The 70,782-nt window shown below is 46.1% G+C and overlaps 5 protein-coding genes across 5 annotated transcripts in view; 1 reads left to right on the forward strand and 4 right to left on the reverse strand.

Annotated features, from left to right (window-relative positions):
* Positions 1-17,351: 17,351 nt before the first annotated feature.
* Positions 17,352-28,165, reverse strand: PGLYRP4 (peptidoglycan recognition protein 4). The gene is made up of 8 exons (XM_063105840.1): positions 28,117-28,165; positions 27,072-27,179; positions 26,104-26,305; positions 24,548-24,666; positions 23,063-23,215; positions 21,811-22,009; positions 18,645-18,763; positions 17,352-17,530 (listed from the first exon to the last, which is right to left on the reverse strand). Exons 1-8 carry the CDS (start codon positions 28,163-28,165, stop codon positions 17,352-17,354), a joined length of 1,128 nt encoding a protein of 375 aa, XP_062961910.1.
* Positions 28,166-37,152: 8,987 nt separating this feature from the next.
* S100A9 (S100 calcium binding protein A9) lies at positions 37,153-39,579 on the forward strand. The gene is made up of 3 exons (XM_063107186.1): positions 37,153-37,164; positions 37,587-37,748; positions 39,223-39,579. Exons 2-3 carry the CDS (start codon positions 37,599-37,601, stop codon positions 39,502-39,504), a joined length of 432 nt encoding a protein of 143 aa, XP_062963256.1. The 5' UTR covers positions 37,153-37,164; positions 37,587-37,598; the 3' UTR covers positions 39,505-39,579.
* An 11,501-nt stretch (positions 39,580-51,080) lies between these two features.
* Positions 51,081-52,484, reverse strand: S100A12 (S100 calcium binding protein A12). Its single transcript, XM_063107161.1, has 3 exons — positions 52,438-52,484; positions 51,821-51,978; positions 51,081-51,337 (listed from the first exon to the last, which is right to left on the reverse strand). The coding sequence occupies exons 2-3, from the start codon at positions 51,956-51,958 to the stop codon at positions 51,197-51,199; spliced, it is 279 nt and encodes a 92-aa protein (XP_062963231.1). The 5' UTR covers positions 51,959-51,978; positions 52,438-52,484; the 3' UTR covers positions 51,081-51,196.
* Positions 52,485-62,862: 10,378 nt separating this feature from the next.
* Positions 62,863-63,847, reverse strand: S100A8 (S100 calcium binding protein A8). The gene is made up of 3 exons (XM_063107054.1): positions 63,832-63,847; positions 63,200-63,360; positions 62,863-63,050 (listed from the first exon to the last, which is right to left on the reverse strand). Exons 2-3 carry the CDS (start codon positions 63,338-63,340, stop codon positions 62,922-62,924), a joined length of 270 nt encoding a protein of 89 aa, XP_062963124.1. The 5' UTR covers positions 63,341-63,360; positions 63,832-63,847; the 3' UTR covers positions 62,863-62,921.
* A 6,356-nt stretch (positions 63,848-70,203) lies between these two features.
* LOC134384277 (protein S100-A15A) overlaps positions 70,204-70,782 on the reverse strand; it is a 2,406-nt gene continuing 1,827 nt past the window's right edge. The window contains exon 2 of the mRNA XM_063105841.1: positions 70,204-70,380. Coding sequence (XP_062961911.1) covers positions 70,204-70,380 — 177 coding nt within the window. The remainder of the gene's footprint in view (positions 70,381-70,782) is intronic.

Genomic DNA, 70,782 nt, shown 5'->3' on the forward strand with positions numbered 1-70,782 from the left:
CTCAGCGTCATTGAGGTATAACAATTTGTTATTTTGTTTCTTACTTTCTGAAGAGAGAGAGATGTTCCTGCTTGAAAAACTAAGCTGCTATCTTGTGAGAGGGCCTATAGAGGGGCTCCATGATGAGGATGTAAGAAAGGCCTCTGGGAGCTGGGAGTGGTTCCAGGCAAGAAAACAGAGACCTCAGTCACACAGCCATGAGGAAATGAATGTTGTCCACAAACTGAAGGAGCTTAGGAGCAGATTCCTCCCCAGTCAATCCTCCAGATGAGAGCACAGACCTGCTGACCTTGTCTATATTCCTGTGAGGACTGAGCAGAGGACAACACAATCCATGCCCAGACTTCTGACCCATGGAAACTATAAAATAATAAATGGGTGTTGTTTTAAGCCACTAAGTTAGTGGCAATTTGTTATGCAGCAATAGAAAACAAATACAATATTTAAGATAACCAGGTAGGCTCTTGGCCACATAGGAGCATGTCATCAGCTTGGAATAAAACGTTCCCACTTCCTCATAACCATACAAAGGTACAAGGAAGATTAATTTTTTAAAAACCCTACACAAAATTAGAAGACAAAAAAAAACCATTTTCAGTTAGAAGGAATGAATAGGTTCTGGAGATCTCCTGTACAGCATGGTGACTATAGTTAATGTATACTTGAAAATCACTGAGCGTAGATCTTAAATGTTCTCACCACAAAAAAAAATAAGTATGCAAGGTGATAGATATGTTAATTAGCTTGATTTACCACTTTACAATGTATACATATATCAAAACATCACATTGTACACCAGAAATAAGCACAATTTTTATTTCAAAAAAAATTTACAAACTTCTAATCACATAAAAGTAAGTAGGAGGAGGGGGGAGAACAAACCCACAAAACTCATGCTGGAAGCTATAACAATGGGTGGTGAGGTGGTGGAGAGGCCAGTGCCGTGGGAAAATCTGGTGGTGGGAAAAGAGATGATCAATAGCAGAAGCTGGAAAACAGCAGCAGATACTCATGTAAAGGACCACCCAGAGTGGGAACTGCTGTGGACAGTTCTGAGACTAAACAGGACAGGGCATGAGAGCTGGTGGAGGTGGACAGAAAAGGATCAGAGAATGCAAGGAGAGCAAAGCTAGCAGCACAATATATTCAGTAAACTTCCCATTGAGTGACAACAGAAGAAGGAGACCATGAGCTGAGAAACAGGAGAAGCTACGTTAACTCCCTCCTACCTTCAGCCAAAACTGCCACAGGATACTCTTGTAGCAGCTAGACCAGGAAAATCCAACTCATTCAAGTATGAATAATAAAAATATAAAGCTGTCATCCAAACAAAGTGTCAGTTTAAAAATAAAACATGAAATCATATTTTACTAACAAAAAAGAAAACTCATCAGAATAAAAAGGTTACCACAGGCAGAGGAAGAAAAAAAAATCCCCTCCCCTCAAAAAAATATGGTCAGGGTCTAGAGAAAAGAAATTTTTAAAGTCCAGGGAAACTTAAATAGACAAAAAGACAAAGATGAAAAGGATCAGAGAGAGATTGTACATAATATGAGTGTACTTATTATCTTTGAACTCTGCACTCAAAAATGGCTAAGATGGTAAATTTTATGTGTATTTTACCAAAATAAAAAACTGGGGGGATAAAAGGGATTAGAGCAAAAGTGATATATGTATAAGACAGGTGAAGGAGCTCCAACATGCATATCATTCACATATCAAAAGAAGAAAACCAAACAACATAAAAGAATGAAGATTTTAAACACTAAGTTAAGAAAAATGTTTTGAAATCAAAGAAGATATGACTCTACGTATTGGAAGATCACACTTCTTACCCGGGAAAATTGATCTGAAATTGTAAACACTAAGACATAGTATGGAACTTAAAATCTGAAGAAAAAAATCTTTTCAGCAATCATGCAAAGAAATCAAGTCATTTGTAAGAGAAAAATCAGGTTGCTGACAGACTTCTCAACAGCAACATTTCCAACCAGACTAGAGTGAATAATAATCTATAACCCTATAAAATTCTCATCAAAGAAAAGAAAGCACGAGCCAAAGATTTTATGTCTAGCCAACCATTACTTTGAAATACAGAGGCTACAGAAAAACAGTTTTGAACATATGGGAACTCAGTGAAATTGTTTCCCCACAAGCCCTACTACCTTGAAATGTGTCATACATTTGGGAGATAGGGCTTATTGGGAGGCCCATCAGGGGCTCTGCCCTCATAAATACAGCAATGCCATTATAAAAAGGGCTCACAGGAGTGAGTTCCTCTCTTGCACTCTTGTCCATCTGTTTTCTGCCATGTGAGGATGCACCAAAAAGACCCTCACCAGATGCCAACACCTTAATCTTGGACGTACCAGCCTCCAGATTTGTGAACCAATAAACTTCTGTTCATTAAAAATTACCAGTCTCGGGTATTCTGTTATAGCAGCACAAAAGGGACTAAGATAAGCTCTTTAATGAGTAATTTACTAGAGAACTCTTTATCCAATCAAGAGGTAATTGGAGAAATTTTGGCAAAAGAACTTTGTGGTAAGCACTGAATGTGTTTAACTATAGAGCTAGAGCTAAAACATTCATGAAGGATACAAAAGTAGATCCAATATTTGGATGAATATTTTTAATAAAATAGTATTGAAACAACTGAGTAGCCATATGGAAAGAGATAAATTTGGGTGCATACCATACACACTACAGCAAAATAAACTCTAATAAATATAAATAAATAAATAAATACATTGATGTACTTGAGAAAACATGAGTGAATTTTATTATAATGTGGAAGTAGTAGGCCTTTCTAAACATGGCCCAGAGATTGTAAAAGATGATAAATTGGCTACTCAAAATTTAAAAACTCCTGATTCCAGTCAAGATGGCAGAATAGACGGTCCCCAGGATCACTCTCTCCCACAAATCAACCAATTTACAACTATTAAAAAGCAACAACAGCCAAGCTGGGGCCACTAGAGCTCAGGGGAAGAGGAAGAGAGACCTATGGAATGCATGAAGGCAGGAAAAGCCACAATGAAGGAAAGTAAAAACCTCTCTGACCATTTTGAGCCCCAGCCACTTCCAGGCTGGAGCTGCTGAGTGCACAGAGCAGGAGCTGGCAAAAGCTGCAGGTGTGCCCTTCAGATGAAGTTGCATGGAGGCAGCAGGGGAGAAGAGGGCCTTGGTGTTCCCCAGGCCAGCAAGACCACTAATAAGGTTCCCATGGACCCACATAGGAGCAAAGAGCCACAACAGCTGAAAAAAGGAGCCACTCAGAGGCCAATGAGTCATTGCAAGGGATCCATGTACGGCCCGTCCCATGGCAAGTGTTTGCAGCATGGGCAGTAGGAGAGACGGGCCCACCAGGAGAACACTGGCGCACAGCAAGGACAACTGATCTGCCCCCCAATCAGTGTAGGACCACTTAAAAGAGACTGGTCGGGAATATAGAATTGCATGGGGTGCAGTTTGATGAAAAGACTCAGGCCCAGACCAGTGTTTCTACACAACCCAGGTGCACTGGATATCACTAAACCCAGAAGTCTTATAAGGTTAACTATTAGAACCTGAGCTGCACAAAAAGTCTTTCCCAGGGAATCAACAGCAAAGCAGCAATTTAGCTCAACTACAGAGCTCAAATACTGGCCCACACAGGAAGTTCCCCCACTTTAGAAGGACAACACTTTAGAAGGAAAGGACAACAAATTAGTTCCAGTGCAGAGTTTAAGTGGAGGGAACAGCAAATAATACAACACAGAACTGAAAGAAACAACAGAGTACCCACAACCAGAGACAAAGTTAAATATTAACTAGTAAAGGTCTCATTTCACCAAAGAACACCTATAACACCTAGAAGGACTGGAAGTCCCCTGGGCTACCAAGCCGGAAAGGGAAGACAATCAGGCACATTGCCAGCACCACGGGGCCTGCCTGGGATCCCAAGGCATGCAGCTGGGACCAGACTCTCCTCCCACAACCAGGCACACCACCAGTGCCACCAACAACTAGATAAGGAGCATGCCAAAAACATCACCCCCATGTGGGTGGCCCATGACAACCACCAAAATAACCATGGCTGCCTCAAAAGTGGCTAGACACCACAACCACCATGCGGATGGTCCGCCCACTGGAGTGCATTGACACAAGGAGACTCACCAGCAGAGACCAAAGAATAGAAGAGGATGTCTCTCTCTACAAAGCTCATTCCAGAGTGACAGAAGAAGCATCTGCTCTACAATAATATTGGGGGGCCTGAACACACCCCTCAGCATTGGAGAGATCCTCTAGGCAACAAATCAACAGAGTAACCATTACTCTTTCAGAAGGAAAGAAAAAATCTAGGTTAATTAAGGGGGGAGGAGGAGGGAGGAGGGAGAAGGGGATGGGGAGAGTTTGGACAAGGGGCACAAAGAATAAGTATGATTCTTAACAATATATATGCTAGTAATATTGATTTGATCAGCATATGTCAATGTTGAACTCCAAAAATATGTATAATCAAGTATGATTCAATATAACTTTTTTTAAAAACTGTTCTCCATAAACATGTACAATGAGATAAAAATTAATTAAAAAAAGAAAAAGAGAAATAATGGCTCCACTGAGCTCTGCCTGAGTCAGGGGACCCTTGGAGCATTGTGTTCATTTCTGGTCACAACATTTAAGAAGGAATTTGAAACCTGGAGAGAGCTGGCCATGGTATAATTCCCAAAAGATTTAGAGTCAGGTATACCTAGAGGACAGTCCTTTCTTTGTACTGACACTCATAAGTTGTATGACATTAGACACACGTGTTAACCTCTCTGACCCTATTTCCTTGGCTGTCAAGTGGAAATGACAGTACCTACACCACGTAATTGTCACAAAGATTGACAAACTTTCATAGACTCTGTGCACACAGAAAGGACTCGATAAAATTGCTTAATCCCCTCTCATGGGCTGTTGGTTCTGCAGATCTGCTCTAATTGGGTCCAATCTCAGATCTGTTTCCTTTTGACTCTTCCATCCTCTCACCCTCAGTCCCTCCCCAGCCTAACACCAACTACCATGATGAACCTGTGGGATCTTAGGGGAGACAGATCCAGTCAAACCAACAACACTGGGATCTGCTAATGAAACAATATCAGAAAGGAAATAGTATGTTCCCCAGACTCTTAGGATTCAACATTCACCCATTTAACTTATATTTAGTGAGAAACTACTATAAATTAGGAGCTAGATAAACAGTGGTGAAAAAGACAGGTGTGTTCTCTGAGTCCATAGACCTTCACCCTAGTGGAAGATGTGTGTGTATAATGATAAGTCATTGATGCCTAGAACCTTTAATTCATTAGGGCTTGCAAAGTAGTGATATTCCAACTCTGCCATTATCTTTTCATTTATTTATTAGAGTACTTCTACTAGGGGAAGTTTCTCTACTGTTTGGTTACTCAATTTGGTATTATTCTTTGTACAGGAAGGGCAGAACAGATGCTTTCCTCTTTCCCTTTTTTACAAGTTGTTAAATAAAGTAGTGGATTCAGGTGGTCTCCTAGCATTTTCCAAATGTGATCAATTAGAGGTTTTTGTATCATTATGAGTGTATGGATTTAAACTTAACTAGCTTAGGCCCACTGTAGTTATTGTATGCTCAAATCGTCCCATTAGACATAAGGCATTGGAATTCTCCCACTAGGCAGCAAAAATCTAAGTCCTTTTGACCCAAATGATGAGAAATATTTGATAGCTTCATTGCTATCTGATATAATAAAATATTTCAACTTAAATTGCATGTTTTCTATCCCAGACCTAGAATCTATCATTTCTCCAAGAACCCTTGATTTCTTTTACTGAGAAATGGCATTTTAAGGTCACAATCTGTATGTTGAGGATGATTATTGCTACTGGGATGGATCAGGTTTCTAAGCCTTCTCATTGGGCAGAGGTAAAAGCTTTTTAAGCTGAAACAACTCATGACTTCATAAATGAGCTTGCCCTGATATTTTTCAATACACATTGAAGGCTACAGTATATTACTTAACCTTTTCTGTGTTAACCTGTATCTCCTTTTCCCACACTGAGAATCCTACTTTCAAAAACACTGGGGATCATGGAATTAGAGTATCACATAATTACTCATTTCTTTGGTTCCACATCTCACTCTGAACTTTCTTAGAATAACAATACCAATATTAGCACTAATGATATGATTACTAAAATAGTTCAAAATTAACTTGCAAATGCTCTCCTCATTTTCTCCCTGCGTTTTTTTTTCTTTCTTCAGATTTATTGAGGTATAACTGACAAATAAAATTGCATATATTTAAAGAGTACAGTGTGATGATTTGATAAAGGTTGCAGATAAATTTTCGTCAGCATGCAAGAACTCTTTAAAAGTCAATTTGGTTGAATACAGAATCCTCAGATCACATTATTACATTTTTTTCTTATATTTAAATATGTTTTTCTATTTTCTCCTAGCCTAAAATGTTGTTAAAAAGTCTGATGATAGAGAAATACCACATGTTCACACTTATTTGTGGGAGCTAAAAATAAATAAATACACAAACAAGTGGGGCAGGGGCGGGAAGAAGACACAACAATCACAATTCCTTGAAGTTGTTAAGACAATAAATCAGATATGAGATTGATGGGTGGAGCAGGAAGAGGAAAGGGGGAGGGAGGACTCGGTAAAGGAACACAAAAATCAATCACATTGTATATTGATAAAATAAAACAAAATTTATATATATATATATATAAAATAAAAAAATTAGAAGTCTGATGATATTTTTCTCACTCTTATTAGTAACTTGTTTTTGGTTTTTTTCCTGAATAGCCAAAGGATAATTTCCTTTAAAGAAACTGATTCAGAGACGTCAGGCAGGGGAGGGGGAAGCTCCACAGAGACGGCACGCCCTGCGGCGCCACCGCATGACCCAGCAGCCCAGCTGAGTGCATGCTGACCAGAGAGGTGGCTCCCCGGAGGGGCCCAAGACATGAGGCAACCACACATGCAAGGCACTAGTGGCCAACTGAGCAGACACTGAGGTAGCCATACCAAATTGGCAACCCCAGCAACATCCTAGTCAGACAATAGTGTCAAACCTCTGGACTGTGAAACCCCTGCCACAATGACTAAACATCAAAGGAAAGATACCAGAAATATGAAAAATCAAGAAAGTACACTACCAAAGAGTAATAACTCTCAAGCTCTAGATCCTATAGAACAGGAAGCCCTTGAAATGTCTGACAAGGAATTTTGAGTGATAATTCTAAGGAAACTGGATGAGATACAAGAAAACTCAGCTAGACAACATGATGAAACGAGGAGAAGTATACAGGATCTGAAAGAAGAAATGTACAAGGAAATCAATGCCCTGAAAAAGAATGTAGCAGAGCTTGCTGAACTGAAGAATTCATTCAATGGAATAAAAAACACAACAGAGAGTTTAACCAGCAGGCTTGCAGAAGTAGAAGAAAGAACTTCTGGCTTTGAAGATGGGCTGTTTGAAATAACACAGGCAGACAAAAAGAAAAAGAAAAAAGAATTAAAGGCATTGAAGAAAATCTGAGAGAGATATCAGACAACTTCAAGCGCTGAAATATCTGAGTCGTGGGTATTCCAGAAGGGGAGGAAAAAGGAGATTGCATTGAAAACAGACTCAATGAAATAGTGGCAGAAAACTTCCCAGTTATTGGAAAAGACACAGATCGTCAGATTCAGGAAGCTCAAAGATCCCCAAACGTATTCAATCCAGAAAGGTCTTCTCCAAGACATGTTATAGTCAAATTGGCAAAAAATCAAAGACAAAGAGAGAATCTTAAAAGCTGCAAGAGAGAAGCGTCAAATCACCTATAAGGGAGCCTCAATCAGACTAACATCAGACTTTTCATCACAAACCCTATGAGCCAGAATGAAATGGGATGATTTATTCAAAATACTAAAAGAAAGAGATTGCCAGCCAAGAATACTCTACCCTGCAAGGCTATCCTTCTGAAATGAAGGGCAAATAGTATATTTCTCAGACAAACAAAAACTGTGGGAGTTCACCACCACACGACCACCCTAACAAGAAATTCTTAAGGGACTACTGGGTTTGGTACCGGAAAACTAACTACCACAGCCATAAAAACCCAAGAAAAATCAAAACCCACTAGTATAATAAAAATGGCATTCATTAAGAGAAAACAAACAAACAAAAAGGCTATCTACTATCCAAGGAACCAACAAATACAGAAAACAAACAGTAAATCAGAAAGGAACAAAAGACACCTAAGACATTCAAACAATAATCAGTAAAATGCTAGGATTAAATAAACAGTTTTCAATAACAACTCTTAATGTAAAAGGCTTAAATTCCCCAATCAAAACACACAGACTGGATGACTGGATTAAAAAGGAGGACCCAACTATATGCTGCCTTCAAGAGACCCACCTAACCCATGAAGACTCACATAGACTAAGAGTGAAAGGATGGAAAAAGATTTATCATGCTAACAGAAATGGAAAATGAGCTGGAGTAGCTATTCTTATATCTGACAAAGTAGACTTTAAACTAAAAACCATAAAAAGAGACAATGAGGGACACTATGTAATGATAAAAGGATTGATCCATCAAGAAGACATAACAATCATAAATATATATGCACCCAATGTCAGAGCAGCCAGATTTATAAAACAAACTCCTTTAGATCTAAAGAAGAAAATAGACAGCAATGCCATAATAGCAGGGGACCTGAACACCCCAAAATCAATATGGACAGATCATCTCAGCAAAGAATCAGCAGAGAAACACAAGATCTAAACAATACTCTAGACCAATTGGTCTTGGCAGATATCTACAGACCATTCCATCCAACAACCTCAGAATATTCATTCTTCTCATCAGCACATGGATCATTCTCCAGGATAGATCACATATTAGGTCACAAATCAAGTCTCAATAAATTCAAAAACGTTGGAATTATCCCATGTATTTTCTCAGGCCACAATGGATTAAAATTAGAAATCAATAACAAATGAAATTCTGGAAACTCTACAAACACATGGAAATTAAACAGCATTCTTCTTAATGACATATGGGTCCAAGAAGAAATCAAACAGGAAATCAAAACATTTATTGAAACTAATGAAAATAATGATACATCATACCAAAACCCCTTTTGCAGTGGGATACTGCAAAAGCAGTACTAAGGGGGAAATTTATTGCATGAAAGCTTACTTCAGAAGAATGGAAAGATGGCAAGTGAACAACCTAACACTTCACCTTAAAAAACTTGAAAAACAAGAACAATCCAAACCCAAAGTTAGCAGACAGAAAGAAATCATTAAAATCAGAGCAGAACTTAATAAAATGGAATCCCAAAAAACAATACAAAAGATCAATGAATCAAAAAGTTGGTTTTTTGAAAAGATAAATAAAATTGACAAACCATTAGCATGGCTAATAAAAAAAGAAGAGAGAAGATCCAAATAACACAAATTAGAAATGAAAAAGATGATATTACAACTGATACATCTGAAATACAAGGAATCATTCAAGACTACTATAAACAACTATATGCCAAAATATTTGAAAATCTGGAGGAAATGGATAAATTTCTGGACACACACATGCTCCCAAAACTGAGCCATGAAGACGTAGAAAATCTGAACAGACCAATAACAATAAAGGAGATTGAAGCTGTTATCAGAAGGCTCCCAACAAAGAAAAGCGTGGGACCAGATGGATTCACAGCAGAATTTTACCAAACATTCAAAGAGGAATTGAAACCAATTTTTTACAAACTATTCCAAAAGATTGAAACAGAGGCAAATCTCCCAAACTCCTTCTATGAAGCCAACATCATTCTGATACCAAAACCAGGTAAGGATACAACTAAAAAAGAAAACTACAGGCCAATATCCTTGATGAATATAGATGCAAAAATCCTCAATAAAATACTAGCAAACAGAATACAGCAACACATATGTAAAATTATTCACCACAATCAAGTGGGATTCATCCCAGGGGTGCAAGGTTGGTTCAACATACACAAATCAATAAATGTGATACACCATATTAATAAAATCAATCAAAAGGTAAATATGGTCATCTCTATAGATGCTGAAAAAGCATTTGATAAAATTCAACATTCATTCATGACAAAGACCCTCTATAAGTTGAGGGAAATTATCTCAACATAATCAAAGCCATATATGACAAACCCACTGCCAATATCATCCTGAATGGGGAAAAACTAAAAACTTTTCCTTTAAGAAAATGAACTAGACAAGGATGCCCACTCTCACCATTCCTATTCAACATAGTGCTGGAAGTACTAGCCAGAGCAATCAGAGAAGAGAAGAAAATAAAGGGCATACAGATTGGAAAAGATGAAGTCAAACTGTCCCTGCTTGCAGATGACATGATCCTGTATATCGAACAGCCTAAAGCCTCTACAAAAAAACTCTTGCAGTTGATAAATGATTTCAGCAAAGTAGCAGGATACAAAATCAACATACAAAAATCAGTAGCATTTCTATTCTCCAATAGTGAGCATGCAGAAAGAGAAATCAAGAAAGCCTGCCCATTTACAATAGCCACCAAAAAAATAAAATACTTAGGAATTGAGTTAACCAAGGAGGTGAAAAATCTCTATAATGAGAACTACAAACCACTGCTGAGAGAAATTAGAGAGGATACAAGAAGATGGAAAGATATCCCATGCTCTTGGATTGGAAGAATCAACATAGTAAAGATGTCCATACTACCCAAAGTGATATACAAATTCAATGCAATCCCCATCAAAATTCCAATGACATTTTTCTCAGAAATGGAAAAAACTATCCAGACATTTATATGGAATAATAAAAGACCACGTGTAGCCAAAGCAATGCTGAGTAAAAAAAATAAAGCTGGAGGCATAACACTACCTGACTTTAAGCTATACTACAAAGCTATAATAACCAAAGCAGTATGGTACTGGCATAAAAACAGACACACTGATCAATGGAATAGAATAGAGAATCCAGAAATCAACCCACACACTTACTGCCATCTGATCTTTGACAAAGGCACCAAGCCTATTCACTGGAGAAGGGACTGCCTCTTCAGCAAATGGTGCTGGGATAACTGGATATCCATATGCAGGAGAATGAAACTAGATCCATACCTCTCACCGTATACTAAAATCAACTCAAAATGGATTAAGGATTTAAATATACACCCTGAAACAATAAAATTTCTTAAAGAAAACATAGGAGAAACACTTCAGGAAATAGGACTGGGCACAGACTTCATGAATACGACCCCAAAAGCACAGGCAACCAAAGGAAAAATAAACAAATGGGATTATATCAAACTAAAGAGCTTCTGCACAGCAAAAGAAACAATTAACAGAGTTAAAAGACAACCAACAGAGTGGGAGAAAATATTTGCAAAATATACATCTGACAAAGGATTAATATCCAGAATATACAAGGAACTCAAACAACTTTACAAGAAAAAACAAGCAACTCAATTAAAAAATGGGCAAAAGAGCAAAATAGGCATTTCTCAAAGGAAGATATACGAATGGCCAACAGACATATGAAAAAATGCTCAGCATCATTCAGCATTCAGAAAATGCAAATCAAAACCACTTTGAGATACCATCTCACCCCAGTTAGGATGGCTAAAATCCAAAAGACTCTGAACGATAAATGCTGGTGAGGTTGTGGAGAAAAAGGAACACTCATACATTGTTGATGGGACTGCAAAATGGTGCAACCTCTATGGAAAATGGTATGGAGGTTCCTCAAACAATTGCAGATAGATCTGCCATATGACCCAGCTATCCCACTGCTGGGAATATACCCAAAGGAATGGAAATCATCAAGTCGAAGGTATACCTGTTCCCCAATGTTCATCGCAGCACTCTTTACAATAGCCAAGAGTTGGAACCAGCCCCCATGTTCATCATCAGATAAGTGGATACGGAAAATGTGGTATATCTACACAATGGAATATTACTCAGCTATAAAAAAGAATGAAATCCTGCCATTTGCAGAGACATGGATGGACCTCGAGAGAATTATATTAAGTGAAACAAGTCAGGCACAGAAGGAGAAATATCACATGTTCTCACTCATTTGTGGGAGCTAAAAGTAAATAAATAAATAAATACACAAAAAAACCGGGGAAGAGGGGTAAGAAGACGTAACAATTACAATTCCTTGAAGTTGATACGCCAAGCAAACAGAAAGGACATTGTTGGGAGGGAGGGGGGATAGGGAGGAGGGAGGGAGGTTTCAGTAATGGGCCACAATAATCAACCACATTGTATATTGACAAAATAAAATAAAATTTGTAAGAAAATAAATAAATAAAAAGAAAGAAAATGATATGTATAAAAATGATGAAACTCATTAAAGAAAATCTTGAAAATAAATAAATAAAAATAAAAAATAAAGAAACTGATTCATTCAAAATTCATTTCTTTTCTCTTATCCCTGGCCTATTAGTCAGTTTAACCACACTATACCTTGGCATTCATCATTTTGAGTCAATTTTTCAAGCATGAATGATGCCCTTTAAAAATGTAGTATTAACATTTTTTTGTTGCAGGAAGTTTTTCTAGAATTGTAACTTTTAGTGTTTGTTCTATTTCCTTACTTTACTTTTCTTTAGGGACTCCAATAATATGTATCTTGTATTTTCTTTGCTTATCTTTTATATTTATCACTCTCTCTCTCTAATTCTTTTAATCTCATGTTTCATTTCTTTTTTATTTTGAAAATTTTCCTCCCTTTTACCTTCTTTTTCTCCTAAGGCATTATCTGTTATGTTCACACACTTTTAACTTTCTTCTTTTTACTGGTCATTTCTGAAATGGTCGTTTCCTTTATTTCTTATTTTCTTCTGAGTTCTTACATTCCCATTAATTGTTCTTTCATATCTTGTGTCATTTTCTTAATGTTTTTAGCTCAGTTTGAGATATTAGTTTATAGTGTTCATCCATGTTTTTATGTCTTGCTTTTATTTTCTTGTTTCTGCTTCTGATTATGTTTTTGTCTTATGGTAACTTTGTATGGGGTTGGAACTCAATTCGTTTTTGTTGCTTATTGTATATGAGATTAGTTTCCCAGAACTTTAAAGGCAATGCATGGTTTTGAATAGCTTTTCTAATTTCATCACTCTAGAACTCTCTCTCCTATTATTTTTGGAAAGTAAGTGTCCAACAGTCTGGTGACTTATAGTCAGAGAGCTCCTTGCTCCACCCTTCTCCACTTTTATATGGACCTTTTTCTTTCCTTTTTATCTCTTATTTCTGGCCTGTATTAGATTCTGTTCACAGCAGTCCTCCCCTGTGGGGCCTTGTTCCAGAAGGAAACTTTGGCTGGCTAGTTTTGAGAGTCACAGGACCCAGACTGCTCCTGGTCCTGCAGACTTCAACCTAGAACCCTTTGTATTCACACACCATTGGAGTGTGCAAAACCCTCCTGGTTTTAGCTGCTGAGCTGTCTAAACTTTTGGATAAGTAGACCTTGGTTATTTGAAGTTCTAAGATCTGTCAGGCACAGTTGTTTCTCTCTGCTTCCTCTTACCCAGATGCTGGTACCATATAGAGCATATGGCTCTTCGTGGTTTCTCTCTCTCTCTCTCTCTCTCTCACTCTCTCTCTCTCTCTCTCTCTCTCACACACACACACACACACACACACACTTGTATCTTAAGGTTTCTAATGATACTCTACCACCTAGTCATGTTGATTTTGCCTATGGATTTTTTTTTTTATTTTGCCATCCTAGTTGCTTTATGTCTTTTTATCGTGGGGGGGGGCAGAGGGGTTGGAAAGATTCAAACTTTATGTTATTGCTACCATTTTCTACCACGCTTTTTTGTTGTTGTTAAATGTATACCCTTGTCAGAAACATTACCAGGTAAGACGCCACAGTGGTGAATAAGGCACTTCAGGAGTCCACAGGTGGTAGAGCTGGCAAAAGCACTGCATGGAGGGTGAGCATACCTACATAAAGGATTCATTCTGGGGGGACACAACACTTCCCTGTCCATGATGGAAACAGTTCAAGGTAATCAATTTGTTCTAGCTTGCGGTTGGATCTCTCAGGTAATAGTGCCAGTTGGGAATACGTCATCAGCCTCTGTTATTGGCAGATTGGACATTCACAGCAGTGGTAGCCACATTGGCTTCGTGAGATGAAGCACATTGTTGCTGAGCCTGTGCATAACCTACATCTCTGTCACATGGCTACATTACATATGAATCTCTTGAACAGGTATCCAGGTGGCTAGGAAAATAGACTGAAATCATTTCATCCACCTGGTTATTAAGACTCTACTCTGCAACAAATACTCTCTAATGAACATTCATACAACATCAATTGTCTAGTCGCCCTTTCCAGTCCTTGGTTGTCTGGCCAAACCATTAACCGCTACCCACAGCAGACAGCTCACCATCCAGGCAAAGAAAAAGAAACATACTGTTCGAAGTTTTGCTCATTGAGAGGAGAGTATCTGGAAAGGTGAAAACTGGGAGGGGGTATTCAGGAGAATGGTGTGAGCAAATCCCTGCAGGTAGGAAGCACACAGTGTGATGAAGAGAAAGATGCTCATTGATCCGGGTGTAGGGAGAGAAGTATATTTGGTCCATGTTGTAGAAAATCTCTACTGTCATTCTATGATATTTTTATTTTATTATGTTAATAAAGAACAGCCATAGAAGGTGTTTTATCAAAGCAGTAACAGAGTCAGAAGGATGCTTGAGGATTTGAGTGTGATCTACATTGTGTAACTCACAGTGTGATCTTGACATAGTTGACTTGCCCTCTCTGCATGGATTTGAACCAGACCTGTGGTTTTCAGTGTGAGTCCCTGTGAAGCTTCTCTTGAAGAAAATGTTATAATTTTGAAAATCACTGACTAGAGGATCTTGAAATCCTTATTTATCTCCGAAAGCTCAAAAGTCCATGATGTGCCCACCTCAACTATCTATTCACCTTTCATCATAGGTATCCTCATGTCTGGATTGGGCCCCTTTTCTTCCTCTCACACATGGTCTGGACTCAGACCCACTCATACCAGACTGTGCCAAACCTTTCCTGGAAATATAAGGTTACTGCCCAAGTAGGCACAGCCAGCCTGCCAGAGCCAAACAGGAGTAATAATGCTGCTGATGAAGGTGACAGTGGCAAAAACAGTAACATGTAACGTGTACTGAGAAATGTATCAAGCACTGGTTCTAAACACTTCAGGCATCATAACACACTTAATCCCACTAGCTCCATGAGACACACATTACTGTTATCCCTAGTGCAAGTGTTCAAGAAATAATTTCTTTATAGCTAGGGTTTAAAGGAAGTAATCTGTTTGGAGGACTGTCTGGCAATTTACCCTGAAGCTGGGTTCGTCTAGTGAACACTGATTTTACTTACATGGTATGTAAAATAATAATTTTTAAAATAGCATGAATTTGGGGAAATGTCAATAATTTGGACCAAGAATTCTTTTTTGTAGTGTCCTGGGGGAGGGTTTAGACAGATGGTGATGGTTGAAGGAGTGGATAAAGGTTAAATCAGCCCCCTGAACAAGGACGTGACAGACTTAGAAGTCTTCGAGTCCTAGTACTAGAAGAGTAGGGACACTTTGCCAAAGAAAGGACTGTACAGGCAGACCCAGAAATCTGAACAGCTTCTGTTTCATGTTTCCAGTTACAAGAAACCCATTACCTCCCTTTTCATTTACTTCCTGCCCATGTCCTTCCCTGAAGGGGGCAGCAGATCAGGAATGGCCATGCCTTTCCCTCCATCTCCTCAGTGGAGGACTGAGGTTGGCAGGAAGCCCTGGGGAATGAGTATTGGGTAGATTCCCTCCTGGAGCTCCTTCCCCTTACTGTGTGAGACAAAAAGAGACCAAGAGTCTCTCTGGGCTGGTCTGCTCCTTGGGAAATAAGGAGGATAATTCCCACACTCCTTCACACTGACAGCCTGAGAGCAAATGGCAGACAAGGAGACTGAGGTCAAGCAAGGTCATTATACACTTTGAAAAACACACAATATTTGCTTTAAAAACGTGAGACTCTTACATTTATTTCTGTTATTATAAGAGCTACAGAAACATTATAAAAGCAAGACAAAATATGAGGACCTAAAAAAATTATAACAAAAAAAACCATATTTTTTTTTCCTTTTATTTATCCCTCTTCTTTTCCTCTTACACTCCTCCCCTTTTTTCCAGACCAAGACCCAGAGAAAACAAAGAGCACTGCATGTGCCTCCAGTTAGTAGGATGAAGAGCCCAGGCAGGGTAGCTGCAGAGCACCAGGGCTCTGGGTCCTCACTCAGGCCAGTGCCCAGCAGGGCCAGGCCAAGCAAGGGCAGGCCACAGGGACTGGGCTTGTATGGACACAGCCTGGCCTGGTCCTGGAGGAGCACATGGCTCCTGTCCCAGGGTGTTCTGGGGAGACAGAGACAAAAACAATAACAGCTGACAGGTACAGAGTAACCATGTATCAAGCACTGGTTCTAAACACTTTAACATAATAACACACTGAATCCCACAAACCTCATGAGATACATGTTACTGTTGTACCTGGTGCAAATGTTCAGGAAATAATTTCTTTACAGCAAGGACTTAGAGGAGACAATCTGTTTGGAGGGCTCTCTGAAAAGTTACCCTCAGACCGCAAGGGAGCAGGAGCAGAGAGAGCACTGGCAGGATGGGGGTGCTGTCAGGGAGGGCCCCCCAAAGAGGGGATGATGGAGCAAATGGCAAAGTGAGCAGGGACTTGGATCCACTCATTCCTTTATTCATCCATTTCTTCCACAAACATCTACAGCACCTATTAAATTCCAGACACTGCTGAGGAACCGAGGACACAGAGAGAATAAAACACAGTTCCTGCCCTGGAGAAACTCACAGTCCATTAGAGAGAACAGACATGGCCATAAACAATGACAGCCCTTACAGAAGGGCTGTGTCAGATCTGCACAGTCTTGTGAGCAGGGGGGTGCCCATGGGGTAGGGGTGGGGCCACCAGCTAGACACAAGGGGAGGCACACCAGGCAGAGGGGTGCACACAAGGGAGAGAGAAGGACAGCAGGGACCAGCCCGTCATCTCACCTGGTTGAGGAACTGGGTGCCCAGGGAGGGGAAGGTGACGGGAGAGGAAGGCTGGACTCAGACACAGAGGGCTGTGAATGCCCACCTACAGGACTTGGGGGATGCTGGAGGATATTAGCCAGGGAGGAAGACGTGATCATACTAACCTGAGAAAGGAGGGACAGGATGGCTGGCAGGGAGGGGACACAGGTGTTGAGCTGGGGTGGGTGGTGGGGACAGGAGAGACCAACAGGGAAGGAGGAGCAGAAGGAGCTGGGGCTTCCCTCAGGGTTTGAAATGAGGCCAGGTGCGGATGATGTTGTACAAAGCCTGCCCAGGGGACAGAACGTTGGCCACATCACTGTGGCCCACCAGCAGATAGTTGGGTGTCAGGTAGCCCTCGACCACAGCACACTGGATCAGGTCCTGGGCTGCCTCCAGTGCCACGGCATTGGGTGGGGTACCTGCAAAACACAGTTCACCCATAGGTCACAGGATTCCAGGGCGACCTGCTCAGGACAGGAAACAGTACTAGACCCTACCTCACCCCACCCCCATCAACTAGTTAGTGTATTACACTGTTGACAACCATCCTATAGACAGACAGAAAACCAGGTCAAGACTTTAGATTCCTCAGTGCCAAAGTTCTCCTGAATCAAAAGGACTGAGCCTGTGATAATACATACAGTCCTGCTGAGGATGTGCAAACACTTTATTCACCACAAGTGTTTAACCTGGTAGTTCTCTACTGGGGGAAATTTAGGCCCCTGGCAGCCATTGGCAATGTTGGGGGCATTTTTGTTTGTCAAAACTAATAGGGGGGAGGAAGGATGCTGTTGTCACCTACTTGGTGGAAGCCAGGGATACTGCTAAACATCCTACATTGCGCAGGACAGCCCCCCACAACAAAGAGTTATCTGATCCAAAACATCCATGGTGCTGAGGCTGAGAAAATTTGCTTTAGCCACAGATCTGCTGCCTATACCCTCTGCATGCCCAGCCTAGTGCTCACCCCCATCTCCAGGCACAGTCCTGGGTCACCCCCTACCCCCACCCAATGCCCACATTAGTATCAGCCTGAACCAGCCCCAGATATGACCTTCTCTTTCCAGAGGCTCAGCAAAAGGCTCCTGTGTCTAAACAAACTGATCAGGAGCTCTGAGCCATGACAATTCACAGTGTGCTCTCTCAGTGCAGACACTGGGGCTCATCTGTGGCTTTGGCATACAAGCCAGAGTGTCCCCACACTGTTGCCATGGTAACCAAGAAAGATGCATCTGCCACCTAAGATGAGCTAAAAATATGCACAAAGATCTTTTCCTCTTGCTTTACTCATTCCTCGAATATTGAAAGAGAGACATTTGGCTGTGTATGAAGGAGATAGATTTAGAATGAGCATTCTGTCTCGGGGTCATCTCTGGTCACATTCAGTTTAGTCCAGTGTCAAATTTGAAGCTTAGCCAATCCAGCATATGTGGGCACTTAAATGATGCCTGAGTCTGATGCCTTTGTTTTCCATGAAATGGAAGATTCCCTCCTTCAAATACCATGCGATGACTGCCCAAAGAACCCTCTTACCTGTGAAGGTGCCCATGAAGGCGATGCCCAGGGCAATATCGTTGTAGCCAAAGGTATGGGAGCCTTGGAAATTCCAGCCCACCCCTTCATAAATGACACCATCCTGGCCCACAAGGAAGCTAGAGGACCACAAGGAGAGATGGAGATCAGCACTCTGGGTTTGTTTCTCTCTTTCATTCATTAATTCATTTACATCTTTACCCATCAGACATTGATTATCTATTCAATTTTAAGCACTGAGTTACAGAGACAAATAAAACAGAATCCTTGCCAGTGGTGTGCTGGTAAACCAGCTTGGGGAAATGGGGAAGACAGAGTAGGGAGAGGGAATCCTGATTTATAGCATTTGTAAAACTCCAACTATGGCTGATTCAGGTTACCAAGTTAACAACCGGTTCTCAAAATTCCTGAATCTCTAACAATCAGTTCTCATGAGCCAGCACATGCCCATCTGGCTCCAGAACACTTCTGCTGCCCACAGTCACAGTCAATGAAGAAAGTACAGGATGACAGCTTTCATTCCCTGGGCCTTTCCCCCACGGTGACCCAGGAGCTCCTGTCCACTAAGTACAATGTACACATCTCCATCCTTACCTGACTTGATCTCTCTGCACATTTGACTCTGTCAACTTCTCTTTCCTTCTCCAAACCTTCTCTTTCCTTGGCTTCCATCACACCACACTCTCCTGGCTTTCTTCATCTCTGGCTACCCACCCTCCTGCACCTCATCTTCAGTGCTCTTTCCTTAAATGTGGGGTCCCTCAGGACGCTACCCCAAGCCCTCTTCTCTCCTCATCCAACACATTCTTTAAAAACTAACCATCCACTTTTGTTTCAGTTGCCACCCATGAAAGTCCACTTGTTCCCAACTGGATCCACCTCCTCCCTGACCTGTTCCCCTTTCTGGGGTCCTATCCTGGTGAAAGGCACCAGCCCCTCCACTCACTGGCCCCAGTCGGGAGTAGGAGCATCAGCCCACCCCCTTCACCCACTCATGAACCACTCTCCCTCCTGTACCCCTACATCTCAGTCATTAACCATTAACCTCCACTGACCTCTTAAGTTCCTCCATGTCTCTCCAGACAGCTGCCTCCACCCTGGCCATATCACATGTTGGCTTGCCTGGATTGCTACACAGTCCCCAGACCTCACTGCCTTTGGTTTTAACCTTTTTTAATCCATTCCTGAAGCAACAGCCAGGGTGGTCTTTCTGCAATACAAATCTTACCATGTCAAAACCCTTGGCACCAAGTCCAAACTCCCCTACTTAAGATCCTTCATGATCTACCCCTGTTTGCCTCCATGGCCTCACCTCTCTGCATTCTCCTCTCTGGCATCTGTATTTATCATGATAAATGTCTCTCAGCTCCTCAAAGTCACACTTCTCAGGCTGAAATCCCCACTTTTCCACAGAGGTCCTTTCCCTCTGTCTGAAACACTGACTTGCTCCCACTCACCCTTTAGGTCACAGTTCATATGGTGCTCGCTCAGGGAGCGCTTCCCTCACATCCACCACCAGCAACCTAAGCCCCCTGTTTAGCCTCCATGTGTTCTCTGTCATGACACTTAAGGTACCTTATTAGAACTTATTTTCCTTCCTGTCTATAGTATTAGCTCCATGAAAGCAAGAACCACACCTGTGCTACATCTTTTGGCATTCCCAGAGCACAGTCTAGTGCCCACAAGCATATACACTCAATCACCTTTTCAGTGAATTACAATTAGGAGCAAGCGAGTGTTTAATCCTGACTACAGATCACCTCAAGCTAAGAAATGGCACAGTCATGAGTTATGATAGAACGGACATGATAAAAGGTCAAAAGGAAGGGATAGGTAACTGCACCTTGAAACATGAGTGGGAAAAGAGAAAGGACCTCCCCCTACTTTCTTCCATTTTCCAGTTTAGGATTTCCAATTTATAGTTAATTTTCAGGGATTCACTCTAATTAGAGAGCAACACTATGAATAGTCCTGCATGGCAGGATCTAGCAAAGCACTTGGTAGGTCCTGATAGATGACAGATGATGGAGGAAAAGTTTTCTCCTATCTTGAAAGGATTGCTACTAAAAATGGGGACAGAGAGAGATGGGACGGTCTGCCCAGAGGCATATACCAAGTGATGGTAAGTCCATCTAAGGCAGAGCCACTGCATATGGCTGTGCAGGTTGCATCCTGCACTGAGGTGCATGGTTTGGGGACAATAGGAACTGAAATCCATCTCCACTCGCTAAGCCATGAATGCCCCTAAAGTTAGGGGCTCTTTCTGTCAATGTGTACCAATACACCATATGGGTTAGTGGTGGCCTGTCCTGAGACTTAAAATTTAGTGTGCTATTTCTGACGGGACATAAGATGGGCTGTAACCCCAGATGTCTTATCTGTGAGCTCTGAAAGCATCCTTCAAGAAATTTAAACTTGTTTTGTGGAAATTTAAATTTGTTTTTATATGTGTATGGCAGTTTTAAGTTACTAGTTTTTAAAATTAGTACTTTTTAAAGAAAACAACTTGACCAAAAATCTTTCACAGAAATTTGGGACTCATTAATACAATGCTTAATGAGGAAAAAAAAAAAAAAAGAAATGTTTACTCTCCCCGTTAGGTCGATATGTTCTTCACTAAAGAATCACGGATCTTGGCATTTGAGAAATCAAGAGATATTATCTGGTCTCTCCTCTTCCTTCAGACAGGAAAAATAGTCTCCCCAGGGAGGCTGACCATTTCTAGATGCAGAGAAATGGCGTGAGTCTGATGCAGGCAGAACAAGTTTCAGGCTGTAGCCAAACCAAGGGGCAGAGCCAGAGCCACTGAGTAGTGGGAGGCGATGGCACTTAGATCATCTTTTCTACGGGTTTCACAATTTCTCGTGCATTCTGCTTCCTCTAATATCTTTTCAGCAGCATCTTGGCATCCATCACGTCAATATACCACCTTCAAAAGGACGCGTGTCTGGAGAACATGCTTAGGGGAATGACTACCCCCTTAGCTACTTCCTAAATAAGACCCACCTGTGGCCACTGACTTGTGTGACAAGTCAGTGTGATGATCCATAAAGTGCCTCCCAAACGGCGAGAACTCAGCAAATATCAGTGCCCTTTCCCCTTCCTTTCGAGGGTTCCATGTCTGCCCCCAAGGGAAAAGAAGCCCACTGTCTTCAGACCCACTTACTTATACCCGATGTCGCATGACTTGACTCTGTCCATGAAGAGGGACCGGATGTCCTGGACCAGCAGGCGGCACTCATCAGACATGTTGCAGGTCCTCCCACCAGTGTGGATGATGATGGTGTACTTAGCAGGGAGGTTCAGCTTTGGACAGGGGGTCTCCCCAGCCCCCCAAGCAGACCGGAGGACAATGCTGGGGCAAGCTGTGGTGGGGGAAGAAAAGAAAACGCGGAGGATTCATTTCGCCAGCCCGTGTCAACCACCTCACTGCCGAAGGCCAACGCAGTCCCCAGGATCCTCAGCATCCCAGCTGCTCCCAGACATTCTGTTCTCACCAAGACTGGGGGACTGAGCAGCAGACTGCGTCCCAGCAGTGCGACACGGATGCTTTACTCTGAAAACATGTCTCTGAGAGTCATTTATAATCCATCAAACTCATCTGTCATTTATTGACAGACAGTACCAGTCCAAAAGCAGAAATCAAATTTATCTGAGGCCTTAAAACAAGATGATTGTTTTCTATTAAACTTTATTAAGCCCCCAAAAAAAGGCTGAAAGTGTTCATTAACTTTACTGTTTTTGATGTTGCTGCTTGGTAAGCCCAAAATAGTGTCCACCTTTTATTACCTGAATCGTGATAAACTCTTCCTTTAAAGTCAGTGTAAGTGGTGACTTGTTTTCCTCAGCCCTGCAGTCTGTTAGTGCTGTTCTAGTTTTGTATTCACAAATGTGCATTTGTGCGTGTGTGTTTGTATGTGAGCATAGGAATATATAAATATGTGTGTAACATCATCTATCCCTTTCTATGCTTTTTTCCCCTCTATAGCACTTTTCACCATACGATGTACCAAATATTTTACTTGCTTATTCGTTTATTGTCTTTCTCTGCTCTCTAGACTGAAACTCCATGAGGTCAGGGATTGCTGTGTTTTGTTCCTTTGGTTCTCAGGCTCTAGCGGGGGCTCAGCAAGCAGCTGTAGAGTGAGCGAAGAAATGAGTACGCGTGTGTGACACAGGCATAATGCCGTGGCCCTGTCATGCCAGGGGTCTGAAGGATAAAGAGGTGGTCTGGAGGGTCCTTCTCAAGGTTTGCCACCCTCTCAAGGTTTCCTTCTCGTAGGCACCTGATCACCCAATTCTCTGAACCTTGGAGAGTCCAGAATCCAATGAGAGCCCGACTGAAAGATCACCCCAGTAGTGTTTGAGAGTTAGTGTGGGGAGTCTGGAGGGAAGCCCAGTAAGGCTAAAGGTCTTACCTTTCTTCAGACTCGCCTTCTGCCGAGGAGCCAGGCAGTTTTCACCCTTCACAAGAAGTGGCTGAATGTACCTGGATGACAGGTAGCCCTTCTGGACAGCATAGGCTATTAGCCCCTCCATGGTTGACAGAGCAGCAGGGCTGGGACTGTGGCCTGGAAGAGAGTGATCTGTGGGAAATCTCAGTCTGGCCTGAGTTTGAGCGGAACCGAGGGGGGGAGCGGAGGAGGAGTTCCAGCCCCTGCACAGCTGTTGGAGTGAAAGAAAATGGAACAGGCTCCTGTCCCAGGACGGAGAGGCTGAAAGTCAAGGATCTGCCTGGACAGAGCTCTCAGTGGCTCAGAATGAAGCCCTTTCCCAATGACCTGCCAGGACTTCATTCCTCCACTCCCTCCTACCCTGAAGGAGCTCAAAGGCATCACCGTACTCAAGAGCACCCACCTGGCCCGGTCAGGGCTTCCATCAACAGGGTCCCTTCCAGGCATGTGCCAGGCTCTTTACCTGCATTAACCCATTTAATCCTTACCACAAATCTCTGGGTAGATGTGATAACTAACCCCATTACTTGTAAAGAGGAACTTGAGGCTCCAAGAAGTAAGATGCTCAGGATCCCAAGCTAACAAGTGGCAATGAGTAGTCATTATAAAAAAAAACAAAAACGAAAAAAACAGGCTGAATACAGAGTCCTCCAGCATGCTGGAAACCACCCTGGAGTTGGAAATTGAAGATATGGGCTTGTATTATGACTCCTCTCCTTATAGTTGTGTCACTTTGAGTCATTTACCTGTCTGAAACTCAGGCTGCACCTTTGCATGACAGGGATAATGAATCTACCTGGACTATCTCAAAGGATATTTGGAAGGGAAAAATGAGAAACTAGATATGCAAGATCTTTGTTAACAGTAAAGGGTGCACAAATTCAAAGGGACGATCCTGAAGTATGTATGTTAGGATGCAGGTAGTGGGGGGCCAGGAGCAACAGACTAGAAGAAAGTGGAAGGGAGCCAGAGATTAGAGGCCTCTAGGTGTTTTTGCTGTTGCTATTGTTTTGTTCTAATGTATAGAAAATCTAGGATTAAGAGAAGGAAGGAGGAGGTGCCTGGCAGGAAATCGGGAAGCACAGACTGCAGCTACAGAAATGTCAGAGCTGGAGAGGAAGACATGATAGTCATTGACATAAAGGTAAGAGCAGAAGCCCAGATCTGTTCGAGGGGAGAGCAGGAAAACAAGCTTGCAGAGGGAGGACGAGTGCTTCGCATCTCCACCCATGAGCTGGCTGAAGGAAGAGAAGCCTGCCACAGGGGCTGAGAAGGAAGCCCGAGCAGTAGGAGCAGGACCATCACGATGCCATGTTGTGGAAGTCAAGGGAGAGGAGAATTCAGAGAGTGGATCTTCAGAGAGTATGAAAAGGGTGGGAAGACAGCAGAGTGTTGAGACAAAGGAGTCGAGAACTCCTTAGGGGAAGGGTCAAATGCGATGACCATTACCTTCCTTAGTGCCAAAGAAGGCAAAGCCCAGGGACACGTTGTTGTAGCCCTGGGTGTGCACCCCTTGGACGTTCCAGCCAACACCTTCATACACCCTGCCGTCATCCCCAACCAGGAAGCTGTGGAGCAAGAAAATATGGATTTAATGGCTTGCGCTATGAGTGGTGATGGTCAGCTTTTTACCCCATGAATATACATAACCAATAAAATATAAAAAATAAATAAAATTTGGGGGAAAAAAATGGCTGGCACTGTAGCACATCCCTGAGAGAGGAAACCACTTACCCAGCCTCCAAAGGGAGGGCCCAAGCCATGGTCACTAGAAGAAATTTGCATGGACTCCTTCCCAGACAGTGGAAAGACCAAGTCATTAAGCTAGTCCTTAGAATTCAAAAGGATCCACTCGTATGCTTTCTTCCTGCCTCCCTTGTTTAGATGCCAGAGTTTTATATAAATCATCCTACATACTCGGAAGGAGAAGGGGTCCTGGGACCTCCATAGTAACTAACACTGGCCCAACCACACAGTGTAAAATTCTTCTCCACACTTCCTTTGACATGGCTTTCCTCCCTCCTGCAAAATGCATGCTGCCTGTGCAATCCCCACAGGCTGTTCCTTGCTTTCTCCCTGCTGGGTAACTGTCTTACAGAAGGTTCCCATGCAGCAGCGCCTGAGACAGGAACCTGGATGCAGGCAGTTAATTAGGGAAGGGATCCCAGAAGCCACAGTGAGGGAGCAAGGAGGGTAGGACAGAAGAAAGAAACCCAACAAAGTATGTGGAATTGGGCTGGCTTCACAGTGGCCACCTGGGGACCTCGCCCCCCACCCTGCAGCCTCTCAAGGAACTGTGTCCATGCACTTTAGAACTGTCCCTCAGAAGGGTTGGGCCTGAGGAAATTACCCACCAGCTAACTCCTGTCGCCCAGAGGGACATTAACTCCCTTCACCATTAGGGACTCAGGGAAGGCTTGAGTGCAAAGCAGAGAGATACGGTGGGCACTTGAGGCAGAAGCCATCCGCACGCTCAGGAGCCAAAGTCAGAGGTGGGCCAGAGGGCCTACTAGAGTGACAACAGATGGACGATCGCCTCACTGAGGCAGGAGCCCATGGTGTGGTGTGCAGGAGCAGGCCAGGGGCAAAGGGACAGTTTTGAGTCAGTTTAGGCTCCACACCTCCACAGCTGTGTGACTCTGAGGAGATCAGACAACCTCCCCACCCGGATTCCCTCCACATAGCATGGAGATGGTGACACGTGCCCTACCAGCCTCGTAGAACAGGGTGGAACAAACCACTCATGCATGAGGAGAGCTTGTATGGCCTGTGATGTGCGGTGTGACCCAGCTTGCAGGAGGTGAAAAGTAGAGTTGGTACCTAACCTTCCTTGCTACCTTTTAGGAGATCTCAGGAGCAGGGACCTCACAGAAAATTCCAAAGGATTTGGAGTTTCATGGGGGTTTTAAATATTTTATTCATGAAACCTATATAACCACAACCCAGAAAACGCAGAGAGCAGATGACAAGGGACAGGAGAAGCACACTAGTGGGGCAGCTCTTACTTGTAGGCCACGTCGCAGCTGCTGTTGTTGTGGGTGTGATAGACCTGCAGCTCCCGCAGCCTCTGGCTGCAGATTGTCTGGTTGTGACACTCCAGTCCAGGGACATGGTGTATGACAAGGATGTCCACTGGCATGGTCAGCCGAGTGCTGCAGCCAACAGCTCCTGCTCCCCACTCCTGGCGAGAGACCATGGTGAAGACATCTGTGGGGGGATCACAGGACCATTGCTCAGTGCACCTGCTTCACCATTGTCATGTTAGCCTCTGGACTATATGTGCAGGTCTGGGCTGTGTCTGCCCCATGGCAGTGAAAGCGCCCCAGGAGGAGCACTTCAGCAGGCAGGCCCACCCTCCCCTGCTCACCTCCATGGCCCCATCTCACTGACACTCACTCCCAACACAGAGTCTGCAGCTGCCCAGAGAGCTTAGATGCCTTGCTCCCCCAGCCCAGGATTCCCCACCACAGACAGACCCCATCTTCCAGCTCCTTCCCTGCTCTGCCCCAAGCCCCCTTTCCATCTCACCCACTTATTCCCGGGGAAAGCCCTGAGTAGCCTCACTTAGTTCCCCTTCAGCCTTCCTGTCCTCAATGTGTGCTCATGGCACTTTCTTCTGTGGCCCAGAGTGCTCCCTGAGGGGGCTACATCTCCCCTAAGGCTGCAGGCACCCTCGGAGCAGGGGCTATATCTCCCCCTCAGTCTGAGGACTCCCTGAGGGCAGGGTCTGGGTCTCCATCCTCAGGCTAGGGGGTCCTGACTGCAGAAGTTGTCCCTATCCTTCCTGGGTTTCTGTCCCCTCCTGGTACCACCACCCCTACACCCTGAGGACCTAGGGTAACCTGCGCAGGTGGTTTGCTGGTGCTCCTCTCTGTGACACAACCCCATTTGCCCCCAGTCACATGTCACTGTGCAGACCTAAGAAACATTCTTCTCACATGAGATACCCCAGCCAGCCCCCAAGCCTCCTCACCATCAAGACCCAGTTTTCCTTTTTCAATGAGCTGGGAGATGTTGGCCAGGAGCTGCTGAAGCTCCTCTGATATCTGTTTAGTTTGTGTTTTGTTCCAGGAGGAATCACCTGCAAAGGAACATTCCATTTTGCATGGGTCCCCACAATACCAGCCATCACAGTGTCACAGGCTCTAGCCAGGAACAGCTGCCCCCTCTCCACTGCACCTCTGCCTCCCCGGACTCCTGAGCCCCCTCCAAGAAACCTCTCTGCGCTGACCGGAGGACCACCTCTGATAGCAGCAGGTGCCATGGCTTCCCCAACACCAACTCCAGGTAATCCCCCAGGATGATAGTTAAATAGTTAAGAGCAGGAGGTTGGAAATATTATCCTCTACTCATGAGCTGCATCTATACACACAATTGCTGAAAACTGACCTAGAAATGTATTCAGGCACTTCAAAACCACAAAGTCCTCTTCTGTGTGAATTGTACCCAATGGAGCAATGGGGAAGTGTATGTGGAGAAGGGGTTTGAATCATCTGCACAAATTAGGCAGTTCCTCTGGGGAGGATTTTGGGCATTTGCTGTTCCCTGCTCCTGTGTGGAGGACGTGGGGGATGGGAGAGGTGTGTCGATTGATATCCTCACCCCAAGGAACTTTCTCTCATTGACAAGCGTAAACCCAAGACAAAGGTTAGACTTTGATTGGCGTAATAATAATAATACAAATGTAATCACTGCTCCCGTTTATGTGCTTTTGCTGCCCAAGTGTTCTGTCCTTGGTGTGTGTTCTCATTTAATCCTCACCATTAGTTTAGGAGTTTATAACCTTATCTCAATTTTCAGATGAGAAAAGTAAGGTTTGAAGAGCTGAATAAATGTGTTTAAAATCATTACTAGAGGCAAGGCCAGGCCTTGAATCAAGGTCTGTAGACTCTAAGTCCTATGCTGTAAGCACAAAGCTATGCTCTCTCCCTGAGGGAGAGCAGGCATCTGAGAATCCCTCCCGTGAGACTTTAGCATGACCTTCTCAGTTGCTCGCTGTCCAGGAAAATAAAACTTACCCCAGGCCTGGAGACCCAAAGAGGAGAAGACAAGAAGCCATGGCAACATCGTCATGTGGTCTCAGGACACCACACAGACAGGACGAGTGTGGACGGCAGCCCTGGAGAGACACTGATACACCGACAGTTAACGACCATGCTCCCTCTGCGCCTGCCCCCACCTGGGTGCATGGAGCCCTGTCTGCCTTTGACACACCGTGGGCCTCCTGAGGGCCAGCACCTGGCTCAGGCTTCCCAGGCACATAGCAGGTGCTCAACACCCTTGTCCTATTAATCCACTGTGTGCAAGGCCCGTGAAGACCCCTGCACATGCGGTCTTATTCAAACCTCACACTAATCCTGTAACTTAGGATTGTTAACCTCCATTTTTATGGACAAGGAAGTAAAATCTAAGAATGGAATAACCAAGAAATCTAAACTCACATGGGTAGGTCTAAAGCAGAGAGTTTCTTCCCAGGTGGACATAGGGCCAGGTGAGGGGGATGAAGGAGTGTGTGTGTGTGTGTGTGCAGGGGGGAGGGCAGGGGATGTCCCAGTTCCAAGGCAGAGGAAACCTGACCTTAACACTTCACCTGGTGGAGTCCGGTCCCTTCGATGGCAGGGGGCTTCTGAAGAAGCAGCGCACTCACATGCACACTCAGAAGTACCTGTGGGTCCCGTGCTGCCCAGCCCAGCAGGTCAGAGTGCAGCTGGCTCGCCGCTCACTGGCTGGCAGTTCCTTCCCTTCAGACCTGGCCTCCGGCCCCTGCCCTCCTTCTGCAACTGGTCCTCCGCCTCCACTCTCCCTTGCACTAGAGAGCACTCCCTCTGTGGATGGAGTACCCTGGCTCTGGCTTCCCAGAGAGAAAAGGAAAACCTGGGGTCCTCAACAAAAGATGGCAAGAAGGAGGAGGGCAGAGGTCTGAGGCTCTGAGCAGGCTCCATGCACAGCATCGAGAGAGACTTGGGTGGGACCAGACTCAGGCTGAGAGCACCTGGGGACCCGCCCTGTGAATAAGCCCAGGCACCTCCTCCCTGGGAAAGAGCACGATTGCCCAACATGCTCCCCGAGCTCCTTCCTCATCCCCAGCCTTCCACGAGCCCAGCCAAGCCAGTGATGCCTGTGGGGCCCAGGTGATGCCCCTGACATCTGGGAACTTCCTGCTCGTGAAGACAGATCTGCTCCAGGAGTCTGAAGGCTGTGGAACAAGGTCACTCACCGACACCCACCCACCCCTTCCACCAGGGTCACCAGCAGGGACAGGACGTAGGGAAACTGAAAGGCACATTCCCAGGAGGCAGCTCACTGTGCCTAATCCTGACTCTGTAGCCTGCACGTCCATCACCTCCCCTCCTTCCACACCCCACCCTCAGCCTCAAACTGTCGCCCACACAGGAAACCTCCTACAAACCAAGAAACTCCATGCCCTTGCCCACTCCTGGCTCAAGGCCATGTTACAGTCATCACCTAGCCACACTCCACAGTCTGCAGCTGTGGTCTCCTGGGGCCCTTCAGCCTTTGCAGAGGAAATGCCACATGACACTTTCCAAGAATGCAGTAGGATGCTGGTCTCCCAGTGAGTGGGGCAGCCCCTCAAGACACTGAGGAAATGCCTCGAATCCAAAAGTGTTGCCCTTAGTGAGTTGCAGTCTTACTCTCAGGCCCGAGGTCCCTGAAAAGCTCCCTGGAAGGGGCCTCTGGAATATGCACTGGGTCTATCCACTGGTCTCCCCAGTCTTGCCCATGGGCCCAGGCTGGAGCCCTGTGACCAGGAGCAGGGGCTGCTGAGCTCCGTCCTGAGGCAAGGGTGCATGTGAGGCAGAACTGGAGACAGAGATGAAGGAAACTAAGAACCAGAGACCGGGATCAGCTCCTAGGGACCCTGCAGTTCTCCCAACCTAGGGGACATGTCGTTTTTCCATGCTTCGGGCTGTCTGCCCTTCCTGACTAACACAGCTCGTATAACGAGAAGGTCTGCGGGCTTGCCTTTGGGGCATCTGCAGAGGGGTTTGGAAGTGAGAAGCCAAGGAGAGACTGGGAGGTGGCTGCCTAAGAGGACCAACAAATCCTCTGCCCCATCCAGAGACCACAAGTTCTTGGGGACTAACAGGTTGAAGGCTTCCTTAGGCACACGTGTTCTCGACGAGGGCATCGGAAGGGAGGAAGAGAGCAGAGTGGGCTGTCCCTCGCTGGTTCTGTGAATTTAGGACTAAAACCCTGAGTCCTGAATGACCTGGCCCTTGTCAGCCCCCCAGCCCCATCTCACCCCACTCTGCCAGTGGGCTCCTGTCGCTCTCTGCCCCCCTCCCAACACTGCAGGGCCCTTCCCAAGTGCCCCCACCTCACAATTCACCAGGGCCTGGAGGCTTCGCTGGAGCCTGGCTAATTCAGAGAGGCCTTAGTGACTGGAAAGGACTTGCCAAGTTTCAACCCCTCCTCTCCTTCCAAGCATTCATCATAAATTGTAATCATAATCTCCACGAGGTCAGCTCCCAAGTCTGTCTCTTTACCAGTGGCTGGCATAGCAGGGCATGCTTTAAAAAGGAGTGGAAAGAGGGAAGGGAAGGAAGCATAGGCAGGCACATGGGTGTGCTTCAAGTAATGTGTGCCTGAGGCAGTGGTTCTCAAATGGAAGCTGGGGGACCCCGAAACCCTTCAGGGGGTTCAAACTATTTCCAGAATACTATCCCTGAGCCAACACAGGAAGCCTCCCACAAGCCGAGAATCCCCGGTTCCTCACTTCCCTCGTGGTGCTGATATTGACACTCAAGACACAAACAGCCGTCTGTGACTTAGAATAAACCCAGGCAGTGGCACCGGACTGCCCCAGCAGTCACTGCAGTCTTCACAGTGCACTGTTTCAAAACAAAGAGCTTCACTTAATGTTCCTGATGAAGCGGTGAGAATCATTCATTTTATTAAATTTCAGCCATGTTTCTCTCAAGGAAAAGCACTCCCGTGATTGAGCTGTGAACTGAACAAGCCACTTTTTTCAAGCAACTCCATTTTTTGCTTGAAAGAACAAATAACAGCCAAACTATGGATACTCACACTTGGGTAGATGGCAGACACTTTCTTGAAAATGAATAAAGTGAGTCTCTCACTTCAAGGAAAACAACTAATGGAATTTGTTAGCATAATAAAATTGAACGTTCAAGCAAAAATTAGAATTTTGGAAAATTTGTGTCTGCCACCTTGAGTTTGACAGAGTCCCAATATTTAAAGGCCTTATTGATGAGATCAGCAGTGGTATTAACGAATGTGATTTATATACATACATACTATATATAAACACACATATATATATATATATATATATATATATATATATATAGGATAATGAAATGTGTCAGCATTTAGGAGATGTGCATAACTCAATGAACCAATATTTCCCAAGTGACCAATATATGAAGTTACAAAATCATGCCCCAGTCAGCATTGGTGGTTCAGTGGTAGAATTCTCGCCTGCCAAAATCATGCCCTGATAAAAAAATTCATCCAAATTTCAAGATAGACCAATTGATTCTAACGTAACAGAGTACAAAGAACTCATTGATAAGGTTTCAGATTCTACTTTGCAACTAACCTTTAAGAAACTACCACTTCTTGAATTTTGGTGTAGGATCAAAGAAGAATATCCACAATTATTTTTGAAGGCTGCTAATATATCTCTCCCTTTTCTAACTACTTAGCCATGGGAGGCTGGATTTTATTCATGTCTTCAACCAAAACAACATATAGCAACACACTGAATACAGAAGTAGATAGAAGAATCCAGCTGTCTTCTTTGAAGCCCTACAGTGAAGAGGTCTGCAAAAATGTTTTTAAAAAAAGACACTCTTCTCACCATCTGTTTAAAATATATATAATTATTTTTAATTTTTTAAAATGTGCTAATATGTAATGGGTTTATTAATACTACTTTAAGTTAATTAATAAACATTTTAAATTTTTAAAAATTTCAATATGGTAAATATTGATAGGTATAACCCACAAAAGCTCTTTTGGATACTCAATAATTTCTACAAGTATAAAATTGTCCTCAGAACTAAAAGGTTGAAAATCCGGGACCAAAGGAAGGTCACAGGCTGTCCTAGTGCAGGTAAGCCACAAGGTGGCAGCATGCGCTCTTCGACCATTCTGGAGCTGCCTTTCACCCACTAGGAATCTCCCTCATCCCCCTAGTTCTCCATGACTCCTCCTCATCCCCCTAATTCTCCATGACTCCTCCCCACTTCTCTTTTATCCTTCTCTGCATTCTCCTGTGTTGCACAACTTCTTAATTACAGGAAACAACAATCTTATAAGCATAAATTCTATCAAAAACGAGTCATTCAATTTTATTCTGCAGACGTTTATCAGATGTCCCTCATGTGCAAAGCTTACCATCCAGGGATGAGTAACTCAAGAACTCTACTCTCAAGAGGTTAATAATCAAGTGAGGGAGACAGACCCAAAGGCCAGTAATTATAATGCCAGCATGGTGATGTTTGTGAAAACCTTCTGTTTTCTACAAAGGGCTGTACTCTTCAAAGGGATTCCTGAGAGGCAGAGGAAACCAACAGTGAGATACTAAGATACTGGCTGGGAGAGTATAATGAGGACAAAAGCCAGGCTCAGCAAGAGATGGGAGAGAAGGGAGGACTGCAAAACAGCAGCCAGGGGACAGAGAGGGAATGCCAGCTTTTTTAATTTGGAAGGTAAAGTTTCCCAGAAACTATGGGGATTGTGAGCAGAGACAGCTGAGGTGGAGGCAGGGGGAGGTGTTCAGTCTTGGGAAAGCTTCAGGTGGCAGGTCTAAGAAGCCAGGATACTGGAGGGACACAACTGTGGATGCTGGGGCAGCCCAGAGTGGGGACAGGGAATGGGGCTGCCATCAGCAGGGTGTCCCAGGGACCTCAGGATGGCCAGTCAACAGAGGCCATGAGGATGCCAGGGGGTGGCCAAGGTTTGGTGTGGCCAGAGCCCAAAGGTAGCAGGACAATGGTCTGAGGATACCTGTGGATGACTTCTCTGAGCCTTCTTAATGCACCAGAGATCCAGAATGGGCAGAGGAGGATGGGGGATACCAGGAGCCTGAGGTCAGGAGGTCCAGATCCAGAGGTCTCCAAGGAAGAGCACCCAGGAGTGTCAGCAAGGAGGAAGGGAGGGACAGGAGGAGGCAGTAGGTTTTATGTCACCTGGGAGGGGATTGGTCCCAGGCCTCTGCTTCCCTATGAGGAAGGGGAACCTGACTTCATCTGCTGGAGGCGGGGGAACAGCTATAGCAGGAGACAGTGCCCTGGAGCCACAAGGCTCATGGTACTCATGGAGCCCACCAGGATTCCACAGAAACCTGGAATCAACACTAGAAATGACTTAAAGGCCAGCTGTCCCAACCTCCTTTCTAATGAATAAGAAAATGGAGGCCTAAACATGGAAATGACTTCTAAGGACACCAGCAAGTCTGGCAAAACTAGGACTAGAACCCAGCTCTCAGCCACTCAGTCCAGGGTCCCACAGGTTCGAGGAGGCAGAGCCTGGGGAGTGTCCCAGTGGGTGCCCAGTGTCACACCCCATGACCACACAGAAGGGCCAAACCTCCCAGAAAGGCAGCAGCAGCAGGCGGGCTGCAGACAAAGGACAGACCCAGACATGCTCTTGTTCCGGGCCTGGGGAAGGAGCTACAGGAGCCTCTGCCTGCTGGCTTGTTTGCTTATTCGTTTCTGACCCAGCTGAGGAAACCATGCCCTTTTCTCCTAAAGACAAGCTCCAGAGTCACTGTCCACAGCCAGGAAAATGGGCTCAATCCATGCCCTAGCAGGAGGCTCTGAGTTTCCCTGGAGAATTAGTACCCTGAGGAGAAGACCCACCTCCCACCACCCTCAGTCCAACATCTGGCATCGGAGGAGGTGGGTGAGGGTTGCAGCACCTGCTGATCAAGCCAGGAATAGCCACCTGCTCGGGTCAGAACCTGGATGGCCCAGTAGCTGTGACCTTCTGTGATGAGGGCCCACTGTCAATGTGGGAGTCCTCAGGTGTGGACTCCTGTCAGATTCAAAGCCCAGGCTGGCTGTTCCCTCCCACTAACTGCTAAGCCTTCCCTCCCTCTCCCCCTATTTTACTTCCATCCTGAAACCACACTGTAGGATCCTAGTCGGTGGCTCTGCAGGAAGTCACAGGGCAAAGGACAACAGACCAGTGTTCATTTCAAATTCGCTCCTTTCTCCATTTATTCGCACACCCGTGAGCAAATGTTTATCCAATACCTCCCAAGCCAGGCCCTTGCTCAGAGCTAGTACTCCAGAGGTGAAGTGGGCAGCGGGCAGCATGGAAGAGCCAGACTTGAAAGTTGGGAACTCCATGGCAGAGCAGAGGTTACCCACCATCGCCCACAGTCATGCTTTGTTGGGCACATACCCTGCTTTGTTGTTAATGTTTTTGTTTTTCTTTCAAATTAGTTCACAAATTTTATACACAGGACTTTTCTTTTTTTTCCTGTTCTTTTTTATATTTTATTTTATTTTACATCTCAATATACTTTGTAGTTGATTTTCATGCCCCTTTACCCATTCCTGTCCACTCCCTCCCCTCCCCCCCAACATCATATCTGTTCACTTGACTTAAACAGTTCAAGGAATTTTTGTGGTTATTCTTATAAACAGGAGTTTTCACATAAAAATTCTGATTTCATGGACCTTCAGGAGATCCAGCAGCCCTTGCTTGAGGCTGAGCGAGTACTGCCTCTCACTTCATGTTAGGAACGCTGCCATTTGCCACAGTCTCCACCACTCTCGAGTGTCTCCAGCTCTGAGGCCCCATGTCAGTTGACACGAGTCACCCCATTGGTGCTGTTGATTTTCTTATGCCCAGCGGGCTTCGCCTTGTGGCTTGCTCCCCGCAAGCGCATCAGAGATCCTTAGTCCAGGGTGAAAAGTGCTTTGACATAGGCAGCAGGGGGCGCTGTGGGAACACGCAGGAAAGGCGCCCAAGACACCTGCCAGGATTGTCTAAAACAATGGAGGTTTCTTCACAGCCCCAGGAGGGCAAGCACAGGGTGGGCTGCTGGCTGTTGTCTGTGTCTCCTTCCTTAACTTAAACAATGGGCAGCAGAGTCAGTTAGGACTCTGAAGCTTCCATTCACGTATTCGTGGGCCATGTCTGCACAGTTCATTCAATCATAGACGATTTACTCTTTCATTCAAACACGCATTCCATAAGCATTTATTAAATACTTGCTGTGTGCTTAGCACTGTGCCAGGCCCTTTCCTTAGCTACCAAAGGTTTAAAATGTTATTAGAAAGACAGAATATAATGTAGTGTCTCTCCCTATGTATTGTGATTCACTGACTAAGTTCCCCCAGCGTCTAATGTTAGTGTCTGGCACACTGTAGGTGCTCAGACAATACATGTTGTATGAATGAAGGAAAAGGTAACTAATAACAATACCTCTTATTTGTGAACTTCTCCCAACTTTACAGGTACTGCTGCAACTACTCAAGGTAGGTCCTGTTATTATCCTATCTTACTGATGAGGAAAGTGAGGCACAGAGTAAGGTCACAGCGCCGGTCTGAACTCTTAACCACTGCTCCTTATGCCGTCTCAGCAGTGCAAGGCGGGACATGCTCAGGGCCCAGGCTTAGCAGGCACAGGGGCTGCCTCTGGCTTTCAGAGGGCAGAGGGGTCAGCAGGGGCCAAGGCAATGAGGGAAGTCTTCACAAAGACTGGACAAAAGGGTTAGAACAGGTGGGAGAAGAGAAACATCTTACTGGACGGAGGGTGAGAGCTGGGGTGAGCAGGAGGTAAGGAAAGGTGCCATAGTGGTCCTCCATGCACACTTCCTGGGGCCAGAGGTGGGGACGACAGTAAGGACATGCGATCACTCAGCAAATTCGATGGTGTTTCACGGGCTACGCCCCAGGCTGTGTGCATGGGAGGATATGAACATTAAGAATTTGAACTGAGCCATGAGGGATAGGTAAGATTTCACCCTACAGAGTAGGGGAAGAGCACTCCTGGCATGGCAAGGTGGGAGGTGGGCCGTGTGTGCCCACCATGGAGAAGTGAGGGGAACCTGACCAGATGGGGGGCCCATTCCCAGGGGCTTTATGTGCTGAGCTAAGCCATCTCAGCTTTCTCCACCACCAATGGGAAGCCACTGGAAGTTTGTAGCAGGAGAGGGACACGTCTTGCCCACCAGGAGGCTGCATAAAAACAGCTGTCTTCTAGGTTGTAAGTTCCTGGAAGGCATGAACCCCACTTTGGGATCAGGATTTAAAAGAGCAATGCTGGAAAATGCTAGAAACATATTTGCCCTCAGAATCTCTCACTCAGACTGCAAGAGGGAGGTGTAATCCGAATCACTCCTAACCAGGAAACAGGATATCTGGGTCCAGTTCCTGCTGTGTCACCAACCAATTACGTGAGCTTGCTCCCATCCCCCTCTGGGCATCAGTTTCTTCATCTACAATGCAAGAGGTTGATCACCTCTGAGGACCCTTCTAACCCTGACTCCCACCCTATGAATCTAAGAACCCCATGCCAACCCTTCACCCTCCTGAGAACACATCACAGAGCCAGGCAAGCATGGGAGAAGGTCCTGTGCATCTTCACTGGACTGGATGGAAGGGATAGACTGCCCACATGGGGGAGGCAGAGTGGGTTGGAGCCCCCCATGGGTCCTCAGCCCACCACCAGCCTCAGGCTACCACAGGTGGAACAACACCCCACACGCTCAATGGGGACAGGGGCCTGAGAGGTGCCAGAGGAGTGGCGGGCTTGCTGACTTGCTTAGGGAGAGCAGGGTGTTGGGGTGCAGGGAAGTGAACTAACCAACCAGCTTCCTCCCAAACCAGTTCCAGGCCCAGGGCTGGAAATTTCACAAAAAGGCTAAAGGAGCTTTGTAAACATTTCCTGTCCTGCCCCAGCCCCCTTCCTGGCAGCAACAGTCATGGGGCTCAGGGTTACCACATGGCTCACCTGTGAAGCAATCCTCCCTAGGGAGGGCTGAGCATCCCAGCCAGGGTCTGCCTATAAATGCTGTGCACACACTGCTCTCTCAAACGCTCTGTGTAGCTCATCAGCTTTGGTAAGTGAGCTGCTCACTTTCCTGGGCAGGAGCCTGCCTACCAACTATTGCTTTTCTCCCCCCACCCAGCTTCCTTCCAAATCCTCCTCCTGGAAGCCCTCTTTGATTGACTTTGCTCACTTTAAAACTTCCTTTACATTTTCTTAGGTCATGTTCTGCTAGAGCCCCCTGCCCTTACATGCTTTGCTTTTTGGAATTTTCCAGATATTCTAAAAATTATTTCTCACATGTATGTGACAGGTTGTTTCCCAATTAAGTTACAGCCCATGCTTTCTTTTTATTGTGTTTCTCCCTTCATTCCTGCGATCAGCCAGTAGAAAGTGTCAAGGAAGCCTGACAGCTTTTTCTTCTAACCAACTGAGCTAACCAGCCAGCTAGCCTTTTATTCTAAGCACTGCAACCCTTGCTTCTCCATTATGCAGACAGAGTGCAAGATGGCGTGTGAAATGTCGCAGATGGAAAGCAGCATAGAGACCGTGATCAACGTCTTCCACCAGTACTCTACGCGGCTGGGGAACCCAGACACCCTGAACCAGAAAGAATTCAAACAGCTGGTGAAAAAAGAGCTACAAAACTTCCTCAAGGTAGGGTGGCACTCTGGCAGGCCTGACCCAGCCTTGCAGCAGTGTGGATTAAGGAGGGAGGATGGGGTGCAGGCTGCAGCAGTCAAAGAGAAAACTCTAGCTCCTTCAACCCAGCCTAGCGGACCTCAAAGTGAGACAGCACTGACAGAGTCACGAAATTGTTCAATTGAATATCTGCTGTGTGCTGTTCTGGGCGGAGGGATGTGGCGGTGAGCAGGGAACCCATTTTCCCAATGGGGGAGACGCACAGCAAAGATGTTGACAAATAAAGAGCACAGAAAAATCCAATGCCAAGAATTGCCTTGAAGAACATAAGACAGAATATTGTGGGTGACTGGGCTGGGTGGGTGGAGGTGATAGGGTGGACAAGAAGGGCCTCTCTGAGGAGGTGATATTGGAACTGAGACCTGAAGGTTGAGAAGGGAAGCACCTGAGGCCACCCCTTGGCAGGAAGCTGAGGAGACACTAAACCTCAGACAGGAACTTGGTGTAGAAGACCTGGAGGGCTTTGCTAATCCTAAGGGTCTATGGTAGAAAATAAATTAGTAAATGACACGCGGAAAGCACCCAGCACAGCACTGGCATGCACAGAGCACTCAGGAAAACATTAGTTTTTCTCCCCTGATCTGAAACTGATTAGGCAGTTCTAGCACGAAGGGGTGTTAGTTCCAACAGCCTTCTTGTTTTTGTTTTTGCTTTTTTCAGATTTGGGGAAACAGTGTCCTGGACTGAGAAGGCGGGACACAGGGGTCCCAGTCTCACTTCCTTTCCCCACCTGGATCTTTCCTCCTCTTCTGACACCCCCCTTGCTGACCATCTCACTCTGTGGGGTCAACAGAGCATTTCCACTGCTCTCTACCCCATTCGAGACCTCATAACATCCAGTTTTCTCCAGCACTTCCCACTATGTCAGTTGAAATGAGTTTCACTACTTAGTACCGTCCAGAGGGAAGAGTAGGGAGAGGCAGGAAGGCATGGGGAAGAGAGGATGGAAGGGGACAGAACTGGACTCTCAGTCACACCTGTGTCTGCACTTCCTCTCGTCTGCCTCTGAGCCTTGTCAATCTGTAAAAACAAATCACTCTTTCTAGGACTTGGTTCCTCAAGTCTTCCTCAAGGAAGATACCACTTCTACCTGTCAAAGTTGTTGTACGGACCAAATGAGGCATTCTAGACTTACTAATTATGTGAACTCAGGCAGGTTTCTTGACTTCAGTTTCCTCTTCTGTAAAATGGAGAGAACCCTAGTACCCAGGTCACAGGGATGGATGGGAATAAATTGGAGAGTGTTCAGCACACGTTTAGCATCTGCTCCATCGTAGGCACTTGGTCCATGGTCGCTTTCAATTTTTAAATTGAGCCCCAGCAGCTGGGCTTCCCTGTGCATTTGCCATTGGTCATTCACTGTGCTACCCATTCCCCTCTGGCCACACCCAGCCCTGATAGCTCTCTCTCTTCTCTGCCCCTCCCACAGAAGGATGAGAAGGATGACAAAACCATAAACCACATCCTGGAAGACCTGGACACCAACCAAGACAAGGAGCTGAGCTTTGAGGAATTCATCATCATGATGGCAAGGCTGACCCAAGCCTCCCACGTGCAGATGCATAAGGGTTCCTCCTCGCCGGGCCACAGCCACGGGCCAGGCCTCGGGGAAGGTGGCCAAAGCTCAGGCCATGGCCACAGTCACGGTGGCCATGGTCACAGTCACGGTGGCCATGGCCACAGCCACGGTGGCCACGGCCACAGCCACTAATCAGGAGGCCAGGCCACCCTGCACCTGCCCAACCAGAGCCACAGGGGCTGTTGTGTGCACTGCCTTGGCTGTGAGATTGGGGCTGGAGGGAAAATAAAGTCTTCCTCCAAGCCAGTGCTCTGTGTGCTTCTTCCACATCCTTCCCAGCCTGTCCTTCCCAAGGTCTGAACATCAAACAGTCCTGCCCTTATCTGTGGCTCAACCCTTTCATTCAGCAATAACAGCATGAGAAGTAGCCATATATGGGTCTCTTCTGGGGCCTTGGGCTTGCCTCCCAGATCACGTCCTCATCTCTGATTTCAGGCCTCACTGCTCGGCTCCCAGTCACCCAGCCCCAGCTCACGACCTCCCTGTCCAACCTGTCAAAATGGCCCCTGTCACTGCAGAAAGTCAAACTGGGGTATCCCTTCCCCTCAACATGCCAGCCACCTCCCCACCCAGCCTGACACCCTTTTCACCCATCACTGTCCATACAGCCAGCTCTCTCCTGATAGGGCTTCCAGAAATGCACCTAGACAGAGCCATGTTTGGAGAGGAACACTGGAGCTCAGGCAGCAGAACAAGAACAAATAGGGACTGTTTACCACAGACTCATCTTTGGATCCAAGGGAGCAGCTGGTCTCTCCTAACAGACCCAGCATCCTAACCGTGGGTGTTGGGGGGGAGGGTTGCTCACATAAGTGGAAGTCTGGGAGTTCAGCCCCATGCCCACCCTAGCCCCAGAAGGATGGCAGAGTGAAAAGAGCCCCCACCTGCCCACCTGAAGAAATGAGCTCTGATCCCAGCTCTACAGCTAAGTGGCTCAGTGACTACCATAAGGGGTTCACATTCTGGGTCCAGAAGGCCTTTGGGGTCTGAAGATTCTGACTTTTAGCCTCAAGGGCCAGCTGACCTCCCTGAGATGACCCAGATTCCTCCAGCTCATGGTCAGGAGCTGAGAGCTCTGGCCAGCAGAGGCATTTGCTCCTCTCTGCAAAGCCTGCGGCCAGGCCTGGCTCCAGCTTCTCCAGGGCTGCTGCTGCCGGAGGTGGCCTCCAGACCTAAGTGCTTACTTCAGGGACATCCAAGTGACTCCTCTGCCATCTCCCTGCCCTCTGGGAGCATCCCTTCCCAGATTACAACCAGCTGGGGTGTGCCTTCAAAAACCAAAGACCAGATCAGGGTCCTCTGCCCCTGTCCTTTCAACAGAGAGAAGATTCACAGAGGTAGGACGTGGTGGAGCTGGAAAAAGACTAGCAGTCATCTAGTCTCCCTTTCATAAATGAAGAAACTGACACAAAGTGGAGAAGAGACTGGTCCAAGGTTATGCAGTGGTAGAGTTGCTCACAGCAGTGCAATGAGAAAGGGGCTTGAATCCCACCTGCTCCACTGGCTACATCTCCCCAGCTCCTTCCCTGGTGCTGAGCATGAAGTGGAGCTGCCAGGGTTGGATCCCAGGGCTCCCCTCACTGCAGGCTGCTACTGTGTCCCCAGCCCGCTTATAGCTGACTCCTGCTCTGAGGACCCTGGGGACTACGCTATGGGAGTGAAGATTCAAAGGCTCAGGAGCTGTTCCAGCTGTGGGCTTGGGTAGCAGAAGCCCTCAGCAGTCCCTCCCATGCTTGACTTGGGAGCCTGACAGCTGGGGTCACTCGTTTTCTAACAACCCTTCTACTTCCTTGCTCCCATCTGGGGAGGAGCCACCATCTTTATCCCCTTCTGAATGCAGCTTAGTGCAGGAGGAAGAGAAGCAGCCCGGGAGTTGGAAGGCCTGAATTCTAGTACTGACCTGCTTCTCCTCACCCCCTCTGCCCACCATTACTTATCATGATATGCCATAAATACGCTCATGACTCTGCCTCCCCCACTAGACTGTGAACTCCGTGAGGGCAAGGGCCATGCGTCTGTCTTCTCCTCTGCTTTATTTATTTATTTATTTATTTTATTCCCAGCACCTAGAGTAGTGGCTGGTCCATAACAGGTTCTCAGCAAATATCGACTGTATACATGTTCTAAAATTTCTCCCACGCTCTATGCTCTCTTCTCAGGGGAAGGTATGGGGAAAGGAGACGGGAGGAGAGTGGGATTAAAACCTTCTATTAAAACCAGTAGAAGGCTTCCGGATTGACATCGTAGAACCTCAAGCCTGAAGGGAAGGGGCAGCAAGTTTATGGGAATCTGAAGGCTCCTCCCACCACTTTGTTCAATCAGGCCAGTTCTGCCTTTATCTGTCACATAGGCTGGAAGTTTCAATTTGAAGAAAGAGATTTGTCATGGAAAAAAGTTTGAAAACTGTTGATTTAATCCAACCCGCCCCGCCCCCACCCTTGAGTGATTCTTCCCAATATCTCTACCAAGTGTTTGAACCAAACCTGTCAGAATTCCTCCAGGAAAGAGGAGCTTCCTGGTTTGGCACTGACACTTAAGAAAGTCCCTCATTACACTGAGCCAAAATCTATCTCCTCAGGAATGCCAGGCATTAATCCTAGTTTCCCTCCCACCCCTTTGGGGACACAGAATAAATCTAACCCTTTATCATCCTTCCTTCCATCGGTGCACCCGCCCATCCACTTACACTCTCCCTAATGACCTCCAGGCTCCAGCCTCTTTGCTTTTGCACCAGCCATGCTCTTCCCCAACCAGTGTCTCTAGTAAGTCCCATCAAATCCATCAAGCCTCAGAGCAAGTCACTGTCTCTAAGACTTCCCTAACCATCCACACTTTTCAGGAATATAGGGCTCAAAGAACTCTATGATAATTCTGCCAGTGCACTTCAAATACTGAATTGTAACCCCTCATTTGCAAGTCTGAGCTCCTGAAAGCAGGCACTGTGGCTGATTTTCTCCATATCCCCTGATCCCAGTGTGGAGCAAACTCTCAGTCAGCACCTATAGAGGAGCAGATGAAGGTAGGAAGGTCCTAGGACCCTCGGGAACTGGAGGCTGAGTTTGGAGCAGAAGTGGGTCCTTTGCAGGGAGGACGCAAAGCTTGTGTGGTGAGTGTGTGGTAGGGGCTTTGAGGACCTGGGGGTTTACCAGCTGTCCCGTGACCTGGAGGCTGGCAGAAAGCAGAGCCACTGAGCAGCAGGATGGAAGAGAGAACAGGCCTTCTGAGATGTCAAGAATACCTCCTTTGCCTTATCTCTCTGCTAAGTCAGTGTGAGTGCAGGAGATTGTTCTCGACCCCAGGTGAAGGTCTGACAGCAAGTGACTTGTACAGGACCCTATGGGATTTGCTTTAGACATAGTTTAACAGAGACCATTAAGGTGACTTAACCTCTTCCTCCCCATTAGCCACTTCCATTCCAAAAGTAATTAGTTCTGTTGAGTAGAGGGGAGCAGCTTCTTCTCTCAGATAGAGAGCAAGAGTGTCAATGTCAAGGTTGAGATTTCCACTCTAAGTCAGAATTGGCAGTGACCTCTATGATTAATGAGTCCTTTTGGGAAACATAAACTATGGGGATTTCCCTGGCATCAACATGATTGAAGAACCAAGGAGCGCCTGTCATCAGATGACTATCCCCCAGTTTCTATAAGGGTGAGTTGCCCTCCAGCCTGGGGGTTAACAGTGGAACCTGAACTTCTGGATGCCTTTCTGGAAAGGATGAGGAAGGAACAGTGTTGGCCTGCGCTGGTTAACTCTGCCCAGACACTTCACAGAGTCTGGTGTGTTCCAGGGCCTGGGTGGCACAAGACGGCACCAGAATTTGGGGGAGAAATCAATTCATGTGTTAATTCACTTGTTTGTCCATTCATTCACTGCAGACTTCCTCTATGTTGGTCACTGTATAATGCTCCGGCATGCTGCATGATAAGTGACACTTGGCTCTAGTCAGGGAGCTCCCAGGCCTGTGGGGGAGTCAAGACAGTGCCTCAGATTATTCTAAAATGGAAAATGAAAGGCTAGGGAGATGTAAAGTTCGGTGGGACTTTGAGGTGGGAGTGATGCCCTTTATTGGGGCTGTCTCCCTGCAGGGGAGGGTGCAGAGTGGGATCGAGGCTGGTAGCCGTAGGCATCCAGGATGAGCATGAGGATACTTCAGAGAGAGGAGACCACCTGTTCAAGAGCCTGCAAGTGGAGGATGTGGGTTTGACAGGAATGAGGAGCCCTGGAGGTGCAAGGGGACAGGTGGGAGAAACAGGGGTGAACGGGGAAGGTATTAGGCCAGGAAGTGTACTTCATTCAGTAGAACAGAGGGCAGAGCAGTGAAGGCTCCAGGAAGGGAAATGGTATCATCATATTTGTATTTTATAAAAGTCTATCTGTCTGTGGTCTATGGGATGGATTTGGGGCAGGAATGAGACCGCAGGTGTGTGGCCTGTTTGGTGGCTGCTGCTATGGTCCAGATGAGAGCTAAAGAGAGCCCATAGTGGCACTTCTCAGAAAAAGCAGATTTAGCCAGAGTCTCAAATGACTCCAGGCTCCATCTCAATTAGGCAAGGCACAACCCGAAACCCCTATAGGATAAATAATATAATTTTGTGCTGTTTGCCAAGACCTTGCCGGGAAGAAAGGCCTCCTCTTTTACAAGCCCAGTGAGGTAATCTTGCACAACTTTGATGCGGGCCCTGCTCTGAAGTAAACTTCAGAACCCAACTCCAGTGCCCTGCCCCCACCCTAGCAGTTGCTTAAATTTTATATTTTAGAAAGTCCTGTGTCATGGATTTTGACATTGCAATTACCAAAGTTGATGACAGGACTGAAACAACAGCTTGCTCAAGTCCTGTTTCCTCTTGGGGTTCAGACCTGAAACCATTCCTCTCCTCCGAGACTGTGGCAGTCCCCGGCCAGACTGGACCCCCACTCCGTGTCTCCAGTGATCCCCTCTCTGACACAGGAGACAGGGAAGTGAGCCCCAGGGGAGAACTACTGGCCTCATCCTATGAGAGCCCCAGGTTTTCCATTTACTCTATGAGTTCTTCCATGTGTGACCATGCACCCAGCATTGTCGCATGCAGACCATTAGCGAGGACAGCAGAGGGGAGGCACCAGAGGCCGCAGGGGTAGCTGGATGCCAGCATGCTGCCTGAGTCTGCTCTGTTCCCCACCTCTCCCCTGCCTGCTTCTCCCCCTTTCCTTCTTGACTTGGCCCTGTCTCTGTCTACCTTCTGCATTCTCTCTCTGAGCTTTTCTTTACTTGCTGCTTTTTACCCTCCTGCTCTCCATGGTGAGATGCAGAACTATGAAGCAGGGATGCTTTCAGAGGGGAATGCCTTTGAGAAGTAACTGGGCGTTATATCTAACCAGGAACAACTCCTTCACAATGCACAAGGTTCAGCTTCCGAGTCTCTTCTTAATAATGAAAAGAGAAAATTACAAGGGGAAGATTGTTGAAAGGCTTGGGGTATTGAGTCTGGAAAAGACAAGCAGGGGGGATCATAACAACCACCTTTAATTATTGCTGAGACCTGAGGAGAGGAGCTCCCTCCATGGCAAGGCCCCCAAACCCTTTTTGAAGTGGCTCACTTGCCACCAGTCCCTCCCACCCACCTTTCATTCTCTCTCAGTGGTTCATTCCCTCCATTCAAAAACAGCAACTCAGTTCAACAAAACCAAATTTGTTGGTTGTTCCTTCATTCTGCAAATATTCATTGAGTAGCAACTAAATGCAAGGCACTGTTATAGGCACCAGGTCAACAAAACATGTAAAGTCCCTGCTTTTCCAGAGCTTACATTTGCCCATCTAGGGCAGAGTCAGGCATAAGCAAGTCGAGGAATAGACAGCCAAGACCATTTCAGGTGGCAATGGGTGCCACAAATTAAATAAAGGAGCAAGACCTGGTAGAGCGGTCACTAGGACAGGCGGGCAACCAGGCAAGACCTCGTTAAGGAGATGACAGTGGAAATGAGGCATGAATACTGAGAAGCCATCTCTTCAAAGGTCACACTCCAACTGCATTGGAGAATCCTCAGGGGGGCTTCATCGGGCAGGTGACGTGGAATGTTTGGAGGAGATCATTCTGGCTGCTGCATGGAGGGTAGACTGGGGGGATCCAGATTAGAAGCATGGGGACCAATTAGAAAGCTGCTGCAGGAACTCACTGAGCCTGAACTTTGTGTCAAATGCTGCACTAGGTCCCTGCCCTCACAGAGCCCTCAGTCTAGTGAGGGTGACAGACACTCAAATAGATATTTTCAATACCATGTTGTGGGCAAGAGGCAAGCATAAGATGCCCTGGGAGCACAGAAGTGGTGCTTTCCATCTGTCTTTCTGGTGGGGTGCAGGCAGAGGTAGAGGGAAGGAGGTATGGAAAACTTCCCTGGACTGATGCCCAAGGTGAGTTTTGAAAGGGCAAGAGGCGCACTTCTGCATGCCCGGTGCTGAAAGGCAGTGAAATCAGAGAAGCAAAGGAAGTCACGGTCCTTGCTCTCAGATTTTTACAATCTAGTTCACTTTCTTTCAACTTTGAAGGCTTCTTGTGTTGGCCAAGTCAAAGCGATGGGTCCTAGCCATTCTCACATTAGGGGCCTCTGGTAGCCATTCCCTTGAAGCAGGTCCTCTCCTGACCTCCATGGCCCTGATTCGCAGACTGGCTTGGCTTGTCTTGCGGCTGCCAGCAGCCTGACTGAACATCCTCCTGAAGGGCAAGGCACTGCACATATAGCACCCCAAAGAATGGCACTGATGTCCTTTATCACAAAATAACACTCTGTCAGACTAATTGCCCCAGAAGGAGGCTGAGAGTGGGACAGGCAGGCGAGCCCCAAGTCGGAAGGGACCTAAAATCTACTTTGATGAAAATATGTGAGGGGTGAGCTCCCTGGAGGACATGACATTTGAGTTGGGCCTTGGCATATAAGCAGGAGTTCTAGAGCTAGAGAAGGATCCATACAGCCTGGTGCCTGCAACAGAGTAGACACTAAAACTGCGAATGAAGGAAAGAGAGGGTACTTCAGACAAAGAGAGCAACAGGACAGCAGGAGCAAAATCCAAGAAGTCTGTAAATTTATGGGGAAACTGGAGAACATTCTGGAGTGGCTGGAGATTAGGGGTCTGGGGGGTGGATGGAGGCTGACAGTGAGACACAGGAGAAGACAGGGCCAGTCTCTGAGGCTCTGTGGTTCTAACAGTGCTCGTGTTCATCTGCCTGTTTCGTGGTACCTGCCATAGTCATAAAAATCTAGTCTCTGTATCTTCATGAAGTGACTGGAGGTCACTAGTCCCAGTGGTGCATTTTACAGATGAAAAGCCTGGGGCTCAGAGAAGGAAGGCCACTTATCCAAACTGACAGAGCCAAGAAGCAGTTGAGCTGGGAGGCTAACCAAGCTCATTTTATTCCAAGTTGAGGGCTGTTTTCGTTGCCTCTTTTAGGTGCCTCTGACTGATGGATTTTGGCCAAGTTTGGTGCCCCTTAAATTTTTTCTGCCTGTGATTTAAGTTCAATTTGTGGATCAGTTGACTATTGTGAAAAAAAAATCATAGCTGGTGAATGTTTTCATAACAGCAAATACGCTGGGTTTTGTTCTTGTTGGTTGGCTGTTGGGTTTTTAACAGATTCTGGTACTACCATATATATATCAGAAGTGATCATAGATATGTCAGTGCACTAAGTGAGAGAGCCACTTTGCAGAAGAACAGTTTGGTCTAGTTTAAAGGCCTGAAGAGAAAGAGATTGCGTACTTGCCTTTGGCTACTTGTGTCATGCTGGTCAAATTTAACTATCCAAGCCACCCCTAAAAATAATCTCAATCTTTCCTTTGGTTTAAAATAGTGTTTACCGGACCAGCCCCGTGGCTCACTCGGGAGAATGCAGCACTGGGAGCGCCGAGGTCATGGGTTCGGATCCTATATAGGGATGGCCGGTGCACTCACTGGCTGAGCGTGGTGCGGACAGCACCATGCCAAGGGTTGCGATCCCCTTACCGGTCAAAAAAAAAAAAAAATAGTGTTTACCCGTTGTGGCTGTGACAGAGAGTGGGTCAGCTACAACTATCACCTCCTTATAAATTACCATCTTACTGTTATTGCTAATATCTATTGAGTGCTTACTCTGTATCATGTGCTGGGCCAAGTGCTTTACATGTGCTATGAGATTATCTCATCATCACACCAACCCTGGGAGAGAAGTGCTATTGTTATTCCCATTTTATTGATGGGTAAACTGAGGTGTAAAGATTTTAAGTAACTTGTTCAAGGTCTCACAATTAGTAAGTAGTAAAACTAAAATTTGAACCAAGAAACATAACTTCAATCTTCACACTCTTGGCTGCTACCCTTTAGTGCCCAGATAGGCCCTCCTTCCTGCCTCCCCCTAATTGATGCCCTCCTTCTGGATCCTACTCAAAGTTCTCCTCCATCTACTCAAAGTATCTCAGAACATTAAAACTGGTTGACCCCTGAGTGTTCACCAGTCTAAAACTCTTTAAAATGAGTTTTTAAAATTCCTTTGAATTCTTCAAAAATGAGAGAAACAGAGGCCCAGAGAGACAAGGTGATTTGCCCAGGGGCATGCAGCAAGTGAGAGCTTTCTGAATGCTCCCTTGTTCTCTCCACACTTGGTGATGTAAACCTTCCAGGCTTGGACCATTCCAGGACCTCCTTCTCTGGGTCCCAAATTCCTTTCTCTTCTGCCAATCCTACTTTACTCCATCTTCAGCCTCTCTACGTTGCCCCGTCCTGCTTCCTGTCATGCTTTCCACACTTCCTCTGGTGGGGGTGTCAGCAAACCTTTTCCCCCAGGCCTAGATGGTTAGGACTTGTCAATTACTGGCTCTAGTCCTAAATGCCAGCTTCCTATATATCATGTCCACATGGCTTCACACTAAATAAGCCAAGAGCCAAACCCCCCCCTCCTTAATAAAAAGCTCCTCTTCTCACTTTTCCTCACATCTGTCATACCATTGAGCTCCAGAAATTTAACTAATCTTTCTTAAATTCTTTCTCAAATTCTGCCATTCTGGACTGGTCCTACTGCTGAAGAAGAGCCAGAGAGACCAGCCACTGGAGGGTCTGCCAGAGCCCAAGGCCATGCCCCAGCCGCTGCTTCCGTGGATACCTTGACATTCCAACTAAATGGGTGTGACTCCAAGGAGGTGGGCTTTGCTTCTGATTTCACGTCCCCTCAGTCCCAGACCTGATTTAGTAGTTGGTTGGAGGGAGACAGGGGTTGGAGGCAGGGTGGCCCCCAGGGACATCTGCTGATCAGATTGAATTGTACTTTCCACCAGAAAACACTGACCCCAGCACCTGTCCCTCTGGGAGATTATTCCTGTCCCTTCAGGCCATGCTCTTTCCTGTTTTCCCTGGGACTATTTATAGGGATTCAAACCAACAGCCTGATTGATTTTATAGATTCACTCAAGAAATATTTATAAAGCACTGTCTTAGTCCATTTGCACTACTATAACAAAATACTACCAACAGGGTAATTTATAAACAATAGAAATTTATTTCTCCCAATTCTAGAGGCTGAGAAGTCCAGGATTAAGGCACAGGTAGGTTTGGTACCTGGCAAAAGCTGCTGTCTGCTCCCAATATGGCATCTTGTTGCTTTGTCCTCTGCAGGGGACAAACACTGTGTTCTCACATGGCTGAAGGCACAGAAAGGTGAACTTGCCCCCACAAGCCCTTTTTTAAAGTGCTAATCCATTCATGAGGGTGGAGCCCTCATGGCCTAATCACCTCCTAAAGGCCCCACCTCTTAATACTGCTGCATTGGGGTTAAGTTTCAGCATGAGTTTGGGGGGAACACAAACATTCACACCATAGGAAACACCTAGTTCATGCCAGGCACTATGCCGATGCTAGCGACAGAGCACCTGCTCCCAAACAACCTACTCCACTGGAGGAGATGGATATGAAATAAATAATAACAGCAATGGATACAGAATCACAAAATGAGAGAAGAGCCCCAAAGGAGAGCAGTGTGGTCCTAGGGGAGTGTTTAACAAAGAACCTTGCCTGGACCTGCATGGGGAGTCTGGCCAGAGAAGTCTTCCCTCCCCTTACCCTATGTTGGACCAAGCATAATACCCTTCTCCCTGGTCCCTTCTCCCTTGTTCTTCCCAATTCCTTTCTGCTCCTTCTCCGCTTTGAGAGAAGCAAAGAAGATATTCTTTACTATCCCACGCCCACATGCAAATTGTGCATCATTTTCCCACTCTCAAGATTCAACCCCAATTTCATGACCAAGTGTCCACTCCTTCAGGAAGCCCAAGTGACCCCACCCCCCAAGGCTGGGCCACCCTCCTATTTTCCCACGACATCCTATATTTACTTCTGACAAAACATGTATGACATTGCACGGGGATTTCTGATGAATGAGGTTTTCCCCACTAGAGTGAAATGTCTTAAGGCAAGGCTTTGGTCTTTCTGTACCCCAGCATCCCACCCAACATTTCAGGAAAAAACTTTTGGAGTATCATTGATTTTTCAATTTCCACATTCAGAATATATCCAGAATCTGTCCATCCCTAATCACCACCATTACCACCACCCCAGTTCAACCCTGCTTCATTCTCTAATGATCAAGGGTTGCAGTGTCCAAGACAGTCACCATGAGTGACATGTGAGTACTGAACACTTGAAATATGACCAGAAGTGTGAGATGCACTGGAAGTGTATACACTTTGGACTTCAAAGGCTTAAAGCAAAGGAATGTAAAATATCTCACTAATAATTCTTATATTGTTGAAGTAATAATATTTTGAATCTATTAGGTTAATAAAATATACCATTAAAACTAGCTTCCTCTTTTTTTCATGTTTTTTAATGTAGCTACTAGTAAGTTTAAAATGTCCTGTGTGGCCCACATTATATTTCTGTTGGATGGCACTGCTCTAGGGAATTTGTCTTTAGCTGCTCTCCCAGCTTCCACTCTTGCCTGCGCCCTACAATCTGCTCTCCGCAAAGGCAGTCCTAGTGAACCTTTGAAGCATAAATGGAATCATATTTCTTCCCCTGCTCGAAACACTCTGGTGGCTCCTTAGCATTCTTAGAATTAAGTCCAAAGTCCTCCCCATGATCTTTAAGCCTATGTTACCTGCTTCCTATTTCCCATATCCCCCAACACTCCCCATCTCAGTTACTGCACTCCAGGTGCATTGGCTTTTGGGTTGTTCTTTGAGCAGGCCGAGCCTGTGCTTACCTCAGGGCCTTGATATCTCTCTGCCAGTAACTCTTGGTCCCCAGAAATCTGCAAGCTGCTCTCCTTCATTTCTTTCAGATTTCAGCTCAAATGCCTACCTTGAAAATACCCCCCAAACCAATATCCCCTCCTTCCCCTTCCACCCAACCCTACTTCCCTACTTTGGTTTTCTTCATATCACTTATCATTACCTACAAGTGTAACATAATAAGATATATTTTTACTTGTTTGCCTGTTTATTTATTTTCTATCCCCTCCCCAATAGCATGCCAGCTCCAAGAGGACAAGGAGTTTGTGTCTACTGTCTCTGGCTATCATAGATGCTCAGTGAACATTTGCCGAATGAATAAATGAATGAATGAACAAATAGTGGACATTCAACACACATTTGGTGAACAAATGAACAAATGGAGCAGGGGCCCATGGAGTCTAAATGAGGCTGTTGGAAGAGCAGAAGTGAGGTGTGATCAAGTTTGGGCATGGGGAAAAAAGTGCACAGACACTGTTAAGAACTTTTCATCTGCACGTTTATTAATTCTCACTCCCCTCAGGCAAGGATGGGCTTTGGTGAGGGGAAGGAAAGAACCTTAGGGATATTGCTGGGAAGAAAGACCTTGGAGAGCTTCCTACTCTTTGTGAATATTCTCATGGGCAGTCTCCAGCACAGAGGTCACCAGGGACATGAATTCCTTAAAGCTGACCTGTCCATCTCGATCAGAATCCAGATCTTGGAATATTTTGTCAATGGTAGGTTTATCTTTGGTATTCTAGGAGAAAAGGAGAGCAGAGACTTTGAGCTCAGAAGCTCCACCCAAGACCCACCCCCTTTCTCAGGCCTCCCCGGAGCTCAGCTTAGGAAGGAACATCAGCTCATTAGCCAACGCTGTATTGGGAATCCAGTGCAACAAAACAGAAGACACAACTGTCATGAACCATCCTGGAGTCATGAAGGCTTCACCTGGAAGATGCTCTGCAGCTCACCCAATCCAGCCCTCCACTGCCCTAATAAACCCCACTTTACATATGAGGAAACAAATTCTGGAGAAAGGAGCCAAGTAGAGTCTAAGGTGAAAGAGTGAGTTTCTGAGAGAGAGAGGCAGAGGTCCCATCCCACTGCAGCGTGATCGCAGGCTTGGGAGCACATACTGGAGCCCACCCACTCCGGTCCTGTCCCACCATCCTCCCGCAGGCCTTGCCATTCCTCTCAGTGCAGGAGGTAGGCAAGTTTGCATGAGAGGAGTATCACCTACCTTGAGGATGTTTGCAAGTTCCTTTGTTATCAGCTGCTTCAGCTCTCCTTTGGAGAGGGTGTCAAAATGCCCCACCCGAACTGAGTACTGGTGGAAGATGTTAATGACCCCTTCCATGTGATCTTCCAGCTTAGTCATCTTCCCAGCCTCACGTTAACCTTCAAGGAAACAAGGGAGGTCTCATTTGTGGGTAGGGTGGGGAAGAGAAGGACATAAACTGTCTGAAGCCTAAAACAATCAACCTCGATTTCCCATGGTGTTTCACAGCACCTCATCCACCTGGGAGGATAATTTGGAGGGCATTCCTCACTCAGACTCACCCTGGAAGGGTTCTGTAGTTGGCCAGGCTGTTTGCTTACCCCAGGTGATGGTGCTTTGGCCACACATCCCTTACAAATAGTCACCACCCATCCCTGCCTAGCCACCCTAAGTCCTGGGGCTGGGTCTACCTAGCACAGCAAGAGCTAGTCTACTTGGGTTTAAAATGCAGTGTCAGCTCAGAGGTGCTCAGACAAGCAGAAGATTATGTCTTCCAATATCCTATGACTGTAAAGTGGCCACCTGCAATCACCACCCTGTGGACCACCTGAGGACCCAGCCAGGGAAAGGGCACTTACCCTTCAATGCACAGGAGTGTGGAGCTATAGCAAGAAGCCAGCACTGGTGAAGGGTGCTTAGCTAAGGAGGTTTTTATACGGTGCTACAAGCTTCATAATCATGCTTGGGTGAAGAAATCTCTCATTCGTTGTGAGGCAATTGTTGGACAGCTCTCTATTGCTCAAGAGGAGCTTCAGACCTGTGGTTTTGACTGCAATAGGAGCAGCTCAGATTGTACTCACCCTGAATCTCACCTTCCTCCTCAGCCTGAAACAAAAGTCCCCAACCCACCCCACCCATTCCACACACCAGTGACCTGCACATTTCTCAGCCCTGGGCCAGGGCCCAGCCTTCAGGTTTAGCTCCACCCCCTGTTACCTAATAAAAGGCTAAGAAAACAAGTTTCACTGCCTGGATGGTTCCTGCCTAGAGAGGGAAGGAGAGGGGAGAGGCGTTTGTTGAGTGTCTATTATAACAAAAATGATAACAACAACAAAGTGAGCGTGTAATCCTAGAGTAGGAAAAAGGACAGTAGTTAAAAACTAAGATATTCTGAATAAAGTATAGAACCTAACTAATGATAATATATCAATGGTAGTTTATTAGTTTTAACAAGTATACCATTATAATGTAAAACGTTAACAGTAGCGTAAACTATATACAGGTATACTCAGATGGGAACTGTCCACACTATCTTTTTAATTTTTCTGTAAATCTATAATTGTTCTAAAAAATAAAGTCTATGTTTCTTCAAAAGTGAAGATGGGGGCCGAGCCCGTGGCGCACTCGGGAGAGTGCGGCACTGGGAGCGCGGCGACGCTCCCGCCGCGGGTTCGGATCCTATATAGGAATGGCCGGTACACTCACTGGCTGAGTGCCGGTCACGAAAAAGACAAAAAAAAAAAAGGGAAGATGGATTGGGCACTCACAGCATGCTAGACACTGCTCCACACAGACCCCCACCTAGTTCTCGGAACAGTCCTGTGGGTGCTAATAGTATGCCCATGAGTTCAGAAAGGTTAAATAACTTTTCTAAGTGTCAAACCCAAATTTTTCTACCTTCAAAACTTTTGCCACTGTTGTAAATATTTTTTTCCTAAAATAAGCATAGGCTTTTGTTATTTAAAAAAAAAATGTGCTCATACTTTTTAAAAATAAACATAATTTTTTATACATGTAGACAATCTTATATAAGAACTTGATCTCCTTTTTTCCAAGCCATTTTCCTAATACAGTCAATTCTTTTTTCTTTTTTAATTTTTTTGGAAGCTAGCCAGTGTGAGGATTCAAACCTGTGACCCTGATGTTATAAGGTTGTGCTGTAATCAACTGAGCTAACTGGTTAGCCCTTAAAACAGTCAATTCTTGATTAACTTCTTCAGAAATTCTTTTGTCAGTGTAGGTTATACCCCCACATCACAATGTGGAAAGCTCTGTGCTAGGCTCAGGACGGGAAGCAACACCAACCAAGAAGAGGACGTGGTGGCCCTCCTGGAACTTAGAATCAAGTGGATTCAGAACACAGAGGACTCACCGCAAGTGAAGGGGAAGAAGGTGCTGAGTCAAGCTGAAACCAGCCACCCCAGGGTGGGCCCATGCACACCAGGGCCACTTTCAGGCCACTGTGCGAAGCTGTGAGAGAGTGCCTGGGACCAGCTCTGGACCTTGGGCAAGCTCTTGACCTCTGTGAGCCTGTTTCTTCATTTGTAGGGTCAGCACACCGGCCTCATTTAGCTCCCAAGGTTATGAGGCTCAACTGGGAGAATATGTGAGACAGTGCTTGAAAACAGTAAAGTGAGATACTTAGATTTTTTCCTTCCTCTGCCCTTATCCACCCAGCATGGACTTGGGTCATCCAGCTCAGCTGACACACATGTGAACACCTGTGTCCAGTCCAGAGTCAGCTTTCAGGGGGGCCTGTCCACTGGACACCAAGAGTCTCCCAGAGAGACAAAGAGACCATCCCTCTCTCAGCCCTAACAAATGCCACCTGGTAGAGGAGCCATCTACTCCGGTTTTCCCTCCCAAGGGAGCTCCTCTCACCCTCCCCGAGCACTGGCCTCTCAATCTGTGCCCAACAACCCAACAAGGCTGTGGGGGAACAAGGGAGGTCACTCTCTGCAAGCACCCAGCACAGCTCCCGGCTGTCCCTTGGGTGAGTCCTGTCTTCTTCCCCACTTGGCAGGGATTCCTCATCGCCTGGACTGTGCAGGAAGCCTGACGCTCAGGGTAACCAATGGAAATCACACAGATACATGTGATTATTATAGATACGTGTCACTATACATTTGTCAAAACCCAGAGAATATACAACACTAAAGAGGGAACTCTAACGTAAACTATGAGCTTTAGTTTATAATAATTATCAATACTGACTCGTAGATTACAACAAACGTAGCATGCTAATGCAAGATGTTAATAATAGAGGTGAGGAGGTTTATGGGAACTCTACTTTCTGCTCAATTTTTCCATAAATCCAAAACTGCACTCCAAAATAGCCTTTGAATTTTTTTAAAAATATTGCTACATCTAAAGTCAGTATGTACAAAAAGTAATAGAACACTACACAAGAAGCAAACATTTCAAATAAATTTGGAGCCAAATTGATACAAATTCACTTTCACAACTCTCTCTGTAAAATTAACCAAAATACTGTGACAATGGTGGGAAACCTAGGACATTTAAAAAATGTTTAACTAGTAAAAACATGAATTAGTTCTAACTCCTCCAGTATCAACTAGAAATAAATATGTACTCTAAAGTAGAAAAGAGAACTTCAAGAGAATTGAACTGAATCATGTAAACATGTGATCATGTAAACATCTTGAAAAAAGCATATCAAGGTAACTTCAAGTTTTCACAATGTAAAGAAACAATGATTTAAATTGGTAAATCTGGGTAAAAGGCATATGGGAATTTCTTGTACTATACCTGCAACTTTTCTGTGAGTTTGAATTTATGTTAAACTAAATTACATCAAATTGAAATTATATCAAAATTTAAAGTTACCAAAAAAAATGTACTTATGGCAACCAAAACAACTCTTTTAGTCACATCCAAGAAGTGGGGAAGGGCACTGGCGGCTTAGGATGGGGAGGAGTGGCCAGATGGGGCAGAAGGCAGCCCACCAACCTGGATTTTACTCTCCAGATTAGTTACCCAGGGGAGTCTCTACCCAGACACTAAATAAATATGAGTGTCCTTCCCTAATGGTGACATTTTCGCTAAAGCTACCATCTCCAAGAGTGAAATGAACTCCCAGGTATGCAAAGAAAGAGTAAAAGGGGGTGAAGTCGCTTTAAAGCCTATGAGGCTCTGGGTCTAAAGGGATTCCACCCCCGGAGACATGGAGAGAGCTTAGTGCTTGCAGCCTCAGATCCACTCTAGCCACTAGCAGTCACAGAAGAGGGAGGGGGCACAGGTTCTTTCACCCAGCAAATGCTTACTGGCCCTTGTTATCTGCTAGTCACTGTTTGGGCAGGCAAGGGGGGAGTAGCCACAGACAGGGCAGACACTGTCCCTGCCCTCTCTGAGCTTACAGTCTGGGAGGAGATCTGCTCCCTGGTAAGCTGCGGACAGAGGTAGGAGTGCCAGGGAGGCAGGGCATTGCTTCTTGCTACTTTAACAGAGTAGGTTGCCAGCTCTTCAGTTTTGGTAAATGGAGTATCCAGTTCAAGGTCATTTATGTCTGTGGAGGAAACAAGGCTAAGGAGATAGGAAGGGAGTCCTCTCCTTCTGTTGTCCTGGGACACAAAGCTAGTCACTGGAGCAGGGGATCAATGTTCAAAACAGATCCCAGGTTTTCAGGAAGGGAGAGACCAGTACCTCTATGCCATCCCTCTACTTTCCCATCACAATCCCTGTGTGAGGTGGTTAGAAAGAGCTAGGAAGTTGGACTAGGGTAACTACTACCTGTGAAGCTGGTTCACTGTGCACTGGATACTTCACCACTTGCACAAGAGTCCAGAGAGACAGAGCACAAGTTTAAGCAAAGCAACTTTATTACTCACAGACAGGCAGCAAGGAACAGCAGAAGCCTGGGATCACGGCAAACTGATGCCCAAGGCTCAGGAGAGCTGCTCAGGGCAGGTAGTTTTGTCTGCACATGCCCCATATTGCACTGCAGCTGAGGGACCGTAAGAGTGATATAGCAAAAAACCAAAGTGTTTTTCCTACTCTTATATACTCAGTACAACACAGAACACTTTACCTCTGGTTACCACAATGTGTGTGGGGATTTCTGCCCACCAACAATCCAGCAGTTCTTCAGTGGACACCAGCTGGGTGTCCTCTAATTCAACTCAATTCTGACATTATTGACCTGGCAATAGTGACAGATCCCACAGGTTTAGGGCTCAGTCCCACAAGGCTGCCCCTCAGTTTAGATGCCAGTCACAAGGAGTAGGTTGTCACCTGTACTTCTGGTCAACTGGCTATAAATTGGGGATTCCCACAACCTCCTCCACGGGCTCAATTAATTTGCTAGAGCAGCTCGCAGAACTCAGGGAAACACTTTACTTACATTTGCCCATTTATTAAGCAAATAATAACAGCCAGATGGAAGAGATGCAGAGAGCAAGGTATATGAGAAGGGGTGTGGACCTTCCGTGCGCCACCCTCCAGGAACCTCCCCACGTTCACCTATCTGAAAGCTGCCCAAACCCAGTCCTTTTGGGTTTTTATGCAATATTCATTACATATACATGATTAATAAAACCACTGGCCATTGGTGATCAACTCAACATTCAGCCCCTTTCCCTTTCCCGGAGGTTGTGGTATAGAGCTGAATGTTCTAACCCTCTAACTATGTCTTGGTCTTTCTGATGACCTGTCCCTATTCTGAAGCTATTTAGAGGTCCCAGCCACCAGCCATCCAGTAGCATACTAAAGACACTCTTACCACTGCAGAGAGTCCAAGGATTGTAGGAGATATACTTCAGAAAACAGGCAGGAAGACCAAGTAAATATTTCACAATATCACAGGCTACAAAAGCACTCTGCCCTGGGTTTTATACCTGGGGAGGCAAGTGGGATTGCTGGGTTGGCCAAGGCCATGTGAGGACCTGTCCTGCAGTCCATCCCCCAACCCTTAGCAAAGCTAGTTCATTTCATATGCCCACCGACCTCCCTAGATCTCGAGGCAAAGTTTGTCTCTCAGATCCATGTAACACGTTGACTGACACAATCTCAATGCAATTTCATTGATCCATAGCCAGAATACATTTCACCAGACCCAGGAGGACCACTACCACAAGGAGGATGACCAGGCCTGCCTGGAGAAGCGACCTACAGCAAGATCCCAGCCACCCAGGGATGAAGTTGCCAAAGAGGTCAGAGAAGAATCCCTCGGATGGCCCCATACTTTGCAACCAAGGGGTGGGCCTGCTTCTGCACCTCTCCCACTGTGTCACCCAGCTTCAGCAGGAGGTGTTGGTAATAACCAAATGTCACCCTGTTCTGCCAGCAGATAATCAGGAGCTGTTCAGCTATTCATCACCACCTTAGCTAGTGAGTTCACTGAGCCTTGATTGTCCTAAATAGCTGGGGTGGTAGCATTAGCAAGCTCTGCCACAGTAATTGACAAGTTGGGTACCATTTTTCCCAGGGTATGCATGAGCATATGCCAGGTATGAGGACAGAGACAGCAGAAGGGAGCCAGCTGTCAATTTGTCTTCCTGGCAAGATGTCCCAGGCAACCCTGCCATGTCAGAAGTGTGGGCCCTTCCAGTTTAGAGTATCATTTTGCACAAACACCTAAGGACCCAATATTGCCAAACAGCATGCCCCACCTGAGGGTGACAAGCAGTCACCCTCAGATGACAAGCCCCATACATCCCACAAAAGAATACACAAACCTGGGGAGCATACGTAACTCCAGTCAAGGAGCAGTCGTTATAAGAGTCTCTAGCCCATTGAAGAAAGCCGGCGTCTGGTTTACTTATAAGTTAGGTGGTAGGGTGAAGACGCACGACGTACCTACCTTCCCATGCTACTGGTGATGTTTAAAATCTGTCTGATTTCATGTCTGTGTTCAGGGTAACCCACACTGAGGGTGTCACTCCCTGGTCAGAATCGCTGATGGCTGTTGGGACCCCCATCAGATTGGCAATGAGCCACCCATGGACTACTTGAGTCTGGAGGGGAAAGCTCTGAATACTCGTACGTGGGTGGCAGATTCAGCAGTGCTTCCAAAGTTCCAAGACGGGAAGGAAGGCTCCTCCACCCTGGGAGGAAGGGGCACTTGTTACTAGGGAAACCCCTGAGAGTCGAAGGAAATAAAAATGCTGGTTCTCTTGCTGTGTATGTGGGAAGATTATCCTTACATGGAGGATTGCTCACACCGGGAAAAACCACCAGCACTCCAGGCCCTGAGATGTGTCTAGTGAAGTCCTAGACAGGGGAAATGGGCCCAAGAGACCCTGCAGTGAGCAAGGAGTAAGAGGTTGCAAAGGCAGACAGAGGCAGGCTGGCTCTCTCCACACACAAGACAGAACATGGGCTACAGAAGAGCATTTTCATATCTTAACCAGGTCTCTTGCCTGGAGACAGCCAGGGACCTAATCCTAGCTCTGCCACTTGGCGGATTAGCAGATTAGAAACTTAGTCAAGTTTCTTAACCTCTTGAGTCTGCTCATATACAAAATGGAAGGAGTATTTACCTCTGATAGGGTTGTTATGAGAAATAAAAAAGACAAACTACCACAACGTCTCATGCTAGAAAGCAAAATTATCAACAAACACAGTGGGCCCATATCAGAATCTTTGTCTTAATTCATTAATGGAGAGAATCAGCAAGGAAGATTTAAAAAGAAAAAAAAAAAGGCTTGTTCAAAGAATATTTGATAATATATAAAGACAGTCAGGAAAGGAATACCTAACTAAGGTTCTTAAATTAGATGTAAGACTGTTTTAACTTTTAACAGAGTGATAAAAACCATAACAGTTTTGGTTTTAACATCTTGACCAGGCTGTAAAACCGCGTTACCCTTTCCAGCAGGTGTCAGCTGTCTACTTCTGCATTTGTTGGGAATGTTCATCAAACACACATTGCCAAACACTTTTCTCACAAGTGTCAGATGATGACAAGTAGCAAAGACCTGTGTTTATTCAGACAGGCTCTATCATGAGATCAAAAATATAAGCCATCACCATTTTGTCTTTATCCAGGTTTGAGACGATGGTTTGCTTCCCTCACACTGACACACAGCTGGAGCCCTGTAGGTGCTAGTCGCTTTCCCCTTCCTCTTCAGCCTCTTTGAATTTAGACTGAATTCCCCCAGTCATGAGGCCAGAAGATGGGCTGGGATCTGTACCCAAGCAAAATGGCTCTGGTTCCCAAGTGGAGAATGTACAGGGAAGTTGTTTCCATTGGAATAAGCTCTTTCGCCAGGCTGCTGGAGACCAATTGCTTCATTTCAGATCTTCTCTGTACGCTTTAGGACTTTTGTTACAACCACTAGGAACTCAGCTGAAGTCAGGAACCTTGGTGGAGAACCTGGATGGAGAAGCAAGATTTCAGACAGGTCGTCCTTACAGCCCCGGAAATCTCAGTGGCCGGATTTGCCTCAATTGGTGAACCAATGTCTTCTTTGTGGGCTCAATCGTTGCATGAGATTTCCTGCTAAACAACTTATTTCTCAACTTCCCACTGCCTTGTTCTTCTTTTGTAGCTGGGGAAACAGGAAACCAAATCACCTTGCTCTGGGCCATAAGCCTTGTCTGACTCTGCCCAGTGGTTCCTGTAATGGGCGCAGTCTTTTTTGTAAATGATAATCTCCAAGTCTGACTCCTCCAAGAAGCTTCTAAAAAATGCTTCCCTCATCTCCTCTTTCTCCAGGCTGCAAATGCCAGGTGGACCATCTCCCCTGCCCAGCCATGATCTCAGGAACCAGCTGTGGACAGCCCAGTATCGATCCAGTTCACAACCATTGCCCATCACTTATGGTGAAACTCCAGAGGATTTTCTAGGCCACCTTCCCCACAATCCCTCTGGGTGGGCTCCGAGAAATCAAGCTCTTTGAACTTTCAACTAAAGACAAACAGAATTAATAAGAGTAAATCTCTCCCTGAAGAATCCATTAACAGAAAGTCCAACAGCGCATTTTCAAAGGGTATCAAAGGCACTGGGATATGTTGCTCCCCGCCCTAACCCTGACATATCCACATACAACAGCGCACACACACACACACACACACACCACTATCACTGCCACCACTAATTGTGGATAACTGAGAGGCAGAATCAGGGTGCCCTCTGCTTCTGTGTATTCCTGAGTTATCTTTTCTCTCTTTCCATCCCCTACATGTTAAGTGAGGCCTGTGTTGTGGTTGGTGAACCCTGGAACATTGCTCATTTTTTTTGCCTGGGCCACATTTTGGCCAGCTACTCACTTTTGGACTATGTGTTGAAGGAAATTATAGCAAGATCACTGTGGTGCCTCTCAGAACGGCATAATCCCTATTTCTGCAATGCAGAGAGTGGATTCCATACTCCTGACTTGGGTGGAACCTCTGGCTTTGAGGGATGGATGAAGATACCCTTCAGCAAACTAGAAGGAGGCAATTTAATCCCTAGGCCTTTCTACTTGCCCCAGCAGGGGCCCATCCCCACATTCCAATGACTAGACTCCTCATCTCATTTTGGGTCCCAATCTTAACTCTCACCTGCCTGCCAACCATGTTCACTAATATGTTAGCTGATAATAAAACTGGCTAGTAATGAATGCAGTGGTGGAAAAGTTTTAAGCTGTTACCTGTCCTTGCTCATTTGCATTTTAATATGATTAATGTCTACTACAAACTAAAAGCCCAGTGATCTGAAGTGAGGAATCTTCACTGGAAGCCAGTTAGTCTGAGTGGCATTTTGCTAGCGGAGGAGGAGGGCTTTGCTTCTCCTGAAATCCTGGGGAATTGGCCACCTCCTCTTCTCCTCTTGAGCATGAAGCTCATCTGCCTTCTCAAACAACTCCTCTCCCCTCCATCCCAGAGCTGGGCTTCTCCCTTCAACCCAGGCTCCTGCGGTCCGAGACTCAATAATTCTCCCTGAGAGGGTTGAAGGGTCCCTGCTGTGTTTATGCAGTAGCTCAGGGCCTTGTGCAGTGCAAAGGGACCCCAAGCCAACCTTCGTGTCCCAGGGCATTGTGTTCCTCTAACTTCACAGGGCAGGAGAGTTGTGAAGAGCTGTGGGCTGCAGGATGGGGACTGATTTAGTCCTTGTCAACGACGTTCCCAGAAAGAGTTCAACCACCCACTCAAAGCAACAACAACAATAGAAATACTCCACCTTTCATTACTAAAACTGGCAGCTAGGACAAGTGTTCTTAACCTTTTTTAGACCTTTGGGCCCTTTGGAGAATCTGATGAAAGCCACAGGGAAGTGTTCGTATGCACATACACACAAAGGGATGCATTTAACGTTAATTCCATTTCAGAAACTTATAGACAGACCAAGTTAAGAACTCTGGCTTAGTAATTCTGATGACAGCGTATTACCCTCCTCATCACCACTAACACCACTGTTCCAGCACCTAAGTGGGGACAACAGAAAATTTCCTAAACCACAGCATGAAAATCCAATTTGGAGATTAGATTCTTGTCAAAGGTGCCCATTCATCTTCTGGCCTCCCCATTTTACCAGGCCCTTAGAAAAGTCCATGGATATAATGATTGGGAAGTTATTTTGGATAATTCACTGATCACCAGAGCATAGAATCTCACAGGGCAACATTTCAGTAACCTATTCTTTGAGTTGAGTTGTATTAACATGTTGGCCTATCTGCCCATTCTTTTATTATTTAATCGAGTTGGGAAATTGGGAGTAGAGGAGGAGGGAAAGCTTCCAAAATCCCTAAGGACAAGGGTGGGGCCAGGATGCTCTCCTAGTGTAACTTAATGTAAGACTTTAAACATCATCCACCTGTAGTCACGCCACACACAGAATCAGACTACTTCTCTCTGTCACACGCACGCATGCGCGCACACGCACGCACGCACACACACACACACACACACACACACACACACACACACACTCCTATAAAGCTATCTCCCTAATTTCCCAAGAGCCACATCTAAGTCATTTGACTAGAAACTAAAATTTGGCTTAGAGAACAGTATCAGTTTTCCTTACATCACCCTCTTCCCTTAATCACCCACTTGGGAACAACTAGTAAAATGATCAGCTCTAGTGTTATGCGCTTTTTAGAATCCTTAAGTCCTAGAACCAATGACTTGGACTGTGGGGCTGGAAAAGACTCAAGAACAGTTTGGGGAGAGTGCAGAGAAGAGACCAAACATGTGGTAAAGCACTAAGGCTTGTGAGAGGTGAGGGTGGGGACAGCAGAGGTATCTTCCTCTTCCTTTGGATCTTCCAACCCTCCCTCCACCCCCAAGAATCTCGTCCCACAAGAGAAAAGCAAGAGACTAAGAGCAAACTGAGGTATTGATGACTTTATTATTCTACAGGTACATGTCTGGGGCCCAGCCCCAGCTCCCAGCAGCTCTGCTACTCTTTGTGGATTTCTTTGTGGGCTTCCACGCCCACCTTTATCACCATTACGAGGAACTCCTCGAAGTTAATTGCCCCATCACTGTTGATATCCAACTCTTTGAACCAGGTTTCTGCACTCTTTTTCTGTCAGGATTGAGGAGGGAGAAGCCAGAGTTAAAGATCTTAGAGAGAGCTGAGGCATGGCCATCTACGGAGGGCAGCACGAAGGAGCAGGGACCCAGGGCACTGTCAGAGCCAGGCTGAGAACCCCACCACACCCAGCCCCTCCTCACCTTTATGAACTGAGGACACTCCTTCTCTAACAATTTCTTCATGTCGTCCATGTAGATGGAATGGTAATTTCCTTGCAGCAGGGAGTACTTGTGGTAGACGTCAATGAATGAATCCAAGGCATTCTCCAGATCAGTCAGCATGGTGCCCAGATATGTTCCACCTGAAAGAGGGAGCCACATGGGGAATCCTGCAGTACCCGTGGCAGAGTGGAGACTAGGGGGACACTCAGGGTTCATACCCTAAGTAATGGCTTTGTCCTGGCCTGCACCATCCAAATAACTAAACCCACCAGATGGCTATGGCTCTGATGGGAAGGGGCTGGGACGATATCGATACAGGTGTGAGACACACACAGGCACACACACCAAGTTCCTGACAACTCTCCTCTGCTCCACCCTCTGCCCAAGAAGGGCCCAGCTTAGGAAACAAACGTACCCTCACCCACTGGAATGTGCTAGAGGACTCCACTCCACCTTATCCCTGTCTCACTCTCCTTCTCCAGGAGCACTGGATCTTTGCCCTAGACATTCCAGAACTTTCTCTCTCCTCTCTCAGAGATGGATGCTCCACTTTCCCAACCCTCCCCAAGGGAAGCCCAAAGTGTGGGGCAGACACAGACGGTCCCACTTACCAGGTCTCCTGAAAAAGAGTTGACAAAGGACAAGCAGGGCTAAGCGTCAGCTTCCTTTTATAGCGAGTAGGCTTGGCCAGCTGCCCGTGGCCTCGTGCCATTCAGGGACAGCTACTCCCTTCCAGGCTTGCTATAGGCTCTGGTTTCCCAACCAGGTGAATGTGGCAATCACTGTGCAGAATGAACATTTTTGATGGGCAGGAAGGAGCGGGAAGGGAAGGAGGAAGGCATTTGCTGGGCAGTAGTGCCCGGCAGGAGAAACCAGGAAGAGGCCACGGTGAGCACTCCTCTCCTGGGCCACAGGCATCCACTCATTTGGTCCAGCCAGACTCCCACTCCTGAGTCCCTCTCCACTGTTGCTATTGCTTATCCCATGCCTTTATGGCCCATCTACACATCTCCAAAACTGAATTGGAGGTGAATGCATCCCTTTGTGTGTATGTGCCACTCCCCTGTGGCTTTCATCTGATTCTCCAAAGGGTCCAAAGGCGTAAAAAAGGTTAAGAACACTAGTCCTAGCTGCCAGTTTTAGTTATGAAAGGTGGAATATTTCTATTGTTGTTGTTGCTTTGGGTGGGTGGTTGAACTCTTTGTGGGGATGTGGTTGACAAGGGCTAAATCAGTCCCCATCCTGCTGCCCACAGCCCTTCACAACTCTCCTGCCCTGTGAAGTTAGAGGAACACAATGCCCTGGGACACGAAGTTTGGCTTGGGAAGTCCATTTGCACTGCACAAGGCCCTGAGCCACTGCATAAACACAGTAGGGACCCTTCAACCCTCTCCAGGAAAATTATTGTGTCTCAGACCACAGGAGCCTGGGCTGAAGAGAGGAGCCCACTCTGGGACAGAGAGGGGAGAGGAGTTGTTTGAGAAGGCAGATGAGCTTCATGCTCAAGAAGAGAAGAGGAGGTGGCCAATTGCCCAGGATTTCAGGAGAAGCAAAGCCTTCCTCCTCCGCTAGCAAAATGCCACTCAGATTAACTTGCTTCCAATGCTAAAGATTTATGTCATATTTCTCATGTTACAAAGCACTACATGTTCATATTATCTCATCAGAGCCTCAGAATATGCCTGTTAGGAAGGAAGGGCACAGAACCTGCCCATTCTACAGATGAGGAAGCTGAGGCCCAGAAGGTGAAACAATTCACAGTTTCCCAGTGCAGGTGTATCAGATCCCAGACCAAGTTCCAGAGCATCTGACCCCAGAGCGCGATCTGACAAGAACATGACTCTGGGAAAACTCCTCTCCTTTTTGTTTCCTTCACATGGTCATCAAATATTTACCCTGTGCTTCTTCGGGGCTTAGGCCATCATCACCTCCTTGGGGAAGTAGATGGGATTAGCCCCTCTTTTTCAAGATTCTATTGTCCTTTGGGCTTCATTGTACCACTTCCTCTATAGCTCTGTGATCTTGGGCACATCATTTAACCACTCTGTGCCTTCTTGCTGTGTCAATTATTAAGTGGAGATTAAAGAGTCTACCTTCAACCTACAGAATGGGAGAAAATATTTATAAATCATATATCTAATAAGGGGGTAATATCCAGAATATGAAAGAACTCCTATAACTCAACAACAACAACAAAACAGAAAAACAAACAACCCAGTCAAAATGGGCAAAGCACTTGAATAGACATTTCTCCAAAGAAGACATACAAATGGCCAAAAAGCCTATGAAAAGATGCTCAGCATTACTAATCATTAGGGAAATGCAAATAAAAACCACAGTGAGAAACTACCTCACACCAATTAGGGTGGCTACTATCAAAAAAGAGAAAAAATTAAAAAAACAGAAAATAACCAGTGTTAGCAAGGACATAGAGAAACTGGACCCCTTGTGCACTTTGGTGGGACTGTAAAATCGCACAGCTGCTGTGGAGAACAGTGTGGCAGCTACTCACAAAAATAAACATAAAATTACCATATGATCTGACAATTCCACTCCTGTATATACACCCCAAAATTGAAAGCAGAGTCTTAAAAGGATACTTGCACACCCATGTTCACAGCAGCATTATTCACAATACTCAAAAGGTGGCAGCAACCCAAGGGTCCATCAACAGATAAATGGATAAATAAAATGTGGTATGTACATACAATGGAATATTATTTGGCCTTAAAAAAGGAATGAAATTCTGAACATGCTACTATATGGATAAACCTTGAGGAAATTATGCTAAGTGAAATAAATCAATCACAAAAAGACAAATACTGTATACTTCAACGTATGTGAGGTACTCAAAATAGTCAAGTTCATAGGGACAGAAAAAAAATGATGGTTTCCAGGGACTAGGAGGAAAGAGAAGTGGAGAATTGTTTAATGTGTGCAGAGTTTCAGTTCTGCAAGATGAAAGGGGTTCTGGAGGTTGGCTGCACAGCAGTATGAATGTTCTTAACAGTACTGAACTGTACACTTAAAAGTGGTAAAAAAGGTAAATTTTATGATATGTTTATTATGCCATAATTAAAATTTTTTTTATTTTTAAATGCTTTCACCTTTAAAAAAATCTACTTCATAGTGTTGTTGTGATAATTAATAATGTATGTAAAATATTTACGACCTGTGGACTTTTCTTAATGTGTATTACATTTTAATTAAAAGTTTACACACAAAAAAATGTGTAAAGTGGTTAGAGAAGAGCTGAATTAGGCTCTGAGCAAGTATAAGCTGTGAGCACTGCCCCAGAACTGTGTCTGATGCTCTAGCTGGACCACAAGTCCTCCAGGACCCAGACTGTAGGTATCTGCCTCTCCAGGACCCAGCACAGTGGCTGGCATACACAATAACAGCAAACACAGTCAATAAAAAGAACAAATAACAACAAAATAATAGCTCACATTTATTGGGCATTTATCATGTGCCAGGAACTGTGCTAAGTTCCTTGTTTGCATCAATTCATTTAATTTCTACAGTAATTCCCACTGTACGGATGAGGAAACCAAGACCCACAGAGAGACACAACATTAACTATATCAAGTGATTTGTATGACTCTCACTTCCTGTCCCTCCCTGGAATGCCTCTTCAGCCCAGTAATGTTTTCCTCCTTCCTGGTCCAGCTGAGGCACCATCTGTTTTGAGTCCATCCCTGATCCTCCTTCCCCAACCCCATCGATACAGAGTTAATTTTTCTCTCTTCTGTGCTACCCAAATCCTTATCCATCATAGCATTTGCCCTGCTAAATTATGACTCATCTGTTCATTGTCTGTTTTCTCTTTGTGACCAGGACCCCCTTTAGAAAAGAAACTACATTTATTTTCACACTCCTATGTCCTGGCACTTACTAGTTGTAAGATTAATATTTATTGGTGGCAGTGAAATGAATGAATGCAAAATTGAACTTTTGGCCTTTTCCTTATGTAATGCAGAAATTCTCTTTATTACAGCCAGCCACGTTAAATTGTTTTTGAAAAAAGGCAGGGTATAAATCCATCAATCAAATGCAGTCTAACTTCCTTGACAAGAGGTGAGTCAACCCTAGACAGGGAAATAGGGTCATTTCTGACATATAATATGACAAGTTTTCAACCAGCGATCAGCCCTTACAGCATACCTATTATTCACCAGAAGCTATCTTATGTGACCTGGCACAACAGCACCTTACCCCAAAGCAGCACATCATGTTTTCAAAGTGTTTGTACATCCACTGACTCATTTGATTTTCCCATCAACCTTGTCAAGTGGACATTACAGGTATAATTATCCCTATTTGATAGAAGGGGAAACTGAGGCATGGGGAGTTACTCAAGGTCGTTGCCCAGGTCCAGTCACAGTTGTGAGCTATGACTTCCTCTCAGCACGATGTGAGACTGGCCAGTGAGATCATGAAACACCCCCCTGGACAGACAGCCTTGGGGCCTTCAGGGGGAGCAGGAGCCAGGCTGAGCTGACCTCGCAGAAGATGGGTGTTGGGAATTGGGTAAGCGAATTGAGGCAAAGACAAAGGCTGTAACCAACCTGACGGACGGACGTGGGGCAACCAAGGGGAAGCAGAACCTGGTCATGTTTACAGGAAAGGGCTCAATCACTGAGTATGTGTCCCAATAGACTTTACCCAGCCCATCCCTGAGGCTAAGGAAATGAGGACAGCTCAGGCAGAGCTGGTGGAGAAATCCCCAGCAGGGGCAGGAGGGAGGCAAGGAGGACTCAACTTGTTCAAAACTCAAAGCCCATGGAACCCAACACTCCTCAAGTGAGACAGGCAAGAAGAACTCCCCTCAGCAGGAGGCCACTGTCTCTACACATCTAGATGCGGCCAAGGGGCCCTGCAGGAGCGAGCACAGATTCAGGTCATGGGATTCCAGCCCTGCAGACCCATTCTTGCATTCCCTCCTCAAGCACTAGCTGAGTGTCCCACGTGCTGACCCCAGGGCAGGTGCAGAGATGCGGAGATCCTGCCTTGGAGGAAAATGCAGAGACTAAAACACACTACCATGCAGCAGAATGTGTGCCTCGGCAGGGGAAAGTCCAGAGAGAAAGGAAATGCAGACATCTTCCCAGAGAGGTGGGGGCCAGCTGGGTCTAAAGGCTAGCACTGCAGACTGGAGAGCATGGAGGGGCGGCAGGCCCAGCCCAGAGAGCAGCCGGGCAGCATTCTGCTTCAGAGCTTCACTGATGAGAGACAACATCTCCCAGGCTCAGCTCCCAGGGCAGCCACCGCTCACCTTGTTCTGCACACAGACCCAGCTGGGGGAGGAGACCAGACAAAGCCCCTTCAATGACCCCCCAGTTATTGCACAGGTGAGAAATGCCATGATCTGCCATCATTACTTTAAAACCCATTGTTCCTATCTCAATAAGTTCAGTATACCGGTTCCCAGACCCATCCTCAGAAAAGACAACCACCCGTGATGGGCTTCGGCATTGCCTGAAGGAAGAGGAGACCCTCTCCAGGGATTCTGCATCAGATTCCTGGGCTCCCAGGAAAGGGACAGGAAAACAATACAGAGATAAACTGGGCAGGTCTCAGCTGGGAGGGGCCAAAGACCACAGGAGGACTTGGATCAGTGAATCATGAATAGCCCAGAGGTGGGAGTCACTCCCACATTCTTCATCATGTTTCATTAGTGAAGACCAGGCCCATCCCTTTTCTCTTCCAGGAATTCTTCCCTGGTTGACAGTCTCCCAGGTTCCACTCATTGCTCTACCCATGACAGCTGTCTACCGTTCGCTGGGCTGGATTGTCAGCTTTGCCCTTGTCTCGGCCTCTGACTCAGCATGCACAAAACCCAATGCACCATCTTCCCTGCAAACCAGTTCATGCCCCAGTGCCTATGATGCCCATGCCAGTTTCTGGCCTCATCTTCCCTTCAATCACCAACTCCTGAACCTCAGCGTCATTGTAGATCCCTCCCCTCCCTCAGGCCATCGCTGGGGTCTGGGGTTCTGTGTTCTCACTTCCTCTGTGTCCACTCCCTCCCTGCATGCCTGCATGTTGCCATTCACCTGGTCCTCCTGTCTCCTGCCAGGCTGTGCAGGAACCTCCAATGGGTCTCTAGCCTCTCCCTGATCTGATCTGCACTCCATGACCCCAGCTAGTTTCTGAAAGCACAAAGCTGGTCCCATGGCCCCCACCTCCTCCCCACACTTAACGACTCAAGGTCCCATTAGCTAAAGGACAAAGCCCAAATTCCAATGCTCAGCTTTCAAGAACTTCCAGAGTCTGGTCTTAACCCACCCCTTTAAATTGATTTTGTACTATTCTTCTCCATGGACACTAATTTCCAAGCAAACTTCCCATTGCTCCTGGATATTCCGTATGAATTTCTATGAAGTTCTATGAACTTCCATTGAAGTTCCCTCTGCTTGACATGTGCCTCACCCTCTGCATCCTGGTCCCTCCCAGGCCCAAGTCCACCTTTGTACACTGATTCATTGTGGCTGTCCTTCAGAGCAGGGACACCTTCAAAAACTGGTCCACATGCAGTGCACCCCTGCCCTCGAGCCTCCCTTCCTAATCAGCAACATCACTGGGGAGGCTTGGCTTCCTCACCTCCCCAAGAGAAGACTCTTCCCTCTCAGGCTCAAAACTGAGAGCAAGGCTGTGTCTCCCCCCTCAGACAGGGGCTCCCCAGAGGCAGGGGTGTGCCTCCCCTTTCAGACAGGGGCTCCCTGCAGGCAGAGATGTGTCTCCTACCTAAAAGGAATGTTCCCCAGGGAAGGAATCAACCCTCCTTTTTCTGGACCCATAGTGGATGCCCAAAACCATGAAATATTTACAAAATTGCTTCATTCTCTTCCATGCAGCTGTCTTTCCACAGACAGGCACATACATGTGCACACACACAGAGACACAGCAGAGTTCTCGGTTGGGCTGCCCGTAGCCAGCACCTGGGGGCAGGCTCCAGTGGGCAGAGGGCTGCCTGTCCCGCTCTAATAGAGGCTGTGCTGGGCGCAGTGGTATGCACACAGCTGCCGGTGGTACTGTAGGTGGTAGTCTTTCACTAGCTTGCCCAGGATGTAGAGGAACTCGTCAAAGCAGATCTGGTTGTCCTTGTTCTTGTCTGCTGCCCGGAACAACTCTGCAATGTAGTACGGCTCCTTGCGGCCCTGAGGAGTAGGCAGAGGGTCAGCCACCTGCTGAGGTACACAGCCCACCTGCTGGGCCCTCTACCCCCTGCTGGGATGGGAGAGGTGACAGTGGCATGGCCCTGACTGCAAGGGGCTTGCGGGAAACAACACCTCCCTCACACAGTCAGTGGCTAGGATACCACAGGCTGCAAAACCAGATGGAAGAGGCCAAAGTGTGGTAGGGGCCTCAGGTAACTGGCCCTGGAGCTGCATGGGTGCAAAAGAGGGAGGAAACTGGGCTCTGCTTACTGGTCTGCAGCTCCTGAGCAGTGCTGAGCAGCCTGGCATCCCCAGACACCATTCACATCACTGTCAGTGGCTGCCTAAGCCTGTCTTCCCAGCTGAACTGCATGCTTCCCTGGAGGGACACCCAGACCGGGC

This window comes from Cynocephalus volans, chromosome 8 (assembly GCF_027409185.1).
Source record: "Cynocephalus volans isolate mCynVol1 chromosome 8, mCynVol1.pri, whole genome shotgun sequence".
Taxonomy (NCBI): domain Eukaryota; kingdom Metazoa; phylum Chordata; class Mammalia; order Dermoptera; family Cynocephalidae; genus Cynocephalus; species Cynocephalus volans.

Excerpts from the sequence above, each read along its gene's own strand:
- PGLYRP4 (XM_063105840.1), bottom strand. The coding sequence starts at position 28,165 with ATGTTGCCATGGCTTCTTGTCTTCTCCTCTTTGGGTCTCCAGGCCTGG. Across the intron at positions 22,010-23,062 it reads GAAGGCGAGTCTGAAGAAAG|CTTGCCCCAGCATTGTCCTC; the intron begins GTAAGACCTTTA and ends CCCCCACCACAG. Across the intron at positions 17,531-18,644 it reads CTTCATGGGCACCTTCACAG|GTACCCCACCCAATGCCGTG; the intron begins GTAAGAGGGTTC and ends TGTGTTTTGCAG.
- S100A9 (XM_063107186.1), top strand. The coding sequence starts at position 37,599 with ATGGCGTGTGAAATGTCGCAGATGGAAAGCAGCATAGAGACCGTGATC. Across the intron at positions 37,749-39,222 it reads AGCTACAAAACTTCCTCAAG|AAGGATGAGAAGGATGACAA; the intron begins GTAGGGTGGCAC and ends CCCCTCCCACAG.
- S100A12 (XM_063107161.1), bottom strand. The coding sequence starts at position 51,958 with ATGACTAAGCTGGAAGATCACATGGAAGGGGTCATTAACATCTTCCAC. Across the intron at positions 51,338-51,820 it reads AACTTGCAAACATCCTCAAG|AATACCAAAGATAAACCTAC; the intron begins GTAGGTGATACT and ends CTTTTCTCCTAG.
- S100A8 (XM_063107054.1), bottom strand. The coding sequence starts at position 63,340 with ATGCTGACTGATCTGGAGAATGCCTTGGATTCATTCATTGACGTCTAC. Across the intron at positions 63,051-63,199 it reads AGTGTCCTCAGTTCATAAAG|AAAAAGAGTGCAGAAACCTG; the intron begins GTGAGGAGGGGC and ends CAATCCTGACAG.